The sequence below is a fragment of the Helianthus annuus genome, chromosome 10 (assembly GCF_002127325.2).
Source record: "Helianthus annuus cultivar XRQ/B chromosome 10, HanXRQr2.0-SUNRISE, whole genome shotgun sequence".
In the NCBI taxonomy this organism is placed as follows: Eukaryota; Viridiplantae; Streptophyta; class Magnoliopsida; order Asterales; family Asteraceae; genus Helianthus; species Helianthus annuus.
This window is the reverse complement of record NC_035442.2, coordinates 126,203,914-126,276,002: the sequence shown is the minus strand read 5'-3', so window position 1 is coordinate 126,276,002 and position 72,089 is coordinate 126,203,914. Positions and strand designations below refer to the sequence as shown.

At 36.8% G+C, this 72,089-nt stretch overlaps 2 protein-coding genes, 1 long non-coding RNA gene and 7 other non-coding genes across 11 annotated transcripts; 7 read left to right on the top strand and 3 right to left on the bottom strand.

Moving 5' to 3' along the window:
• Positions 1-16,139: 16,139 nt before the first annotated feature.
• Positions 16,140-17,609, bottom strand: LOC110884683 (pollen-specific protein SF3-like). Its single transcript, XM_022132407.2, has 5 exons — positions 17,277-17,609; positions 17,066-17,162; positions 16,893-16,933; positions 16,723-16,812; positions 16,140-16,636 (listed from the first exon to the last, which is right to left on the bottom strand). Exons 1-5 carry the CDS (start codon positions 17,412-17,414, stop codon positions 16,358-16,360), a joined length of 645 nt encoding a protein of 214 aa, XP_021988099.1. The 5' UTR covers positions 17,415-17,609; the 3' UTR covers positions 16,140-16,357.
• A 973-nt stretch (positions 17,610-18,582) lies between these two features.
• Positions 18,583-18,654, top strand: TRNAP-CGG. Its single transcript has one exon. It is a non-coding gene; the product is annotated as a tRNA-Pro (tRNA).
• An 805-nt stretch (positions 18,655-19,459) lies between these two features.
• On the bottom strand, positions 19,460-28,019 carry LOC110884682. Of its 2 annotated transcripts, none has more exons than XR_002561444.2 (3): positions 27,775-28,019; positions 19,959-20,542; positions 19,460-19,697 (listed from the first exon to the last, which is right to left on the bottom strand). It is a non-coding gene; the product is annotated as an uncharacterized LOC110884682 (long non-coding RNA). The 2 variants fall into 2 exon arrangements; XR_004869161.1 differs by lacking the exon at positions 27,775-28,019 and adding an exon at positions 21,080-21,739.
• Positions 20,748-20,819, top strand: TRNAP-UGG. The gene has a single exon. It is a non-coding gene; the product is annotated as a tRNA-Pro (tRNA).
• Positions 21,440-21,511, top strand: TRNAP-UGG. Its single transcript has one exon. It is a non-coding gene; the product is annotated as a tRNA-Pro (tRNA).
• Positions 23,115-23,186, top strand: TRNAP-UGG. The gene has a single exon. It is a non-coding gene; the product is annotated as a tRNA-Pro (tRNA).
• TRNAP-UGG lies at positions 24,455-24,526 on the top strand. Its single transcript has one exon. It is a non-coding gene; the product is annotated as a tRNA-Pro (tRNA).
• TRNAP-AGG lies at positions 26,148-26,219 on the top strand. The gene has a single exon. It is a non-coding gene; the product is annotated as a tRNA-Pro (tRNA).
• On the bottom strand, positions 27,978-28,049 carry TRNAG-UCC. Its single transcript has one exon. It is a non-coding gene; the product is annotated as a tRNA-Gly (tRNA).
• A 21,477-nt stretch (positions 28,050-49,526) lies between these two features.
• On the top strand, positions 49,527-51,292 carry LOC110884681 (glutathione S-transferase T3-like). Its single transcript, XM_022132406.2, has 2 exons — positions 49,527-50,156; positions 50,496-51,292. The coding sequence occupies exons 1-2, from the start codon at positions 49,661-49,663 to the stop codon at positions 51,290-51,292; spliced, it is 1,293 nt and encodes a 430-aa protein (XP_021988098.2). The 5' UTR covers positions 49,527-49,660.
• Positions 51,293-72,089: the final 20,797 nt, after the last annotated feature.

The following is a 72,089-nucleotide window of genomic DNA, read 5'->3' as shown; positions in this document are numbered from 1 at the left end:
CAATAAACAAATCCTTGACACTATTAATCCTCTATTGACTTACCAAACAGATCTTTAGACACAAATCAACATCAACATAATCTAAATATTACTGAAACAATAAATAATAAATAAAAATAAAACACAACAAAGATTCATAAAATTCAATTTGTTCAGGACCTTAAAACTAAAAGTCCAATAATTACATGACATACTGAACAATATTAATGTTCAAATCTAAGAATACAACAAGAATTAATAAACTTTAGTTTCCACTACATCGATTGCTGAACCTCTTGATGTATGTTCTTCAGCATCGCCATAAACTGCACGTCTCTATCACCACACTCCATATTACTGACAACACAAATAAGAATAAGAAACTAACCTAAAATGCAAACGTCTCTTTTTCATTTTTATTGGACATCTGAGTTTTCACGATATTGGACGAATCTATACTTTCTTTAAAAGAAGAAAATATTCCTGGCGCAAGAAAAGGTGACTTTGGATTTAACGGAAATAAAAAAAAATGGCACATGTAACTTTAAAGTTGCATCTCTGCCATCAAAAAAAGGTAAAACATGCAACTTTTAACGATGTTGCAACAATGATACTGCAGCATCGATATTGAAAGGTTGATGTGGGATGCGAATTTACATTGAAACAACGATGTTGGAACAATGATACAGGAACGATAACATGTAAACATTATCAACAAACATTCGAACAAAGAAGTGTAATGGGAAATTAGCTGCTAAATCACAAGAAAGATGCATTTGAGAGAGAAAGATACACTCACATATATGAGCGAGCAAGATTTGAATGTGAAATCAGATAATTGTATCTTATTTATAGGATAAAAATATATATGGTTTGAAATTTGAATTTCAAAATTACTGATATTAATTAGTAATTACTGATTTGATTTGAAAGCAATTGTGATGATGTTTTTTGGGAACTGATATGCAAAGTAGGGAAAAAAAGAGAACGTCAATTTTAAATTACCATCTTACATATTTTTTATTTCAAAATTTCAAAATTACTGATATTATCAGTGATCTGATTTGAAAGCAATTGTCATGATGACTTTTCTAATTTTTATTTTAACTTTAACTATTAACTAAGAGATAATAACCGTCAGTTTGAAATTCATATTTTGCATATTTTAAAAGTCCAAAGCTCAAGAAATTACCATTAATTATTGATTAGATTTGCAACAAATAGTCAAAAAGTATTTTTTTAATTTTTTAATTTAACATTAAATTTCATCACGAAAATAATCTTGGAGGAACTCTTATCACATTGCAATATAACAATTAGGTAAAATGGTAATTTCATTTTAATTCTAGGAAAACTGTTGATGGTCAATATCAATGGATGTCAACACTAAAAAAGTGACCACTGGCTATTTTATCCTATCAGTGGATACCGAACAGTTTTTTAAACACTGACATTTGGTAAGTCAGTGGTCAACACGAAGATTGAAGAAACATAGGTTATATTTCATCAGTAGATAAGTTTTAACAATCAACTGTTTCAACCAAAACAGCGGTTGTAACAGGCTTTTAAACAGATGTTGTTGCTTAAACAGATGTTTCGCCTTATATATCAGTTGTCTGGACTCAAAACAAAACTTTGAACTTAAACAGATGATTGGCAATAAACAGAAATTAGGCCATAAACAGATTTTTGACCTTAAACAAAACTTCGAGCTAAAACAAATGTTTGCCCATAAACATCTGTTTGCAAAAAAAAAAAAAAAAAAAAAAAAAAAAAAAAAAAAAGACCAATTTCAAGAATACTATACCCAAACAATCAAAATGAGGAGCTTAATAATCATACAAGTATACTTTATTTTTATTTATTAGTATAAAAATGAAACAACTGTTCAGTTAATATTTAAGATCAAATCAATGAAGGGATTTGATAAATACTGTTACATATAAAGACTGTTGAGAGAGAAAAATACACTCACATATATGAGCGAGCGAGATTTGAATGTGAAACCAGATAATTATATCTTATTTATAGGATAAAAATATATATGGTTTGAATTTTGAATTTGAAAATTACTGATATTATTAGTAATTACTGATTTGATTTGAAAGCAATTGTGATTATGTTTATTGGGAACTGATGTTTATTGGGAACTGAAAGGTAAGTAGTGTATATCTTTATATCCCTCCTTATTAAAGTAAATAAATATTAGTAATGATATGCAAAGTAGGAGAAAAAAAAAAGAGAACATCAATTCTAAATTACCGTCTTGCATAATTTTAATTTCAAAATTTCAAAATTACTGATATTATCAGTGATCTAATTTGAAAGCAATTGTGATGATGACTTTTCTAATTTTTATTTTAACTTTAATTAAGAGATAATAACCATCAGTTTGAAATTCATATTTTGCATATTTTAAAAGTTCAAAGCTCAAGAAATTACCATTAATTAGTGATTTGATTTGCAACAAATAGTCATAAAGTATTTTTTATATTTTTTAATTTAACATTAAATTTCATCAGGAAAACAATATTGGAGGAACTCTTATCTCATTGCAATGTAACGATTAGGTAAAATGGTAATTTCATTTTAATTCTAGTTTTTATTTGATAATTTCAATATATCACTAATTAACACCATCAAGGCATCAATTATAAAAATGTGAGCAGTGGCTGTTTTTTAGGAATACCGTTGATGGTCAATATCAATGGATGTCAAGAATAAAAAAGTGACCATTGGCTATTTTTTCCTATCAGTAGATACCGAACAGTTTTTTAAACGTCTGATATTTGGTAAGTCAGTGGTCAACACGAAGATTAAAGAAACAGAGGTTGTATTTCAGTAGTGGATAAGAATTAACAATCAACTGTTTCAACCAACACAGCGGTTGTAACAGGCTTTTAAACACATGTTGGGGCTAAAACAGATGTTTCACCTTATATATCAGTTGTATGGACTTAAACAAAAGTTTGAACTTAAACAGATGATTGCCAATACACAGAAATTTAGCCATAAATAGATTTTTGGCCTTAAACAAATCTTCGAGCATAAACAAATGTTTGCACATAAACATCGGTTTGCAAAAAAAGTCCAAATTCAAGAATACTATACCCAAACAATCAAAATCATGAGCTTAATAATCATCCAAGTATACTTTAATTTTATTTATTAGTATAAAAATGAAACAACTGTTCAGTTTATATTACAGATCAAATCAATGTAGGGATTTGATAAATACTGTTACATATAAACACTGTTGGGATATACATTGTTACATATAAACATTGTTGTGACTAAATTGTTACATATAAAACACTGAGGTGATAACATTTATCAACCAAACAGACTATAAAACTCTAATGTGAAAAACACTGTTACATATAAACACTGTTAATATAAACAAAGGTCTGAGCATAAACAGATGATTGTTCATAAACAGAAGTTTGGCCATAAACAGATGTTTGCCCATAAACAGATGTTAAAGGCCAAACATCTGTTTAACACTTGACAGATGTTTAACTTAAAAACAGTGTTCAACCTAACATGGGTTTCCATTATCTATTGACCAAAATGCAAACAGATGTTAAACCACTGTTTGTTATTGTACTTTACAAAAATACATACAATTTAAAATATAAGAACAACACCAATAAATTTAGGAACCTAACAGCAAAAATTTAATGCTTTTAGCTTAAAATTTAGTGCTTTTAGCTTTAAACTCCATCAAAATATATCTTCGACAATCGCCATGAACTCTGTGGAAGTACTCAATGCATTTCCAGCAAGATTTATAGAAACCTGATCTTTCGTGAACAAACCAACATGCAGTATACGAAAACACTTCTTCAGCTGTGGAAGAGTAGCCCTGTCCTCATATACTTGATACTTAACTTTGTTCATAAAAAGCTGCGATAAAACAAACTTTATGCTTCTTTAAATACAAAGAAGGCAGGAAAGACCAAATACTTTATCAGGAAGTACTGCAGCTTCTACATCATCATCATCATCATCATCTGCAACAGATCATTCACAATCATCATTTAGTCACAACTCATATAACAAAACTTCAGTAAAAATCAAAAACAAAAACACATACCATTATCAAGGGAAACCACAACTCTACCATCAAAGAAGGTAGCACATGCAACCTTTAACGATGTTGCACACAATTATATTGCAGCATTGATATTGAAAGATTGATGTGTGATGGGAAGCTTCATTGAAACAACGATGTTGGAACAATGATAGTGGAACGAAGATTATATAAGGAGCAGTGGTTAGTTATAACAGTCCTTTGCACATGGAACTTTAACAAAGATTTGTCTACATCAGTGGATAGGCCTCATCAGTATTTAAGTCCACCAGTCTTTATAAGGAGCAGTGGTTAATTATAACAGTCATTAGCATGATCAGCTGTTATAACCATCAGTCTTTATAATTGTATTACATCCTGTTGAAAAATAGAGTTGATAAATTTAGGGAAAGTGAGGTTGAAAGATGATAACCCAACGGTGGAGCATCTCATTCTATAGGTTCGATAAATTAAAGGTATTCTCATATAATGGTTCATGGCTGCTTCCAAAGAATCCGCACTTTGGACATCTGTTGTTCTTCAAACATCTATTATCTAAGAAGTTTGAAGTTTGAAGACAACAGATGTCCAAAGTGCCACTTCATTCACAACAGTAGAACAATCATCATCATCATCATCATCATCATCATCATCATCATCATCATCATCTGCAGCAGATCATTCACAATCATAATTTAGTCACAACTCATATAACAAAACTTCAGTAAAAATCAAAAACAAAAACAAATATCATTATCAAGGAAAACCACAACTCTCCCATCAAAGAAGGTAGCACATACAACCTTTAACGATGTTGCAACAATTATATTGCAACATCGATATTGAAAGATTGATGTGTGATGGGAAGCTTCATTGAAACAACGATGTTGGAACAATGATACTGGAACGATGATTATATAAGGAGCAGTGGTTAGTTATAACAGTCCTTAGCACATGGAACTTTAACAGAGATTTGTCTACATCAGTGGATAGGCCTCATCAGTATTTAAGTCCATCAGTCTTTATAAGGAGCAGTGGTTAATTATAACAGTCCTTAGCATGATCAACTGTTATAACCATTAGTCTTTATAATTGTATTACATCCTGTTGAAAAATAGAATTGATAAATTTAGGGAAAGTGAGGTTGAAAGATGATAACCCAACGGTGGAGCATCTCATTCTACAGGTTCGATAAATTAAAGGTATTCTCATATAATGGTTCATGGCTGCTTCCAAAGAATCCGCACTTTGGAAATATGTTGTTCTTCAAACATCTATTATCATAAGGAAATACGAAAGAAACAAACCAAAAAACTTATTGCGTGATTAAAATTAAAAGGATATCATACGCAATATTCAGGTAATTAGAATGGCCATTTTTACCTTACTTGACAACAATAGCAAACAACATCAAACAATAATAGCAAACAACATCAAATAATAATGGCAAACAACATCAAACAATAATAGCAAACACCTGATGTTGAATCCACTGTAGATGCTGAACCACTGCTGTTACAAACAGATAATACCTCAAGAACTGGAAATGAAACCCTAATTTCAAAAAGAATAATCGCTGAACATACTCAAACATCAGTAATCAACAGATGTTATACTCATATCATCACCATTAAGAAAAAAAACGCTTATTTCTGAACATATTCAAACATACCAGCTTATGGCAGAAATCTATCCGCAACTAAGCTGATTTCAACTTTGATGACAATCGATGACAACAACCCTGGAACCATATGATTAGATTACTTGTAGAAATTAGGATTATTGTAAATAAGAGGAAATGATGAAAGTATTTCAACTAAAAAAAAGAAGAACAAACCTTTTGATGAAGTAATCGATGAACAAAAGAAGATTTTATGGTGGCGTCTGCAAGAAGATTAAGGTTTGCAGGGTTTGTGAAATTTGAATTTGAATCGCCGGAATATAGAGAGAGAATGAACCCTGGGCATTTGTAAAGAAAGAGGAGAAGTGAGAAGAGAGATTATACAAGGAAAAGAGCAGTGGTACTGTTGGGCGGGAAAAGAGAACTGAGGATGCCCTAATTAAGTGACATGTGGCCCAAATAACTTTCATTTATTATATATAATAAATTAGATATTTTAGTCGTCTTTTTTAGTTTTCCAATTGAATAATATCCTTGCTATTAAATTCATTTTATTTAATAATCCATTAAATATTTTAGTCGTCTTTTTAGTTTTCCATTTGAATATTATCCTTGCTAGCTTTAATGGTTTTTGAATACAAAGCCATATTAAAATAAGGGTAAATTACACTTTTCGTCCTTTATGTTTCTATCAAATTGCAACAGATACCCTTTAACTTCAATAATTACAGTCACAGTATTTTTTTTGTTAAAAGCATTACACTCTATGTCCTTTGGTTCTAACTTGATTAAAACTTTCAGTTAAATATGACAAGTGCCCTGCACATGAGGGTATTATTGTCTTTTCACATTCTAATTCAATAAAAAAGTGATTAAGACCATGGGGTATGGTGGGGTGGGGGTTGGGGGCATGAGTTGACACGTGGAGTTCGAGCCCCCCCCCCCCCCACCGGTGATTGACGTGTCCGTGGGGTATGACGGGGCGTGGGTGAACCGCGTGGCTTGGCAGTTTATTAAAAAAATACAAAAAATTAAAAAAAAATACACACAACATTAAAAAAAAGCCTAAAATTTTATTAAATTCTTAAAAATTACATAATTCCTAAAAATTACAAACCTAAAAACCATTACAAAATAAAAAAAAACCTAGAGTGTTAGGTAAATTTAAAAAAGCGCAAGCTTGTCGAACGGCTTTCGCTCCTTGCCCCGAAACTCAATGTTCGCCACTGCCACCCGGTCCTCGTGGCTTAACTCACCGCTCGGAACGGCTTCTTAGTAGGCTTTGAAACGATCAAGCTTTGGCCGTAGCTCGCGCCATTTATGTTGGCACGCGTTTAAGTTGTGCCGGTCGTGTCCGACGTTATGTCGGTAGCTTGCAAAGCCTTCCGGCCAATATCGGGGTTGACCGGGTTGTCGCCCCTTCGTGTAACGGACTTAACATTTAACGCATAGAAGTACGTAATCATAAACCGAGCAACCTAAGGTGAGTACATTCCTTTTGAGCATTCGTCCCGGTGGGTGGCACGGCCAAATGGGTATTCCTGAGAGGAATAAGTCTTTTAGGTAAAAACTGGGATGTTAGATAAGGGTTGAGATCCTGTACAAACAGTGCTAATTATAAGAACCGTAAGAACAGATCTGAACCATTGTTAATTTAAATCAAGGGTTGATATTGATTATAAATAAAACTCTTATAATTAAAAATTACTACTAAAAAATTAGGGGTAATTTTGTAAAATTGCTAGTCATTTGACCATTTTCTATTAAATACAAATTCCACCAAGGTTTTTTAAACTAAAATAACTTTTATATACTTCATTATTTTTTTTAAAAATATATACCATAAAATCAAGTATTTTTTTATCTTTAATATGAGTACCATATTGCTATACCTTTTTGTATTTATAAAAGTGTTTTTTTTTAAAAGTTAACAAAAGGTGTTTTATATTTGTGCTAATAAGGTGCTGATTATGTGTTAATTACAAAATAATACAAACAAACACCAAAAGTAGATATAATCAGCACATCTGGTGTGCTGATAATGGAGAACGATTGAAGATGTTGTGCTAATGTCGTTTATGTTGATAATGGAGAACGATTCGAGGACGATGTGCTGATAATGAAGAACGATTAATGATGTTGTGCTAATTATATAGTGTTGTGCTGATTATATTTTTTATAATTATTTTTAATTAGTTATAAATAAATATGGTCAAAAAGTCTAAAGTACCCCTAAACTAATTTTTTATTGATGGACACTTGTCAATTATGTATTGGTTCTTATGGTTCTTACAAACTTAAGTGTTTGTATTTGATCCCATTCCTGTTAGATAATACACTCTTTTCCTATCACCTTAAGTCCCATCTTATACCGAATTAGTTACTTGAGAGGAAACGGGGTATTAGTTGATAGCGCTATTAGGCTTGGCAACCTCACACCGTACCTGAGAGGACGAGCGTGACCTAATGACCTTAATCATGACCAATTCTTAGATAGGGGGCATTGGGGACGGGCAAAACAATCTGGTAGCCATCTTGTACGATACTCGAGTTATTATCAACATTATTATCAATGAACTGGACTAAACACTTGGTAACTAACATTTTCGTAAAACTATGAACTCACCAGCGTGGTCTTACATACGTGTTGCAAGCTTGCAGGTCGTTAGATTTCATATGGGACTTGCTGTCTGGAATGGCTGGAGCGGTCATGGGTCGAACTGATTGGACATACATGACAGGCTTACTGATTTTCATACATTTGGTTTTGAAACATTTAAACAACGGTTTACTTATTGCTTCCGCTGAACTTGTTGGATTTTATTAAACTTATTTTTAATACATTTTTATTTATAATTGACAACTCCATTTGAAATCTTGTTATGAGTTCAAGATGATTAGTGGCTAGATCCTGGTATGTCACACGCCTAGCGGGGTTTCCGCATGTGGTATTTTGGGGGTGGGTGTGACAGTTTGGTATCAGAGCTACCGGTTATGGTGAACTAGGTTTTAAAACGTTTTTATAAAACCAGACTATAACCGAACAGTTCAGAAATCGACCATGACACTCAGCTCCAGATTGCAAGGTTCGTCTTTCGTCTACTTATTGCATAGCATACCTAGTGTACACTTATTTATGACATTGCATGTGAATGCACACTTGGCACTATAGTATGAGTTCATGTGTTACTAGTCCATGTTATGTGTTTTGATAGTGTGACTCTCCTCTGAACCTTTATAATCTATGTTATAGTGTCTTTTGTTTTGCTACTCAAAAATTGAGGAACCTTTTATCACGAGTTGGAAGGAGCTGAGATGAACATGCAAATCGCATTGTTATTATGGGTGCACACATAATAATAATAATGTGGGGTGCATGCGAGTCCCAGTGATGTTTAACGAGTGTGAAAGGGGTTCCGCTCTGTTGTCTGATGTAAACTTGGTAGTCTATAGAAATCGTCGTGATGTTTGACTTCTACTCAAGTCTGACCCTTAACCTTTTTTTCCCTTCTTTTATATAGAATCATGAGTGGACGTGGTGGTGGCCGCTGCGGTGGACGTGGCAATATTGCTATGACTCAGGCCAAGTTAACCGACCTGATCAACACTCGTGTGGCTGAAGCCCTTGCGGCTTATCAGGCTGTACGATATGTGCCAATTATTCCTTATCCCTGTGTTGCGTACCCAAATTTTAACCGTGTGTTGTGCTCTCTTTCGTTTTTAGGTCAACCCGTGAATCAAAACAATCCACCTGTTTGCACGTTTAAGACGTTCATGGATTGTAAGCCACAAACATTCAGTGGGATTGAAGGAGTTGTGGGGCTACTTCGTTGGTTTGAGAAAGCTGAGTCAGTCTTTGCTATGTGTAACTGTCCCGTGGGGGACCGGGTGAAGTATGCTACAGGCACATTGGAGGATGGTGCCTTAACTTGGTGGAATGCCCAGGTGCAAATGTTGGGCATCGAAATGGCTAATGCAACTACTTTGGATGATTTCAAGGAGTTGATGCGAGAGGAGTACTGTCCTCGTGACGAGATTCAGAAGCTTGAGAACGAGTACTACAATTTGAAGATGGAAGGGTCCGAAATTGAAGTGTACACAAAAAGGTCACATAAGCTCGCGAATATGTGTCATAACTTATTACGACCACCACCCCGGAGAATCGAATTGTACATCAAAGGTTTAGCACAGTCAGTCAAGAGTTTGGTCACTGCTGCAAATCTTGACAATTTGCCTCGAATCATCCGCTTAGCTCACAAGATCACTGACCTGGAGGTGGAGCGTGGCTCGCTACCACCACGTGTTTCTACTACTGCCACTACTGCTACAGCCACTACTCCTGCTACGGATAAAAAACGTAAGTGGAATGATACAGACAAGGTGTCCAACTTGAATCAGGCACAAAAGAAGCCAGACAACAGTAGCAACCGCAGTTTTAGCCAGTCATCCTCTGTTTAGTCAGAATCAGAGCAACAATTCGAATCAGGGTTCTTACGCAGGGAAGCAACCAAAGTGTAACAAGTGCAACTTCCACCATCGTGGGCCGTGCACCCGGGTCTGTCACAGGTGCAACAAGGTGGGTCATATGGCTAGAGATTGCAGGGCCCCACTTCCAAGGCAGCAACAGCAACAGGAGAGGCAGCAGCCTCAACAGAATCAGGGAAATCGTAAGGGGTGTTTTCAGTGTGGTGACGAGGGTCATTTCAGGCGGGATTGCCCTCAACTGAATCAGAATGCTGGTAATAACAATAACAACACTGGGAACAACAACAACGGAAACAATGGTAGGAACGGTGCGCGTGGGAGAGTATTTACCATTGGTGCTGGGGAAGCTCGGAATGATGGCAACGTTGTGACTGGTACGTTTTCCGTGAACAATCTTTATGCTTCTGTTTTATTCGACTCTGGTGCCGATTGGAGTTATGTGTCATTGGAGTTCAGTCGTCAGTTGGGGTTAACTCCTACACCTCTTGTAACCAAACACGAAGTAGAATTGGCCTATGGCAAATCGATTGAAGCCTCGCATGTCCTTTTTGGGTGTAAACTCGATCTTATGGGTCAAGTGTTCGACATTGGCCTACTCCCCGTTACTCTTGGAAGTTTTGATGTGGTTGTTGGTATGGACTGGTTGTCCAAACATCAAGCGGAAATTCTTTGAGCGATCCTTGAGAAATCCTTAATAAATCTGCAATAGTATCCAGCGAGACCAAGAAATTGTCGCACCTCCGAAGGATTCCTTGGTGCGAGACCAAGAAATTGTCGATCCTTGAGAAATCCTTAATAAATCCTGCGATAGTACCCAGCGAGACCAAGAAATTTCCGCTTGATGTTTGGACAAGTCCATACCAACAACCACATCAAAACTTTCAAGAGTAACGGGGAGTAGGTCAACGTCGAACACTTCACCCATAAGATCGAGTTTACACCCAAAAAGGACATGCGAGGCTTCAATCGATTTGCCATCTGGCAATTCTACTTCGTGTTTGGTTACAAGAGGTGTAGGAGTTAACCTTAACTGACGACTGAACTCCAATAACACAAAACTCCAATCGACAACAGAGTCGAATAAAACAGAAGCATAAAGATTGTTCATGGAAAACGTACCAGTCACAACGTTGCCATCATTCCGAGCTTCTCCAGCACCAATGGTAAATACTCTCCCACGCGCACCGTTCCCACCATTGTTTCCGTAGTTGTTGTTCCCAGTGTTGTTATTGTTATTACTAGCATTCTGATTCAGTTGAGGGCAATCCCGCCTGAAATGACCCTCGTTACCACACTGAAAACACTCCTTACGATTTCCCTGATTTTGTTGATGATGTTGCCTCTCCTATTGCTGTGGCTGTTATTGTTGTGGGGGTTGCTGCTGCTGCCTTGGAAGTGGGGCCCTGCAATCTCTAACCATATGACCCACCTTGTTGCACCTGTGACAGACCCGGGTGCACGGCCCCCGATGGTGGAAGTTGCACTTGTTACACTTTGGTTGCTTCCCTGCGTAAGAACCTGATTCGAATTGTTGCTCTGATTCTAATTAACATAGAATGACTGGCTAAATCTGCGGTTGCTACTGTTGTCTGGCTTCTTTTGTGCCTGATTCAAGTTGGACACCTTGCCTATATCGTTCCACTTACGTTTGTTATCCGCAGCAGTAGTGGCTGTAGCAGTAGTGGCAGTAGTAGAAACACGTGGTGGTAGCGAGTCACGCTCCACCTCCTGGTCAGTGATCTTGTGAGCTAAGCGGATGATTCGAGGCAAATTGTCAAGATTTGCAGCAGTGACCAAACTCTTGACTGACGTTGCTAAACCTTTGATGTACAATTCGATTTTCTGGGGTGGTGGTCGTGATAAGTTATAACACATATTCACGAGCTCATGTGACCTTTTTATGTACGCTTCAATTTCGGACCCTTCCATCTTCAAATTGTAGTACTCGTTCTCAAGCTTCTGAATCTCGTCACGAGGACAGTACTCCTCTCGCATCAACTCCTTGAAAGCATCCCAAGTAGTTGCATTAGCCATTTCGATGCCCAACATTTGCACTTGGGCATTCCACCAAGTTAAGGCACCATCCTCCAATGTGCCTGTAGCATACTTCACCCGGTCCCCCACGGGACAGTTACACATAGCAAAGACTGACTCAGCTTTCTCAAACCAACGAAGTAGCCCCACAGCTCCTTCAGTCCCACTGAATGTTTGTGGCTTACAATCCATGAACGTCTTAAACGTGCAAACAGGTGGATTGTTTTGATTCACGGGTTGACCTAAAAACGAAAGAGAGCACAACACACAGTTAAAATCTGGGTACGCAACACAGGGATAAGGAATAATTGGCACATATTGTACCAGCCTGATAAGCCGCTAGGGTTTCAGCCACATGAGTGTTGATCAGGTCGGTTAACTCGGCCTGAGTCATAGCAATGTTGCCACATCCCCCGCAGCGGCCACCACCACGTCCACCATTACGTCCACTCATGATTCTATATAAAAGAAGGGAAAAAAGGTTAAGGGTTAGACTTGAGTAGAAGTCAAACATCACGACGATTTCTACAGACTACCAAGTTTACATCAGACAACAGAGCGGAACCCCTTTCACACTCGTTAAACATCACTGGGACTCGCATGCACCCCACATTATTATTATTATGTGTGCACCCATAATAACAATGCGATTTGCATGTTCATCTCAGCTCCTTCCAACTCGTGATAAAAGGTTCCTCAATTTTTGAGTAGCAAAACAAAAGACACTATAACATAGATTATAAAGGTTCAGAGGAAAGTCACACTATCAAAACACATAACATGGACTAGTAACACATGAACTCATACTATAGTGCCAAGTGTGCATTCACATGCAATGTCATAAATAAGTGTACACTAGGTATGCTATGCAATAAGTAGACGAAAGACGAACCTTGCAATCTGGAGCTGAGTGTCATGGTCGATTTCTGAACTGTTCGGTTATAGTCTGGTTTTATAAAAACGTTTTAAAACCTAGTTCACTATAACCAGTAGCTCTGATACCAAACTTTCACACCCCCAAAATACCACATGCGGAAACCCCGCTAGGTGTGTTACATACCAGGATCTAGCCACTAATCATATTGAACTCATAACAAGATTTCAAATGGAGTTGTCAATTATAAATAAAAATATATTAAACAATAAGTTTAATAAAATCCAACAAGTTCAATGGAAGCAATAAGTAAACCATTGTTTAAATGTTTCAAAACCAAATGTATGAAAATCAGTAAGCCTGTCATGTGTATCCAATCAGTTCGACCCATGACCGCTCCAGCCATTCCAGACAGCAAGTCCCATATCCAAGAAATCCAACGACCTGCGAGCATGCAACACGTATGTCAGACCACACTGGTGAGTTCATAGTTTTACGAAAACGTTAGTTACCAAGTGTTTAGTTCAGTTCATTGATAATAATGTTGATAATAACTCGAGTACCGTACAAGATGGCTACCAGATTGTTTTGCCCGTCCCCAATGCCCCCTATCTAAGCATTGGTCATGATTAAGGTCATTAGTTCACGCCCGTCCTCTCAGGTACGGTGTGAGGTTGCCAAGCCTAATAGCGCTATCAGCTAATACCCCGTTACCTCTCAGGTAACTAATTCAGTATAAGATGAGACTTAAGGTGATAGGAAAAGAGTGTATTATCTAACATCCCAGTTTTTACCTAAAAGACTTATTCCTCTCAGGAATACCCATTTGACTGTCCCACCCACCGGGACGCATGCTCAAAAGGAATGAACCCACCTTAGGTTGCTCGGTTTATGATTACGTACTTCTACGCGTTAAATGTTAAGTCCGTTACACGCGACCTAATATATAATAAACGTAAGTACACGTATGTAGGGTCATGCAATACTCTAGTGTTTCCAAACAACTCAAGTTTTAAGTGAATCAGGTTAACAAGCTGTCATATAGTAGCACTCACGTAATGATATATCTGTACATGTGCTAAAAATTCTGCCATCATATATATATTTACAACTGAATGTTTTACTCGCATTCCCCAAACCCCACAGTTTTCATGTACTTGAATTACCAATTCATATAATAATATTTTACACCTAATATATACCCTCAATTCAAACATGCTGCACATACAATTCAACATACACCTTATCGGCCCAAAGAGAAAGGGGACTTCGACCCATGTGCAACAAGAGTATTATATATTTCTTTTTCAATTGCCATGCATTTCAAAATTAACTCTCAGGTTGTATTTGTTGGCATAAATAGGCCCACATGCCCACATACAGGGCCGGTCCTGAGAATTCGTGTACCCTATTCGAGCTTGAAAAAATGTGCCCTAGGCCTTAACGAAATTGGGTATTAGGCTCACTAAAGGTCAAAACCTAATGTCAAAGGGGTTAATAACTAATCTAAACCATAAGAATAGTTTTATAAGGAGGCCTATGTTGGTGTTTGTATGGGTGTACCCTACTAAAAATTTTTTTACATATACATATCGGTTTTTTTCATAAAAAACGTGCCCCTCGAAATATCGGGCCCTGACCGTGGTCCTCCCCGCCCACCCCAGGGCTGGCCATGCCCACATATCTAAAATCCTACACGTGTATATGCAAGTTTGCATTTAAAATCCCACTATTGAATTTGAATGTTTTAAATTACACACATGGTGTACAGCCCCCATTAAGTAATCATGTGCTGCCTCAATTTAATACTACCCTACCTTAATCATCACCTGATGATTAGAATATTATCATCATCATACATAACATAAATCAACTCACCATGAACAAACCGATTCATACAAATTTCTAAATCATAATCATGTATATTTACTCATCTATAATCTACCCAACACCTGCACATGTGTTATCCATATTCTCAATTGCACAACAACAGATAATCGTTATTCCTTCTACTGGTTCGGCTAGTACATAACATGCACCTTAACATCGGCCTAACTTAAGTTGTATTAAGACTTGATTAACATTCTAGAGCACAAAGCATCTTGAATCAGATTTATACCAACAGTGTAATCATGCAAACCTTAACTATTTAACACGTTTCACACGGATTCACGTTCATCGTTGCACTCGATAACACGTCATACGTACTCGTGAACAATCAAAAGGAATCATACTACGGATGGTTACACTAACCGAGAGTTTGTAGAGTCGTTAGTCGAATCAAACGGATGATGATGCTTCCAGCGAAGAGACTCGATCAATAAAGGCGACGCTTCGAATTGAGATCACTGCCGTCGATAGTTTGAGGGGAGAGGAACTAGGGTTTTCTGCCTATTATGAAGGACATTCACAATTCATGGGTACGTATACGTTCCCATACATGAATCGGGCCCCTCTTGGGCTTCAAAGAGTTTTGGGCCGAGGGCTCCTAATTACTAAAAGAGGAGGTTTGGTCCATGAACGAAGTGTGAACAAAGTGTGACTTGAGTGTGGTTTGTGCGGCCCAAGATTATGAAGCATGAATGTACGTGTTAAGTCTACACACTAAACGACTCCGTGTACACACTAACTGAAAATTTTAACCAGGTTATGGGCAAAGGACGAATAGTGTAATGGTTTTTTTTGGACTGCGACTGTAATTATTGAAGTTAAAGGCTATCCATTGCAATCTGATACAAACATAAAGGACAAAAAGTGTAATTTACCCTTAAAATAATTATACCTAAGTTAACTGTGATAGTATGATCCCAGTGATGGCCCGTCAAACTGGTCAAAGGTGAGAGTCTTTACCTACTTATGTGGGGTTTTTGTCCGGGAGGTCCAGAGGTCGAATCCAAGGGGGGCTATTTTTGGGCTGGATTGTTGTAGCAACTTTTTGGATTCTTACCCGGGACTTGGGTGAAAGGCAATGTCCTTACCAGGTGATCTAACTATGATAGATGATAGTGTTGTTGTATCACCACATAATAGTCTCCCTTTCGCTCTCATGCCATTACGTACAAATGCTTATGTGATTCTGTATCAACCGCGCCATGTTTTTTTAATAATACAGGAAACATGTTGTTTAAAATACAGGTATTCCAACTCAGGGGTTTGTTTTGAGAACAAAATTTATTAGATTGAATACAACACAATCAAGTGTTGGACAAAAACAAAATCGCGAGCTAGTTCAGTTTATAACACGACATGAACTTAAGATCTCGGAGCAATGAAACTTCATCATATCGAGCTATTAAACGGCTGCATTTTGGGTGTCAGTGTTCTGGGTGTCAGCGTTTTGGGTTTCAGCGTTTTGGGTTTCGGCGTTTTGGGTTTCGGATTCAGCAGGAGCTGCAACCGTTTCTTCGACCTCGAGTTGGCTGTAGTTTCCTTTCTTCTTAAAGAGTTGGATGTGGTGGTGCTTGCAATAAAGCCTGCCTTCATGAGCAATGTAGTTTGATGGGCTTATAGTGCACCCCCCATGACAGCATTTGAAACAAGCTCTGTGGTATGCAGTTCCATCCACCTTAACCTTTATTTCATTATCATAACTAATATTAGAATAAGTGACATGATATTCGTTGCGAAAATGCAATGGTAGTTATGATGTTTGTTTACCCGCTCGATTGGATAAACGATCTTGGCACACGCATTACATTTGTCGCGGGTACCCTCAAAGAAACTTGAGAGTCTGTTTGCACTCTGAGTCTGGTACAAAGAAAGCAAAATATAAATGAGCTCAATTGGTCACAATAAAAGGTAAATCTGTCCAAATGGTGGAAAACTACCTCTTGACTAAATGTTCTTTCTGGCTTGAACTTTGGTGTTCCTAAAACACAACATCAAATAGAAATCTTGTGTTGTTATGTTGGAAAAAAAATAATAATAATAACAATACTATTACTACGACTACTACTACTACTACTAATAACAAAAATAATAAGTGTTAATATAATTTTACCATCAAAACTTTTTTCCAAGCTGCCAGTTCTCTTGAAGAGTTGATCAAAGTGATGCCTACAATAAACGACTCCGTCGAAAGAATTGAAGTTGCTAAGCTGCAACATATGGTAGTTTGGTGAGAAAAAATAATTTATATACATATATATATATATAATGTTTTATAAAATATAATATATAGGGGTCGGAACAAATAAAAAGTAATATATGACCTTGAGGGTACTATTGCAATGATGGCATCGGAAGCAGGCTTTATGATAAACACGTTGATTAGCTACTAATTTATCAACCAAATACACAGTTTTCTCGCAGACTGTGCATTTTTGGGTTGTTCCTGTGAATGATTTCATTTTTTTCTTCTGGTTATTGAAAGAGTTCTTTTTCTCTTGTTATTTGGATAAATAACGCAAGAAAAAGAACTCCGAACTCTCAAGAAACTCCTTTATTGTTTTGTTCTTGAATCATGATTTTCATGTCCTTTAAAAAGAGATGAAAAATTGTTGGTGTGTGGATTGCAGCAAATTAAGGGAAAAAAAAGAGTTATCAACACCCATTCTTTGATCCGATCTTCATGCATTTCCTGTTGTTTTCCTTTCTTTTCCTTCCTCTTATATTTTTAGAAACCATGTCACCAATAAAAAAGATTTAAAAAGATCTAAAACCTTTACTGAAAATGAGAATGTAAAATTAAATAACTGAATTGTACAATTGTTACCTTTTCTATGACTCTTTGTCCTAAAACAAAATGTAAAATTATAAAAGGTGAACTATTATTGAAACAACATAGAAATAAGGATACCAAGAAAATTACATCAAATATGATACCAAGAAAACTCTAAAATCTAATAGTATTACATGACTAACATGATTAAGAGAGTCAATTGCCATACAATTAAGGATCTAGTTTACCACACCAAGTTAAACCAGGAGAGATTATACACACACCATCTACGTTACTAATCAACCCCTTATTGATTTGAGGTTGTACGGTTCTATACTCTCATATACGGCATGTATGTTACCTGTATATGCTCGCATAGACTATAGAGTGTTGTATGGTACGGGATATGCCTGTATAGAGCAGCCAGCATGTATATGCTCATATAAAGGTATATATATGGTCTTATAAAAACTGTTATGTCTGTATCACATGACTAATGGACTGATGTGATGACTAGAGGGTATGCATCCAACACATATAAGAGTGGGAAGGAGTATTCCGATAACATGACTCATTTAGATTGGTCCATAAATTTAATATTTTTAATGTGTCCCATTCGTGTTTATCCATTTAAAAATTTGAATGTTCCTCTAATCGTAGCTATTTAAATTTAAATTAGATGTTATAGAAAAAAAAAGCTTCAAAATGTTTATTTTTCTTTTTTAATTTTACATAGTTTAGAATCATAGCTATTTTATCTTTGAACAAGTAGTAGTCATCGAGTATAAATGCTTGCATAATTACCGAAGCCATTACAATAAATAAATTATAATACAGGCTATATAAGACAGACAAGTGGGCATTTGGTCTAGTGGTATGATTCTCGCTTCGGGTGCGAGAGGTCCCGAGTTCGATTCTCGGAATGCCCCATAACTTATTTTTTCTAGCTGTTTTTTGTTTTTGTTTTTGTTTTTTTCTTAATGTTTAGTGTGTACATTGATTTGATCCTCCACAACCTACCCAGATGCTTCACATAATTATAATAGTATTTCTTTCCTTGAAAGTTCACACAAGAAATAATGTAGTTACATTTACGAACAAATGCACGTGAAGTTAAATCGTTAACCAAAAAAATGTTTTCTCTTAAAATCCATCTATTGCCTAATTTGTGTGGCTCGAGCCCGCACCAATTTAGTGGGGGAAAAACATTTGGTGTCACTAGGCTAAGAGGTGTTGGACGTAGTTCCCGATCACACGGCAGTGACGGGTTGGGCCGAATTTCGAGCATATGGATATTAGGTTCAAGTAATAAATTAATCAATTAACTGGAGATAGCTAGTTAGATTATTAGATAAACATGTGGGTTTTATTTAAAGTCTAATTAGGAGTTCAAGTCCATCTTTGATTACACCGAGTCATGGTCCATATAACCTAACCAAAGTTGTGATTATGGTTATGAGTTTGTAATCGTTTTAGAGTTACATTTTTCTGGTTAATAAGATTGAGAGTTAAATTCAACGTGTGTTATTCATTTGATTATGGATTGGGACTTGAAGAGGCCATTGGCAACCGAAAGATTGTTAACAGGTTCTATCCCAGACCAGCAAATTTAGATATTACAAGCCACAAAGACTAACAGGGCCGTGAACACCTCTACTTCACACATAATAGCGTCATTGATGACAATGATTCTTGCATAACTATGAAACGAAAAACTGAAAAAGCAAGACAATATTTTAATACTGTTTTTGTAATTTGATATTTTAAGAGTGTTAAAGTCAATACAAAACTTCCTATCAAAGTACAAACATGTGCTTCTGGATCTGAAAAGATCCTCTCCATAAATTCAACTCAAGACAAGCATATGCAACTTCACTACCAAATTAGGCAAAAGCTGGTGAAAAGTTGGTAGCTGCATTACCGGAATAAGCAAACATAAACGAACACGTCAAGCGAAAATAGTTAACAAAACCTGCAGAACAGATCAAAACCGGAAGACAGTAAGATGGTTGTTAATTGCATTTGTGCATGATTTTTGGATTATAAGTTACACACACAAATAACAATCCCTTGTTATTGTTCTATGATACATATGTCCTCATAGTCCTAGCTCCTGAGAATGTTTACATTACACACCCAAAAAGCGGGTTTGGGTCTTAAAAATAAGTCAAGCGATTAAAAAGTTTTACAACATAAACATCAATAAGGTGATGATAGGTATAGAGGAATATACCCGATCAACCGATGATAATACCACCCGAGACACGTGGCAGCATATCTGCGACACATCTAATAATAGTGTCACACTTCTTACCTTACAGTGGTCCCGCGCACAGCAGATCACACACCATCCACATCCCGAGTGTAGATTCCCTTTCCACCAATCAGAGCAAGGATAGCGTCAACACCCACATGCACACTTTGGGCATGGAATGTTTTCCACCAATAGATGCATGCCAGGTGTCACCAAAATGGTCAGAGCCGTGGGGAGTGGGGACCATCTCATCTGAATGGAAGTGACATCTAAATAGGAAGAAGTCAGAAGATCTACATTCACAAGGTACACTCTCTCTCTTACTTTCTCACTAAACCGTAATTTCGCCTATCAAACGAGTTCTTATTCTCATGCCCATGGGTTGTGACGAGCCTAACGGTGTTCTTGTTTTGCAGATTAATCCGGTGATTGTACGCTCAAGCTTTCCTCGGGGATGTCTGTAGGTTGAACGGATCTGAGTCTTCTCGTGGCTAAGATTTGATTCTTCAATAGGCACTTGTGAACGGATCTAGTCTAGCATAATTTGCAGATTAATCAAACATCTGCGCAGAATAGGAAATATCATATTATTAGAGCTATAAAAACTTCAAAAGGCTAACTTAGCAGTGATTCTATACCTGAGTATATAGCATAGAAGTCTATAATTAAAAGTGAAAGAACCTCAAATTCACTCAACTTAATGTAATGTCAGTAAATTCATACTTTAAGCATTGTAATTACAAATAAAAACAGGCATATAAAGCATGTGGGCATTTGGTCTAGTGGTATGATTCTCGCTTTGGGTGCGAGAGGTCCCGAGTTCGATTCTCGGAATGCCCCCTTTTTAAAAAAAATAGCAATTTAATTATTATTTTTAAAGTGCCACTGTTCTGTTCAATTTTATATTAAATGAGCCTAAAGTTAACTCAAGACTTTGGAAACAAATCTACCTACTAAACTTATATATTATATAAATGCAACTAGCATGTGCTTCTATTTCTGAAAAGATTCTGTTCATACATTCAATTGTGTGCCTTTTCTAATGTCCATTATTCATGAGAGGATGCAACTCCATAGCAAATATATGTAGCTACATTTACCTGAACAAGCTGTAAGCAAATGTAACCGAATTATGAAAACATGCAATCGAATTACAAGAAAAAGCAATCATAAAGCAACAAGGTGCTTCTATCACCAAATCTGCAAAACAAATTAAACACGAAAGATGGTATGATTCTTGCTGACCATTTAAACTACTATACATGTACCGTGTACGTGCATATACATTCATAAAAAAGCATGTCTTAAGATGGCTGTTTCAAGTACTCGTGTGAACCCACATATCAGCATCACGATTATCACAATTCCCAAATATTTACAACTCAACAATGTAAAATGGCAGTAGTAGTTCCTGTCTAAAAAGCACATATAAGATAGATATATTTAGATAGATAACAGCAGGGCATTTGGTCTAGTGGTATGATTCTCGCTTTGGGTGCGAGAGGTCCCGAGTTCGATTCTCGGAATGCCCCTTTTTTGGTTAAAAAAATCTTATTTTTGTTATAGGTAATATTCTATGCCACGAACATATGCTTCTCAGTTGATTCAACTCTTGACACGCACATGTAGCTTCACTACCGTATTAGGAAATGTAACTTCATTACTTTTTGCCAAGATTCGAAGGCACATGTTGTTAAAAAGTTGGCAACTGCATTACCAGAATCAGCCAACAAAAACTACATGCCAACCTAAAACAATTACCAAATTACCAAATATGAAGAACAAATCAAAACCAGAAGACAGCAAGATGCTTGTTGAGCGTCTGCATAATCTCTGGATTATGAGTTACACACACAAACAACATTCCTTTGTTAGCGTTAAGGAGACCTAAAATGATTTAACTAAAACATTTCGATTCAAAGTGTCTTTGATGTTAGTATTGTTCTATGCTAAACATGTCCTAACAGTCACAAGGCCGTTCGCTTAAGCATTTACAGAGTTTTGGCTTAGGTTAGAAGAGATAAGCTGGCATTTGCACACCCAAAAAGAGGGTTTGGGTCTGTATTATCATGTTTTGTGAGTTTATCAGTAATGCTTGTGGACCCCACACTTGCTTGGTATGAACCTTTCAGTTCTCAGGACCTGTTGAGATGTATACTAAAAGATTAGGATAATAAAAGTGATGAAAGCTCTAAGTCTTATGTTACCATAAACAAAAGAGTTGATCACTGAATGACAGATGATGAGAGCCTCAGGTCTGTGTTTCCACGAGCAAAGAGGGTGATCACCTGTCTTTAGAGCATATGACTATATTATATCTTTTACTCTAGGGGCCTGCATTAACATTGCAGATCTTTTGCTCTTTTAAGAAGAATAATACGCATTAGTGCCCTTTCATTTTTCTCTAAACACTGAGTCTTTTCTTAATATTTATGCACATCATTGTGTGTCTTTGATCTAAACAATCTCAAACATGTCGCATTCCCTTTTGGACTTAATCGGTTCGTGCAAGCCTACACAAGAAGAAAATCCACATGATTATGAATCATTACTACCTCAGGTGATTGATATGTTTACAAGATAATCAACACTATTAAGGGTGTGATGCTAGGCGCTCTGCACTTGTGTCATGGTGGTTTGTGGGTGGGTATTTGATAGACTTTTCTGGTTATTTATAAAATATGTCACCTTAATCTGAGAAAAAAAAAAAATTGGTATATTAAGGATCTTCCCATTAATTGTACCAAGGCTTGTAGTGACGTTTTTATGGTCTTCCTACTCTTCAAGTGATTAAACGATGCTGCAGAAGTAGTTTTTAAGTTTTGTCTCTGATGAAGTACGTATGTGTATCGTTTAAGCATACAGATCTTATTTGTTAACCAAACACCTTTGATGAATTAAGGACACTAGCATAATTTGCAGATTTGTTAAACATCTGCGCAGAGCCGCAGAATATAAAACATTTCACTATTAACTTAGCAATGATTCTACACCCGAGTTTATAGCGTAAAAGTCTAGAACTAAAAGTAAAACCACCTCAAATTCAATTATTCTACAGACTTTGAATATATTAACTTTAGTACACTCATATTTCATGGTGATTATAAATTAAAAAACAGGTGACATAAAGCATGTGGGCATTTGGTCTAGTGGTATGATTCTCGCTTTGGGTGCGAGAGGTCCCGAGTTCGATTCTCGGAATGCCCCCCTTTTTTTGAAACATTCCATTCATTTCACATGTATCTTGAAGTGCCACTATTTTTTTTTTTTTAATTTACTGACATCAACTCAAGTCAATTCATAACTTTTGGAAACAAAACTACCTATCAAAGTAATCTCTTATGCTACAAACATGTGCTTCTGGATCTGAAAAGATTCTTTCAAAAAAAAATTAACTCATGACAAGCATATGTAACTTCACTGCCAGATTAGGCAAATGTAAGGTCATTATTTTTTGCCAAAGGAATCTTGCGCACCAAGTTGATAAAAAGTTGGCAACAGCAATACCAGAATAAATAAACCAGCACGTCAAGACTCAAGCTAAAACAGCTACCTAGAGAACAGATTATAAGTCGCAGACAAACCAACATTCCCTTGTTAGTGTTAAAGAAATCTAAATAGGTAGTCTGCTTTTCAAAAGCAGAAGAAAGTTTGATTTTCTTTAACAGCCAAAACTTCTCAATTACAAGTTATACAGTATCATTTAAACTATTATACATGTATTTACATATACATGTGTATTATTTATAATATTCAATCCTCTGCCCACAAATTGCCAGTTTGCTATTCTCTTTAGTTTTATGACTGTTTTCACAAGTGCAGTCTTAAACTTCTGAAAAGATATATTCAACAGTTGTTTAAATTGCAAACCAAAGTTGACTAAATGTAATCTTTAGTGGTTTCAAAAGGTGGCCAAATGTAATCACAATTCAGAAAACTATCATATTTGATGCATCTCTAGTTCTCTAACATGTGTCATACTTAATACCGGGTCAAAGTTGGCTTAAACTCAAAGGCACAGAATACAGATCTGAACCTATAATCTACCATCAATGAGATATGACTTTTCAATCATTGCTAGATGTTACTGTACCAACGATTCAAGGATTTTCTGTTTTCACCAAGGCTCCAGATGTCTTGGTCAAAAGCAAAGCATCTGCATATATGCTGGTTTGCAACAACTAGAATATGCAGTATTTCACTTTGCAGAGCTCAGATAGCAAATTAAAGACAAAAAGCACCAAAACCTTCTTGCTTCAGAGACTGTAACCTCAAGCTACTGACAGTTAAATGAACTGATTCTAAACAGGAATATATAACATTTAATGAAAATTTGTTGATGTATGCACAACATGGTTCTACATACTTCAAACAACTGTGCATTTCATGAAAGACGACATATTAACAATGCAACACCAGTGAATTCAGTTTCCAATAACACTTTTAAAGAATAAAATCATACATATAAAGCAAACGGGCATTTGGTCTAGTGGTATGATTCTCGCTTTGGGTGCGAGAGGTCCCAAGTTCGATTCTCGGAATGCCCCATTTCAAAATACTCAACTATATAGATTTTTTAGTAAAATGCCAAAATCGCCCCTGAGGTTTAGTCATGTTTTCTTGTTCCATCCAAAATGACTTTTTTGTACATTTGAGTTTTTCAGGTATGCGTTTTATTTTCATTTCCATCCAAATTACTAACTTAGTTTATTTTTTCTTTTAAGGTGAAGGACATTTTTGTCCTTTTGGATGAAACAAGCAAACATAACCAAACCTCAGGGACGATTTTGGCATTTTAATCTTACAGTTTTGTTTTATATATCCCCATTTTATTATTTTTAATAACTTTATTAAAATCACCAGTGGCGGACCCAGCGGAAAATTTTAGGTATTGTTTGTCTATCGCTATGATTTTTCGGTCCGGTTCAAGTCGGATTGGTTGCATAAAATTTTTATAGGTATTTTAAGGGATTGTAATACATAATATAACTTTTTTTTTAATCAAAATGTCATATATATCAAAGAAGTTATTAAAAAATAACAAATATAAAAACAGAAACAAGTAATAAAAGAATATAAAATGAAAATGTAAAAATGACAAAATCATCCCTGAGATCTAATATTTGCTTGTTCCATCCAAAGGGATAAAAATGCCCTTCATCTTAATTGAAAAAAATAAACTGAGTTAGTGTTTTGGATGAAAATGGCAATAAAAACGCAAACCTAAAGGACTCAAATGCACAAAAAAGCCATTTTGGATGAAACAAGCAAATATGACCAAACCTCATGGACGATTTTGGCATTTTACTCTATATTTTTCTATAACATTTTTCCTGTTAAAAAGATATTAGATAATAAAACATGTGACAATTGATCTAACAAGATTTTTTGACAAGAAATATAACTCATGATTATGGAAGCTTTTATTTAGGCACCAAATTCAAGTTGGTGAAAATACCTTTATATACCAAAATAAGCAATCATAAATCAAGCCTGCTTTATTTTTAAATTATTTGTGCATAATTGTGTATAAGTATATGTAATTATGTATGTGTGTGTATGATACTGAAGAGATTCCTAGTCAATTAACAAAAAAAGTGACGGCACTTATAATTTAAAAGATATAAATGACCTTAATTTTTCAGCTGCAATAAATGGCTGATTCATCAAAACACAGATGATATGTAGCAGCATATAACAAAATCCTTGAGCCCCCTCACACCTATTCGGATTATACATCTGTAACTTGACAAATTTTCTGTGAAAATCCTATGTTATTGCATTAGTGTCTTATTCAAGTACAAAAGAGAAGCCAACAAACTCTAGAGATTCTTTACATTACAAAACACTTAATATATGTAATCAGTTGCATAATACAAATGATCTGATTAAGGACATGGTTGAATTATTTATAACATCTTGGTCCTGAGTATCATTGTAAACTTGCAACAAGCCTAGTTCAAAATTAGTCAGTTATGGCTATTAATTTCTAATTTTCTAGGAAACATGAAGTGGACCACAGTCAACACATTTTCTGACAGTAGTTATATTTAAAACATATTATAAGGCATTATAAAATTTCTTACCATTTCAGATTAACATCTTTGTGGTAGCAGTTATTTCTCATCAAGGACATAAATACCGTAAAGAATGATGATATAAACAAGTGGGCATTTGGTCTAGTGGTATGATTCTCGCTTAGGGTGCGAGAGGTCCCGAGTTCAATTCTCGGAATGCCCCTTTTTTTAAGAAACTATCACATACTAAGAAAAAAAATTTTAATTATTCCTGAGTCGATCATATTCTTTAAATCATTTTAGCAATCATATCTTTAATACACTTATCACATGTTCCTACTTTATTTAGAAATTATCATCTTAAAGCAGATAAACTGTGATCTGAATTCGATAAAGCATTTTTGCCAATCAAAATTAATGGAATTCTAACAATAACTTGCATATTGCAAACACTAATAAAACAGAAGATTCCTTCTCATGAGAACATTTTTGGAAGTAGACAGATTACAATAACTATAAATATATATACAATGTAAGAATGACTATTTAGGTTGGCTGCAGCAATTAACATTAATCCACATTATGCATAAAACAGCAAAACTAACGATTATACAGAAAGCAGAATGTTATATGATCAATTGAAATTGTGTAAATACTTTGAAGTACAATAACTTATAAACTATGAAGATTTGCCTAAGAAGTCATAAGGGTAGTATACACTTATTTTGGGTCAAAGAAGAACCAATTTCGATTCTTGAAATGCCACCTCAAGCCACTGCACTCTAAGTTAAATGAAGTTGTCAATACTTACTTTGTCCTTTTATATATTTAGAATATATTTTCCTCCCATATCAGCTAAAACTTTAATAGCAACAATTACTTGTAATCTGACAAGATTCTGTCCCTGAATCTTACGATCATTAATCATCTTAAATTATGCAAACAAACCTAAGAAAAATGTTGTGTTGCAGTAATAAAAAGACTATGTATTGTGGTAGAAGTATGGAGCGGGGAGGGGAAGCCATGTAGGCCAACGGGGCGAGAAAGCTAAAGCATGAGGAGCAGATCACGGGGGGTGCGAGGGGGAGGTGAATGATTGCCACCACGTATGCGTCTTCAACCTAAATTGCTAGATTTTACAATAATGCATCTGGTTCACAATTCACGTTACCACAGCACATGTTAATATGTGTGAAATGTGAAAGCCCCCATTGCCTACAAGGCACACTTTTTTTTCACATTTCACATACACCACAACACATAGTCTAATAATAATACACACGCTTCGGTGTAATCTCACAAGTCATGAAGCCAATAGCTTAAATTGTTTTCTAAAACAGTAAAACCACAGAAACATTGATCATGAAATCAAAATTTCTATCTGATTGTACTTGACTCACATCAATCTCATTATCGTTCAGAATTTCAAAAAGTCTGAATTAGATAACTTATTTCATTCCTTTTACTTAGCACCTCATGAAACTAGCACTTCCAAATGAACAGACAAGCACAGATGGTTATGGAACCCTAACTATGGCTGTGCTAATAATAAACTCAGAATAACAAGGCACTATATGAAAATTTATAAATCCAGAACATGTATATATACACTCCTCCATTCCAGAATCAAAAGTCTACTATCCGAATACCTAATTTTGCGACTGATAACTTATCAAAAATAGCCTTCAGCATAGTTTCAATGTTGATAATAACTCGTTAACTTGTAGAAACACCGAATAAAAGTGAAACATTAAAGACGAAGAGGAACTGATTCTAACCTTTAACCGCCGATTGCAGCCGGTGAAAGACTGGAAAACCTAAAAGGCGTTCGACGACACTTCCTTTTGTTGCAGATGAAAAGGCAAATTCGAATGGTTTTCTCACTTTTTTGCAGCAAACGAAAAGGTTTTGAGTTGTAATCTCAGAAGCAAATTTTAGCGGTTAATTTTGTGATTAAAAAAATTGTAAAATTTAAAAATTATGCGTTTGCCGGGAGTCGAACCCGGGTCTATTGCTTGGAAGGCAATTATCCTAACCGTTGGACTACAAACGCTGCTGTTGTTTGTTTCTGTTAGTGAATATAATGCTTCATTGCTTTGTAAAAAGAGATGAAGACTTCGTTGCTATTAGGGGATAAAATGGTTTGCAAAAAAGATGAAGATATTGTTTAGAGGGTTAAGTTATTCTATGAGCTACTGAAAAATAAGAAGTGTATGAAGACTCAATATATCGCATAAGATGACATAATGTCGAACAAAATATAATACATTGCCGAAAAATATAACACAATGTCGAGGAAAAAAGACATTGTGACGCAACACATAGAAAAGACACAATAATCAATAAAAAAACACAATCCTAATAAACAAAAATTCTAAAATCTACAACCTATAAATCCAAAAGTGAAAACCTAAAATCTCACATGGTGGAGTTTGATGAGACGGTCCCAGTGCCTCTTGAATGAGGTCAATCGGAGTCTGTTTGACACCCTTTGTACGATTTCTTATTTTTAGGATCATTTGTATTTGATCTTAAACTACTCTTTAGATAGGACATAAGTTTGTTGTTTTGGTAATAACAATAAATTAAAACATTTATGCATTGAGTTTTAAAAGTACTCAATATTTAATATTTAATATATATATATATATATATATATATATATAGGCTGAAGATCATTTTAGAACTCTAAATAATTACAGAATTTTCATAACTCCTAATAAACAATTGTTTTATATATAAATTTCTGTATTTAGGGTACTTTTATTATTTATTATATGTATTTTATGATTACATACATGTTAAAGAGTTGTTTACATATGTATAATAATCAAATTGTATATATGTGTAACAACTAATTACATATATGTAAAAAAACAAGTTTACATACGTCTAATCATAAAATTACATACTAAAAAATGATAAACTAGTTTTAACATGTATGTAATCATAAAAATACATGGAAAAAATTATAACAGTGCTCTAAAAATAAAAAAAAAACTATATAAAAAAGGTTGTTTATTAAGAGTTCTGAAAGTTCTGCAATTATTTAGAGTTCTGAAATGAGACGAAATTTTTTGTGGAAAGTTTTAACATGTATGTATATATATATATATAATGTGGAAAGTTCAAATGAGACGAAATTTTTTGTAAGAATAAAAAAGAAGAAATTTCAACCAATAAGAATGTTTCATTTTACTTCATTTAATTTTTGTATTTAATATTAGTGTAAGGGTATATTGGTAAACTTAGATGGATCATTAATTGGTAGTCTTCCTTTTTAATATCTAACTACATTAAATTTGTAACTTATTTTCAAAAAAAAAAAACATATTTTTCAAAAAAATATATATATATAATTTAAAGTGTAGCATAAATTCTGAGGTGTGTACGATGAATTACGAGCTGTGTAGGATAAATTTCAATATGTGTAGGATAAATTTCAAAACGTGTAGGATAAATTTTGATATGTGTAATCAAAATTTAAGTGTGAAGGATGATAGTGTTTATAACTAATTAATTACTCAAAGATAATAACAAATGAGTTGTGAGGAAAACTATTTAATGTTTTACATTTGTACCCTTTGTTTTTTTTTCTTCTTAATTTAATTTTCTTCTCAAATGAACCTTCCCCTGATACTATATAAAGCATCTCCTATGTACTAAATAGTAATTTTCAACAAAATTTTAAGATGGTAGTCCAAAAGACAAGAACAAATCTCCATTTTTAACATTTTTTCTTCCCATCATGTCCCTCTCTCCCTCACCTTATACCTAATCTTACACCACTGTAGTCCTATTAACAAGGCCATTGAATACTCCCATCGTCTAGATCACCAGGTCATTCAATGTCGCCTACATTAGTTAGGTCTGATGAATGAATAGTGAATTATTATAAATAAATTACGAACACTAATCGTCTCTCCTTTAACTGTTATGTTGATTCCTACTTTGCCAATCATCGTCTTTCAATTCATCTTTGAGAGAAGTTTATGTATGAGGGTTTATGTTCTTCAATTTATAAGTAATTTCATCAATTTCCTTTTTGCTGATTCGTGTATTGGTTCCAAACTTAAGACCCCTGCAACCCTTCAATGGAACATCAGGGTCAACAACGATTCCTACAAAACAATTCCATTGCAGATTACATGTGGTTTAAGAAAGGAGATTCATTCACTATTAGGTCTACAAATTGTCAATATGAGTTGTTATGTTAACTAATTGAAAACCCATCATCGCACAAGAAGCCTCAAAGATCTAAATCAGTTTCGTTGCAGGTAGGTTACCAAGTTATATTCTTTATTTTTTTATTGTTCTTTATTTTAGTTTTCATCTAGGTGTTGTTTCATTGCTTTGATCTTTATGATTTTAGTATAGAAAGTCGATTTAGTTGTTTTGTATTTTGGGGTTTGATAACGTCCCTTTTCTCCCAATTTTGCCCCCAATTCATCTGATATTACCCCCATTCATGACACCTACAATTGAATGCAACATTCAATGCTTCACCACGTTAACAACAGAATACGAGATTGAATGCTTCACCAGCGATTGAGTGCTTCAGATTACCCTACCGTTTCCATTTACCCGCGATTGAATCCCCTATCCCCTTCAATTAAAGCCTACTTTATGCCCACTTTCGTGTGTTCTACCCTTCGCCCTTCTAACCTGAATCATTGCCATCAACCCATTCGCTGCTAATTGGTTGTTCCCCTGTAAGCAATTTATTTCAAGGTAATGCTTCTGTGATGTTTGTATGCTGATTTGGTTAATCTTAGAATGTTTTATTTTGCTCATCTTTTTCTTATAATACTTTTAACATCAATTCTAATAAAACTCTCAGATTCATTCAACTTGTTAGTCAACAGTGGTGTGGATGCAGGCAAGTTATACTTCATGTAAGTAGGAATAACCAAGAAATAAAACTAGGGTTTCCCTTATTCTATGTCAAAGAAGTCAAATTATTCATTTATATACATTTTATAAACATTAACTGATTATCTTGTTATTGTTCTTGGTTCCGCATATAATTCTCCGTAGGGCCCGAGACTGCCTATGGGCTTCTGAGGTATGGCATATAATTTTTAAGGTGTGTTTGGGTATGTGTTTTGAAAATGCCTATTTGTAATAAAATAACTAGAATTAGGTACCAACTCAAATCAAACGAGCTGTAGAAAAAAGTGTTTGGATACATTATTTGTCGTGGGATTATCACAGTGACAAACAACATTGTTAATATAATGATAGAGATGATTATAACCCAAATACCCAATCCTAATAAGCGTAGTCGGGATCTCGAAGTGAGCCCGGGCCGAACTTTTAGCTCATTTGCGATTGTTGACAATATAGCTCGAGTCGAGCTCGAGCTCGAGCTCAAATAAGTAGACTTGAACCGAAGATGGAGTCATTCTTGCTGTAACTAATGTACTTAAGATCGTTCATGCAGTTGTAGCCTAAGTAAGTTCTTCTTTTCCGGATGGGTTCAGGTTGAGACGGGTCGGGTGAGGTTCATTCTTTTACAACTTTGACCATTTTGACTGTTTTTTCCTTTCTTAAAGAGCACATAAAAATCAACACTACTGAATGGTTAATTTATGTGTCTGTGAAAATCAACAATGGAAATTCATCAAAACAAAGAGTGTTGAATTCATGCCACTCCAACGTTCATTGGTTGCTTTCTTGAACGGATATTTCTAGACAATATATGTTCTCCTTATAGGCCGGTCTGTTTACACGGGTTTTGTCACCTCCGTCTACTTGGGTCTGCGTGGCGAGCTTGTTGTCATGGAAGTCTGCTTGGCTAATTCCATTCCTAAAACATCGCCACAGTCACAGGTAAATTCACAAGTATATATATATATATATATATATATATATATATATATATATATAAATATATATGTGACAACTCTCACATTTACAGGTATCCGTACAATTAATTAATATTTAATTTGTGCTTAATGACTGTGCTTGATTTCAACTGTGATTAAACTGCTTTCTGTTTTCTGTTACATACATACATATGCATCACATTTTATACTGTCACTCCATTTATTTCATACAAACTTTAGTGACAAACTTGATGCACAAAGCACAGTTAGCACACTAAACGGATAACCCAGAAACATGCTGACAATGCCAGCACCTAGACAGACAATGTTTTTGAGGCCAGTGTGAGCCAGAGATAGAATAGTACACTAGTAGGGAGTGTAGGGAAGTGAGGACCATGAAACTGCGTCACTAGGTGATAGTTATAGTGTCGGGAAGTGCCTAAAACACACTTTAAATGCAGAATTCTGCACTTAATGAACAAAATTCAGCATTTAACTATGCTAGTAAAGTGCAAAAACTTGGCAAAATAGTCCTAGATACTTTCTAAAGTGTTGGGAATTAAATCTGTCACTAAAAGCAACATAAAAAACACTTTATGGATTAATTTAGCACTTTAACGGACAACACCCGACCGAACAACCGGACTTTACCCAGAACACAAAAATATTGCCAAACACATTGTTTATATTTTTCTGAGCTAGTTAGGGTCCCCGAACACCCTAAGACACTATATAATTAATGACACACAAAAGACACTAACTACACACTTGAATTCAAACTAGATTAGTAACTAAATAACTAACTATAAGTTGCAACCCAACCCTATACCCCCCCCCCCTTCGAAACCGGTTATGGAGTGGGGACACCCCCTTGATTTTTGACACGTGCGCGACTACACATATTTTTACAATGAAATTACACACGATTTGGTTTTAAATTTATAAAAGTGATTATTACTTTTACATCAATCACACACACGAAAGAGGCAAGTGTACCCCGTCATATATGTAGTAAAGTATCGGTAAGAACCAAGTATCGATCCACGGAAATGGGCGGAGAAATAATACTAAACCTTTGTCACTAAAGTATCGGTAAAAACATAAGTTGTTTTGATTTTAATTAAACTAAAGTAAGCATAAACAAATATTTATCAAACATAGTAGATTATATATAAATAGCCTTGCTTAATACACAACCAAAGCATGTCAACTAAGTCAGTTTTGGCACTAGAAGCATTCGGTCAATTTTCCATTTTGAGACAATTAGTATCCCTTTCGGGAATCCTAACATGACAATCATTCGGAAAGTTAAAACGATAAACACACTTTAACCACCTAAAATTGTTCTTTAACGTGCAATTGATAAATGTCTATGAAAATCTCCTAAAAATAAGTTAGTCATCCGTTAGGAGTTTTCTAACCTCACTTAATCAAGGAAAGCAACACCGATAAACACAATGCAACCACCGAGACAAGCATAAACTAGATTAAATCACAACCGAGTTCATTTTACAAATCTTGCACATAAATTCACCAAGATAGCAATTTTGGCCGAAACTACTAACTAAGCTAACAAATCATGGCAAGAATTTATAACAACACCATCTAACCCGTTAGAGTCCTTCCGTGAGGGCAAGCTTTCTTGATTAACAATAATTACATTTTATTAAACCACTAACCCGTTAGAGTATCATGGTGCCCACATTTTAACCAAGTTAAGCTAATTAACCAAATTAAAAGTTTACTAATACATGATTAAATAAGCTTCATTTTTCAACTATCTTACCTAACCAAGCACCAATCATCCAACACAATTACTTATAATCAAGAAATCAATATCAATAACAAGGTTGCAAACTAATCATCAAAGATAATCATAGAAAACACTTCCAAATTTCATTACAAACATAGATTAACATACTAATGGTTATAATCAAGCAAGGGATTGTTGTGTTTTTGCCCAAAGGCTACAATAATACATAAACATTAACCTAAATGCTTGAAAGATTAACAAAAACATGGAAAGAGTAGAAAACCCAACCATAAACAAGCACAAGATTAAGAATCTGGATACTAAATGAGCAAAACCGGGCAATGTGGCTTGAATCCGAGTGAAAGCAGAAGCCTTCGGAGCCTCAAAATCGCCTGCAAAGCTCTCCAAAATTCCAGAGTTACTAATAGAATGGTTCTGTTCTGTTTTTATGCTTTTTCGATGTCGCACGGTCGTTCTCCGATCGCACGACCGTGCACTTTAAGCAATTATTGGTGGTGGTCCACCATACTGCGTGACGTCACAGATCGTTGACTGGTCTTCGGACACGCACGGTCGTTCTTCAATTGGCACGGCCGTTCCTTTCCGAGGTCTGGTTGCACGCCTGGTCCTTTGGTCGTTCAGTTCCGAGGTCTTGTTGGATCGTCGGATCCGCACGGGGTGCAAGATGTGGAACGACCGTGCGTTCCCGGGTTGGCCTTCAATGCCTTGCACGCGGAGTTGCACCATCGTTCACTGCCGGGCCTTTCTTAGTTTGTCGGATATGCACGGTCGTGCATCAGGTCGCACGACCGTTCCAGACGCCCAGGTCAGTTTTGTAACAGAAGTTGCGCAGCTTCGTCGTTTTATCCGGAAAGTCCTCGTTTTTGCTATCATCTTGTCTGGTATGCTGTTTTAGGCCTGTAAACAAAAATGTAGATAATTAAGTATCCGAATGACGGTTTTACGGCCGAAAACGCATAAAATAGGGGTAAAACGGGGGACTAAAATATGTGTAAATTAGCGAATATCAAATCTCCCCACACTTGAACCTTGCTTGTCCTCAAGCAAGCTGAACTAAAAAGCAATAAAAGAGAGAAACAAACAAGAACGATAATTTACACACTATTTTATTGAAAACTACTATAAACGGTTAGCCGGTTTGTCGAAAGACAACATCAAAGGACTCAAACCCAACAAGCATATGCAATTATAATAGCGACAACCAAAAGCCGTGACTTCACATTTAATTGACTCAACATGTTAATCTTCACACGACTCACAATATTCACACACACTCGGTTTTATTTATGAAACATACATAAAATGTGTATGTGCAAACACTCAATGCCACGTCAATGAAATATGCAATATCATAAGCTTGTCATAAGATCTCGTCTCCACCAACTAACATGCGAATAAGTGTAAATCAAGAGGTCTTTACGGGTTGTAACGTTAGGCTTGGGCGAAAGGTATGGAAGTAGACGTATAGAGTGGCGAAAATGGTTAAAACTCGGTAGTAGCGTTTAACTAGCAACAAAATATACACCTATACATACAAATGCCTTAAAAAGGCGACTATTGCGTAATCGAGCTTATCAACGAAATTTTAACATTTAAGCATTCAAAATTGCTCGATTTTTATCAACTTTACCCTATTTTAGGGTGTTTTATTTTCTGTGTTTTTTTTTTTACATACTAATTAAACAATAAACTGAAACAAACGCTAGTTAAACGATTATTTTGCCCGAGTTTCAGCACTAAAAAGGGGTTTAAAACATATAAAGGCTAAATTTGGCTAAGTGGGCGATAATGTGGGTAAACAAAGGTAAACGGGAAGCCTCGACAGGGTTAATCCTAAAGGGTAATATAAGGTGAACGGGGAACACATCACAAAGAACAAGGTTTACACAAAGGGGTAATCTAAGTGCCTCTATCACTTTTACACAAATCCACAAGTTCATGGTCTTAACAAGCATACTAGTGACAAATTCTAAATTACACATAACATCCGGCTCACTCCTATATCCGAAATGAGTAAACAAATATATATAACAATAGGCTCAAATATGCTCACGTAACGGATGGAATGGGTAAAAGTGTGAAAACTATCATGTAAGTCTTTCTTTGTTTGTCACGCTTTCCGGTTTCCTTTTTCAAAAATATTTTGCTTGTCGAGTTTTTTTATCAAGTCCGAAGTTTTCTAAAACACAACCAACCTGTTTATTTACTAAAATATATACAAAATACAGGTATTTTTGAATGATTTTTCTAAATTTTTTTTATATATAGAAAACGAGGACAAACAATGTTAACAAAGTTAACCCCCTCCCCACACTTGAACTTCGCATTGTCCCCAATGCGAAACCAAAATATAGAGAAAAAGGATAATAGTACTCCCCTTAAGATGATATCTGATGAAACGAGACTTCCAAAGCTATGTCTGTCATATGCTCCGGTCCAAGATATGTCTGTCATATGCTCCGGTCCACCATACTGCGTGACGTCACATATCGTTGATTGGTCTTCGGACACGCACGACCGTTCTTCAATTGGCACGGCCGTTCCTTTCCGAGGTCTGGTTGCACGCCTGGTCCTTTGGTCGTTCAGTTCCGAGGTCTTGTTGGATCGTCGGATCCGCACGGGGTGCAAGATGTGGAACGACCGTGCGTTCCCGGGTTGGCCTTCAATGCCTTGCACGCGGAGTTGCACCATCGTTCACTGCCGGGCCTTTCTTAGTTTGTCGGATATGCACGGTCGTGCATCAGGTCGCACGACCGTTCCAGACGCCCAGGTCAGTTTTGTAACAGAAGTTGCGCAGCTTCGTAGTTTTATCCGGAAAGTCCTCGTTTTTGCTATCATCTTGTCTGGTATGCTGTTTTAGGTCTGTAAACAAAAATGTAGATAATTAAGTATCCGAATGACGGTTTTACGGCCGAAAACGCATAAAATAGGGGTAAAACGGGGGACTAAAATATGTGTAAATTAGCGAATATCAATTTTCTTGATTATTATAATGGATTGTGTTGAGGGATAAAGAAACATATTAACTAATGAATTAAAGAATGTTGGAGATTATAAGATAAACCATGGGGCTTGAACCATCATACTCATTCTTCACATTTCAACACTCAAAACTCTCTCCCTTCTCCTCCTTGTTCGGCCGAGAACCACCACACCACCACCACCATCTTCAAGTTTCATTCCAAGCAATCTAAAGACATCCAAAGGTGCTAGAGACCATACAAGTAAGCTTGGTGTGTTCGGAAGCTCAAGGACCTCTCTCGTTTTCTTTTATCCATCACATATACACTCTTGAACTCCCCTAGCCTTGTGCTAGTAGTAAGTGTCTTAGATCTTCATCCTCTTCATATTTTTGGTGGTTAATAGTAAAAGAATGATGAAAAGATAAGAACTCTAAAAGAAACATAAACAAAGTCTTGACATAAACTAACTATGAGATGAAGTAGTGTTAAAATGAAGATGAAATCATGTTGTTCTTGTGTTGTTGTGATTATTGTTGTTGTTTGTTAGTAAAAATGGTATGGATCATCATATGGACTTGCTAGATCATGCTTAAAAACATGAACTAGCAAGATGTGAAGGTTAGAAATGTTGTGGATCATGATGGAATCATCCACACATAAACCATGAACTTGAATAAATACATGTTTTCTTGAAAAAATAAAGATCAAAGAAAGTTATAATCTTGTAGATCTAAGGATCCATGAGTGGTTTTTCAAAAGAACCAAGTTAAAAATATGAGTTTCACTAAAACTTGGATCTTACATAAGCTAACGCATTTGTAGTGGATAAACAAGTGTAGAAACACTTGTGCAAAAAGAAAATTTCACAAAGAAATATTTTTAGAAAATATGACTAGAAGTTGTGAATATTCAAACTCGTTAAAAATGAAGTTTTTAAAGAACTAATCACATTTTTAAAGATAACAAGACTTACAAAGTATGCTAGTAAGTTACTACACATTTTTATAAATTTTCAAGTTCATAAGTTTATAGTTTATGCTTGTTTTTTGACAAGTTTGGTAAATGGAGACTGTATGTTGTTGATTGAGAATCGTTTGAATAAATTTTTGAAAAGAAAATGATATGCTAGTAAGCATGGACGCCCCCATTAACAAAGGAAACTCTGGCGAAATTTTTCTAAAAATCCAACTCTTAGAAAATATTTTTCTAGCAAGTGTTTACAAACATATTTTTAACCTTGTTTTCAAAATAAACATCGCCATGATTTTATTTACAAAAATACCAAGTGCCGGAGGTTGATTTTCGTAAATAAAATTTGATAAATATATATTTAGGAATATATATTTTACACTAAAACGCTTGTGTGATTGTTTGTTTATATTGTGAAATAGTTATATTATTTTTAGGATAAAATAATATAACTTACAAAATACCATGGAAATTACAACTCCAAAATAATACCAAGAAAATCACAAGGAATAAATATTTAAGTTACACACATAATGTGACAACCCGAACTTTCAAGGTTAGTCTTGTTTAACTTCGTGGCACTTGACTTACATCACCATTGTTCATGTTTCACTACACGGCGTCAGTACGTATATGATGCGTAAACCCATTCATAATATATTGGTTGTGAGTTTATTATTGGTAGATATTTATGTTATGTAAACGTGTGTTCCCGTTGACTATGCACCCACACTATAACTATGAACCCTTGGCCCAAATCCTTAATTATAATGTTAAGATATTCGGTCCAAATAGAACCCAAAGGAAGCCCACTCCTGGCCGATTAATCTTCTGATGTACGTATATATACGCATGACCCATGTAAATCATCATTGTTTACAAAACACACGACAATCACACAAAAACCCTAATATTCATCTAGCCTCTTTCCTGTGCGATCGGTAACGACCATTCTCCCTCACCCGAGACACTTCGAACTTTCGTATTAAGCACCCTATATTCTGGTTAGTATAATTAATCATTTTGTTAATCTGTTTGATGTTTTGTTACGACCATGAATCACTATTTGAACCTTCTTGATGCTAGTAATGAATTAGAACACCCTTGTTACAACTGAATTAATCAAATAAAATATAATATGGTAATACAAAGAGTAATGAGGCTTTGCAGTAGCCGATAGTAATGTATATATGTTCGGGAGGTGTTTTATTAGAAGAGCCACATAATTGTTATATGTTGTATGCACATAATTTGATTCGGTTGGGTGGGAATAAGAAGCATGTGGGGGAGTACATGTATATTAGGACGATGATTCATTATGGTTATATTGGTATGAATGTTGATTTCAACCATGTATTAAGATTGCATGTTGGCCGATTACTGGAAACATTGTAGGATATTTAATATGCTTTAGTTATAATATGTTTTGGTTAAAATTTCATGTGGGTAAATGATTGTGCACGTTAGTGGGAAGACTTGGGGATCCACCCATGGTCTAGCATGCATCGAATTCAATTGGTTGGAACAGTTATTATTTAAAGTCTATGTGCACTAGGTTTAGTGGGTGGAGGTTCTCGGTTCTAGTGCAATCGGTTGGATAGATGTCAATCTAGAAGTGACGGTCACATGGTGATATTTTTATGTGTATGTGGATTGTAGAACAAGTGGTAGATGATAATAACATTTGTGAGTTTCAATAATAAAGTTGCTATTATGATCAGGATATGCTTATGATGTGTGTTGAAATTGTTGTTGGGTCTCCCTCACGGATCGGACAACACATATTAAACAGGCCGCATCTGAACGGGCTTCGGACTTGTCTGGGCCGCGAGTTGAATTAGAATGATGGGTTGGGCCCAAGTGTGTTAGTGGGTGTCCAGACTTTATGTGAAATATTAACTTGCTTAACAGATTATGTATTCTTGTATATAGGAGTCGAGAGTTATATGGCCCGAAAACATGAGAATATGAGATAAATTTGCTATTGTACTTGATAATGTGTTATGTGACTATGTGGCGACACTGGGTTGATAGATTAATTGCTATGACATGAATCATATGTGTATACCGCATGTACCTTAGTTGTGTATTATGTGAATAAAGAGTACGTGAATTAATTGTACGTGGAATGTGTGGATTATGTGCACTCAAAACTGATTAATGTCGGTAACCATGATAGGACGTGTGTAAGCAATTGACAAACAAGTAACTAATCATACCGAGCAAACCAAGGTGAGTTCACACAACCAAGGCATGGGGTTCCCAGGGTGGTAATGGGATTGAATGATTTATTCGTACATACTTAGTTAATCGAACCTAATGATATGATCCTCGGGTGAGGAAGAGTAATGATAAGATACGACTAGACTAGTATACCAATTGAACTGATCTTCGCACTCACGCCAGGGGTTGGCCGCGATATTATGACTAATCATTCGCACACATGCCTAGGAAGGCCGCGAACTATACACTAAACTTCGCACACATGCCGAGTGGCCGCGATACAAATATACCTAGTCTAGAATACTTGGGAAACTTTCCCCTAATCTTCGCATACATGCCTAGAGGGCCGCGATACGAACTAATACGATACATGACTTAACGAACGAACACAAGGCTTACTTTACTATTACTATTACTGAATTGTTTACTGTGAACTCGCTCAACTAGTTGTTGACTCTCTGCTGCATGCCTTGCAGGACCATAGGTATATATATGGAGCTTGCACAAGGAGGAGCCAGTCGTTGTGGAGCATGGATCGTGAATGCTTGTTAAACGTTTATGACATTACACACTTAATACTTATGTTTGGGTTTTTACATTTATGCTTCCGCTACACTTGATTATGTTGGTTTTGAAAACACCTTTAGTATTGCTGAATAATGACTACTACTTATTTACATGTTCAATATGATTGGTGGCTTGATCCTGGTCATGTCACGCCTCCTAGCGGTGGTACTCCGCGTGTGGATTTTTGGGGGTGTGACACATAATATTGTGAAACCGAACACAAAAACGTAACTTATGAAATATTTCGGGATATACCATTACACTATATTTTTGGTAAATCTTATTTTGGAAATGAAAGAAGTGAAAATATGATTTCGTAAAAATTACCAAGTATATCATATTTTTGACAACGAGAAAATATATTAATTTTAGGAGTTAAATATATATTTCCTAGTATATTTAGAAGATATATAATATTTGAGAAAAATATATATTTTCTGGGATAATACATGAATGAACAAAATAAGTTTATGTATATATAAGTGAGACTTGAAATATATGGTTTTGAAAATATATATTGGGAATATATTAACATATTTTTATTTGAAACAATACACCGAAATACGACGCCATCATTTGGCAAGATATACAAATACAAATACGAAAATACATGTATGAGATACCCCCACCCTTGGGAAGGAAATACGAAGTTAAAATACTTGAGAAGTATTAATACAGAGATACTGCATAAACGATTATTCCAAAACTAAATATAATTATTATAACCTGGAATAATTTTGGGAACACAAGAAACGTAACTCGAAAACCTTCATACTAAGCAAAGGCACGGCCCGTTCGTCTAATAGACATTAGTCCACTGTAGGTAGTCGTGTTGGCTGAGGAGACTTGGGTTACACATACTGAAGACGCAATACTGTGAGTTCATGTCCCCCTTTTCTCTTTACTGTTTTCAGTTTTATACTTCGGGGGTGAAATACATGCGACAATTATTACAAACATTTACTTACATGGTATGGATAGCGTAGGGAGGGTTTTTACTACTAGATCATGTGAGTGGGTAGGGCGATTAAGGCCATCAATCCTCGTTATAGGACCGAGGGACATGAGTGATAGATCTATTTGGGTGTAGCGAGCCCCACCCCTGAGTCCGCAGGATGGACCATGTGGTGATTATGTCTTCCAGCCGAAGCCCGGTAACAAATCTGCTAGGTTTGAGTCTTCCTGCATCACTTCACACATATCAATGGCCTTGCAAACCATTGGTGATCTCTTTTTCCTTATTGCTACATACCAGGGACTTACATACATACTTACAACATTTTCAAAGGTTTATACATACACACAAACAAACAAATGAACTCGCTCAACTTTTGTTGATGGTTTTCAAACTACATGTATTTCAGGAAATTTTAATGGATCTGGCGGGCGTTGGAAGTTTTTATGCTGTGTTAAGAATAAAGATGTCATCCATGGTCTTTGAGTTTGGACGGTGTGTCTTATTCCTGGACGAGACATGTCTTTCAAACCTTGGTATTATTCAATATCTTTTGACGAGTCCTTAATGAACTCAAAAACAATTTGTACGATTTGTAAAACTTGAATTCAGTGTCTACTTTTTAAAACAATGTTGTTATGTTTTGAACTTATTTAATGGATGACAAACCTATGGTTTTATCATATAGTTGATGTTATGATTGAATGCAATGATATTAAGAAAGTCACACCATAATCACGTTTCCGCAAAAGTCAGGGTGTGACAATATATGGGTTTAAGGTGGTGTTTTTTTATATATGGATTTCAGCCAGCAGTCTGTCATCAAGAACACTACTGTTGTTTTCTTGTTGACTAACTACATATATGTATGTTATTCTTGTATGTACCATGTACAGTTTCTTTCGCTTTGTGGAGGGTACAAGCCATTAGCAGATTCGTTTTTAACAAGAGGGGCCTTGCAAAAGGTCCAAAATTTTGCTATCATGGCGTGTTGTAAAGAGAGCATATCTTTTTCATGAAAAATAGAAGAGGCAAGGAAGATGTCCGCACAAGGTCTCTCTCTCTCTCTCTCTGTCACACACTATACATATGTGCTCCCCGTCGACAGACAATATATACTCGGTCTTAGTGTTAAGTGTGTTACATGTCTTTTTTTTGTCTGATCATTTCTTTATACATCATCGCAGTATGGTGGCAGGTTTTGTTTATGGAGTCGCAATATCATTAGCTACTGGCATGAGGGGTCGTAGCATAATGCCAGTTGGTGTTATCTGTGCGCTCCTTTATGTTGGAATGTTTAAGGTGATCATGCCTTTTCTTTATTCATCTTTTCTAGTGTATATGGGTCAAGTTTGTTAATTTTGTTTTAAAAACAATCAACTTATAAATTATTATCGTGTTATATCTGATTAAAAGTATATTCAAACGTATTTTCTATCACGACCCGAGTTGTATATAAGTTAGTTTCTTTGTCTTCAGGTATACTGCAAACTGCAATTAATAGCTCAAGAGGAGTTGAAAAACAGAACAAAAGGCAGGTTTTCTGGTCTTGTTCATGTGAGGAACTCTAACATAAGTACTCCCTATTTATAGACTTATGTTTTTGTGTTTGTAGGAAGCAGGTGAAGATAGATAGACCTTGGTTTTCAAATATTATATTATTTCTAAAATAGTATATATTGCAATATTCCATAAGCTAGGTAACATACCCGTGGCCTTTGAATGAATCTTTGCGTAACAACTACGAAAGAGACTTGAATTTAACGCTTAAATATCAAGCGCAAATACTTTATCTTTCAAATACAAATGCATGTGTTAACTTTGGTTTATATTTATAACTATATTTCCTCATACTCAACCAACCAAAATAGTTTATCAAATCCAGCGGTCCAAAAGTATCCCAGTTGGGTCTACTTATCGGTTTATTTCCAATTCTAGTTCCAAACCGATTCGTTTCCCATTCAAAACCGGTTCTGGTTCTGTTCGGGTTGTTGACCAGTTTTTCCCGGTTGGTTCAAGGCAAACTGTTCCCGGTTACGAAGAAACACCCGAGGGTTTAACTTGTGGGATTAGTTTTGTTCACAAAGGTTAATTTTCTCTCTTTCCTCGCCAATGATTGCTTAGTCCGAATCCGGTCCTGAGAAACAACACAACACTGCGAAGCTCGTTACAAGGAGGAGAGGTGGAGGTTCTCCTTGTAACCACCCGCCAGCGTAAGGATAAGAACTCGTTTTGAGGATAATAAGTGTGTGTTATGAATGAGAGTGTAAGAGACGCGATCCTTAAACCTAGAAATGAAATCCTCTATTTATAGTAGAAGAGTGTGGAGAAGAGATTGGCTGATGGGCCTAGGGTCGGACGCCTCCACCAAGGATAATCCTGTTTATCTCCTCTGACACGACCATTAGTGTGTTCAGAGGATCTAGGAGTTGGTGCATGGTGATTGGAGCCACGTGGCCTGAGAGTTGTTCTTGATGTTGGTATCATCGGCTTTGAGTGGAGATTATGGAACAGTGAATGGCGCAACCTGATTGGTTACACATCACTGTCTTCTTGTATTATTTGTCTCCTGCACGATTGACTATCGTGGAAGTTTTCTGGTCAGGGCTTGGCGTTAGCTAATTGGCTGTAGTTCTTGCCATCTGTATTATTTGTACTTGAACCAGCTATCATTGTCGTCTCTGCGCTTACATAGCTTGCGCCACACAGATAAGAATAATTAAGTGTTGTATTGGTTTTAAGCTAGGCATGATCCTCTGCGTGCGCTGCGCTGCTTACCTGTGGTTGCGCATGCATGCAGTCGCAAGATCTGGGACCATACCCCTTTAGGTTAGAACCGACGGTAGAGATGGGTTCCACTCTCTACCAGGTAGAAATCGGACCGGATCCGGGTAGGGTAGTCGGGTCTGGGTCCTAGACCTCCTGGTCCGGAGCTTTTTTTTTTTTTTTTTTTTTTTTTGCACACCAACAATCTACTAAATGAGAAGCCTATTGTATTGGGTCTAACAAGTGGGCAATTTCAAGCCCGAAGCAATAGGATCTATCCTGGCCTCTTGGGCAAGAGAAATAAAATCTTCCAAATTCAGCCCGATCCAATCAAGATTACATGCACGAGGTTTGTAGGGAAAGGAAGAACAAAAAATAAAATGAACCGATTTAAGAAAAACAAATTATATTATATTTTATATATATATATATAGGGAGAAGATCATGCGAGAACCACCTCTTATTGTGAGAACCGCGAGAACCAATGTGAACACACCAAAAATGCCTAAAAATAGCTAAAAATCACACAAATTTTTTTTTTAATATTTTTTATATAAAAATCGCTACTTTTCGAAGCAAAAAAAAAAAAATAAAAAAAAAATTTTTTTGGCCACTAAAAGTAGCGATTTGAGTATAAAAAATATTAAAAAAAATTTAGATTTTTTTTTTATTTTTTTAGACTTTTTTTAGGTTTTTTGGTGGTTTAGTTTTTAGCATTTTAGCTTGGAGGGGGGGGGGGTTTAGGTTTTTTTTTTTTTTTTTGGGGGGGGGGGGGGGTTAGGTTTTTTTTTTGGGGGGGGTGGGGGGTGGGGGGGTTTAGGTTTTTTTTTGGAGGGGGGGGGTGGGGGTTAGGTTTTTTTATGTTTTTTTAGGTTTTTTTTTAGCTATTTTAGGTTGTGTTCACATTGGTTCTCAAGGTTCTCACAATAAGGGTGGTTCTCGCATGAACCCCTCCCTATATATATATTAATAAAGGTCGGTGGTGCCACCAACCTTAATCTCATATTCTTTTTGTCTCTCTTAAAACTAAATTGGGTTTTCAACTACCTTTTTTGTTTTTTCTAGAGACATGTATGTTTCTGTTTCTGGTGATGATGACAAGTTTTTATTTATTTATTTATTTATTTTTTTCATCATTATTCAACACTATTTCATAACTTGATGTATTCGAAAAGGCTTTTGTTGAATACATTTTAATGTAATTTTGTTTGGAAACAAGACGAGTCAACAATATAAAGTTTTACTTTTATGTACGTTTTGAGTTGCACTTCGTTTTGTCATAAATTTTGTTTGGAAACAAATCAGACGAAATATAACACGTTTTCATTCGACGATATAAATGAGTTACTATACGTTTCAACGTAAGTTTAGTTCGGAAACGAGTAGGGTCGATTATAGCCTAGAGTTTATCACGCCGCGTACGGCGCCAACACACGTGTATATTTTGTGTGCATTTTGAGTTGGTCTACGTTTCAACGTAAATTTTGTTTGGAAACAAGTCGTGTCAGATATAATACATTTTTATTCAATGGTATGAATTTGGATTACTCTATGCTTCAACATAAATTTAGTTCGAAAACGAGTCGCGTTGATTATAATCTATAATTTATCATGTCACGTACGACGGCGCCGCCGCAACGTGCAGCGGATAAAAAACTATAGTGAAAAGAGATAAAAAGATAATAGTAACAATGGTAGGGATCAACTGATCAAGTGAGTTTTAATAATCCATATTTGTTTTTTTTAAGAGATGGGTAAATAAGTAATTTCAAATGGATTTAACGGATTAAACTAACCGACATCCACTGCAGGGACTATCCGAGTAACAACTCGTCAAACCACAGGGAGCACCGGTGTAATTTCCAAAAGTTGGGAACTATTGGTGTTATTTTACAAAACCACAATGACTATCCGGACATTTTACTTTATATAAAATTTTAAATTCAGTTTAATAATTACTCGAGTAAATTACGTTTTTGGCCCCTGTGGTTATATCACTTTTATTATATTAGTCCAAAATAAGAATTTTCAACATATCTGCCCCTATGATCTCTATAACTAACCATTTTGGCCCATAAATCTAACCATTTTAACCCCCATGGTCTCTATAACTAACCATTTTGGCCCCCATGATCTCTAGACTTAGGGGCTAAAATGGTTAGTTATAGAAACTATGGGGGCAGATATGTTAACAATTCTTATGTTGGACTAATATAGTAAAAGTGATATAACCACAGGGGCAAAAAACGTAATTTACTCTAATTACTCAGTTTTTTTTATACGGTAATTTTTTTATACGGTTTATAGGATCGTTTACGTCCTAGCGGGAGTGACGACGCATATGTAATGAAACAAGCGTTAAAGGATTACAAAAGCAAAGAAAATATTGACTTCGCTCATGTTGCGGCTTGGGAGGTTGTTAGAACAAGTGAAAAGTGGTCGCCGGTACCTTTGTTGAATGAAGAAAGCTCCGGTTCGGGTCTAAAAAGAAAGTCTTCGGATTCGGGAAATTATGCCCGAGGATCACCGAATGTCGAAATCTCAAGCGGTTTCACTATTCCCGACATAAACGAGGATCCTTCACCACCACCACCAAGACGACAAACGAGAAAGGAGAAAAAGGACAAAGGGCCGTCTTCAAAAAACGAAGATCCAAGAGATATAACAAGCAAATTCGAAGAGTACAAGGCCATGAAAAAAGAGATAATGGAAATTAAACGTGTACGAGAAGAAAAATATTTGACCTTGGCCGATGAGCAACGAGAGGCGTTGCGACAAACAATGTACGAGAAGGACTTTGAGTGGTATAATCGGCCTACCGACGACCTTAACCCGAAGATGTTGGAAGTCGCACTCGCTAGAAAACGGGAGATCGCAAAAAAATATGGATGGCCTTGTGATTTTTAGTTTTTTTTTAAGTTAGATTTTATTAAAAATGTAATGTTTTATTTTTATTTAAGATGTAATGCTTTATTTTTAATTATAATGTAATGGTTTATTTTTATTTTTAAAAAGTTTATTTTTTTCCATTTTATCTTAAATATAAAAAAAAACATAAAATAAAAATAAAGTTTGCCACTCAGCAAGTGTTTAAACCAATGCCAACAATTTTCAGCAAAGTTTAAACACTTTTGCCTAATTGACATGGCACGCTCTGATTGGTCGGTTTAATGTTTTGCCACTTTAAACTGTTTAACCACTCCTTATACCCTGAGTCGTTTGAAACCTTTCACGACGGTTCTCAACCATCTCGCCGGAAAATCATTGCTGGTATCGCCGCTGCTGACGTCACACCATCACCGATCGAACTTCCACAGGTACAATTTTCATCTATCGAATCGTTTAATTTGTTCCGATTGTTTGCGGCTTTCTAGGGTTTCGGTTTTATTTAGGTATTTTTCAACGATTATAGGTTGCATTTGTAGTCTGTTCAGTTCTCATGCGTTATTTTAAATGAACTGGTAGGAGAATATAATGGACAGAATGCATTAGAGGCTCTTTGTTCTAACGTTAGGGTTTAGATGTTCGTACATGTGTTATTATCAATGGTGGTGACTGGTGAGAGTTGGATTTTTGCACATTGTTTTGTTTTACAATCATGTGAGAACAGAAATTTGGCATTAAACTTTAATTTTGGGGTTGAGATTTATAGATTCATCATATTAAATCAGGGTTCATTCCTAAGCAGTTAAAGCGGTAAAATAGCGGATAGCGGTCGAGGTCCGCTATACGATATATAGGTTATAGCGGTGATATAGCGGTAATTTTTATACCATGCATAATTTATGTACTTTTATATATATATATATAGGGCCAGGATCATTTCAGAACCATAAATATTTACAGAACTCGCAGAACTCCTAATAAACAATCTTTTTATTTATATATTTTTATGTTTAGGATAATTTTATCATTTATTATGTGTATTTTTACGATTACATACATGTTAAGAGTAATTTTATCATTTTTTATATGTAATTTTATAATTATACATATGTAAACTAGTTTTTTTACATATATGTAATTAGTTATGACACATATATATAATATTGGCAATTAAACATATGTAAACTAATTTTAACATGTATGTAATCAAAGAAATACATATAATAGATGATAAAAAGATCCTAAATACAAAAACTTATATATAAAATGATTGTTTATTAGGAGTTCTGAAAGTTCTGTAGTTATTTAGAGTTCTGAAATGAACTATATATATATATACGTCTTTGAAAAATATTAATAGTAATATCAAAATTCATAGTTTTATCATTCCAAATATTAGTGGTAATGTCTCCACTTCAAAACATAAAAACATAAAGTGTCGATGTTCGAAACACGATCTAGTCATAAGCAATAAAATCTTCTTCCGAGTCTACATCAACCTGCGATGGCTGTTGAAGACTGAAGAAGAGAACAAAATTCGAAACCAAGATGAACACTGAGTATCAGACGAGGCACTAGCTTCCAGCAGTTGAAAGATTTAGCTTCGATTCGGATTATGAACAAGCTTCCTGATGAAGAAATGCTTCTAGCGACCTCAAACCAGTGTGCGCTCCAGAACATTGGTCGTCGTACATCATTAATTTAGGTTTAATTGGTCGTATCTATGTTTTATCAAACATTTGGGTCTTTCACTGTAATGGGTTTAATTAATAAAAGTGGGCTTTTCATTAAATTTGGGCTGGCCGCTAAAATCGGTCCAGTAGGCGCTATACGGGTCTTCAAATAGCGGCCAAATAGCGGGCTATAGCGCCGCTAATAGCGGTTCCGCTATAACCAACCGCTATTTGGACCGCTACAAGCCCAGGTGTCCGCTAACCGCTATAGCACCGCTATAGCGCCACTATTAACTGCATAGGTTCATTCTAGGATTCAACCTTAGTGATCAAGAAATGAATAAACGGTGTATAGATTAAATACATTGTAGTTAGAGTTTTCGCGGTGCCTTTAATGCCTCACATAGTCACATCTTAAGTGATACACAACTCGGTATGTTTTTAAGACTTGATTACATGATCATTGTAGTTTTTTTAATAGTATGTGATGATTGTGATCTATCTGGAAAACTGGTTTTGTACTCACCGATTTTGGTTGCTTTTACATTTACGTGCAAATTTGGTTTCTGTATGAACTAGATGCTCTTTGTTCTAAATCGAGTTGACACAATCCGTGTGTTGCGCGGGATGTTGAAAATGTAAGGTAAAATAGGTTTAACTAAAAGAGTCTATTTGTGTTTTATTTTCTATACATGTTTAACTCATACAACAAAACGTTATAAGGCTATACGGTATGGGGGTCGGCCCCGGCCCGTCGCGGGTCGGCGACGGTCCAAACACCGTGCCGCCCCCTACCGTCCCCGTCTTCTCCGTCCGAAAATGGACGTTGGCGACGACGCAAAAAGTGTGGGCCCCCCCTATTAAAATATGACCGTTAATAAAAAAAAAAATTAAATTTCTATATTTTGAATAAAGCCAAACGGCTATAATTTTAAATTATATAAATTAAACATCCATTTTCACTATCAAACACCAAATTAACCTCCACAATTCACCATTTTCTCCTATAATTTTTACACTCTCTTCCACTACACTCTCAACCTTCTTCCACATAATTTTCATGGATCCGTTCAACAACCCGGATACTCCCAACACTCCTTCGAACAACCCGAATACTCCCACCAATCCGACCCAACCAAATGTTTTTTCGGTTCCGGGATATTATCCAACGCTAGAACCGAACCAATTCTCCCAATTTTCATCGAACGCGTTTGCGTCATTCCAACAATCGCCCAACCAATTCACTCAAATCTCCCAAAATCAAGCTCTTCAACAAATGATGATGCGGGGTGCTTGGAACTTTCCACCCGTTCAACCTCAACCGATCCCCACACCCCCCGTTCAACCCCAACCGATCCCCACACCCCCCGTTCAATCCGAAGATGATGTGGAGATTGTGCCCGAAACCCAACCGCCTAAAGGGAAAGGAAAACCAAACAAAGGGAAACAAGTAGCGGGTGATCAAGCGTCGAAACCGAAGGCGATTAAATGGACCCCAATCGAAGAAGAAGCCTTAGCCAAGGCTTTCATTGGCACTTCCGACAACCCGGTAAAAGGTTCGTATTTTTTTAAAGTTTACATCTTTTTAAAGTTTACATCTTTATAAAGTTTACATCTTTTTAAATTTATAAAGTTTACATTTTAAGTGTTATAGTTTATTTTTGGTTTAAATTTAATAGTTTTTAAGTTTAGTTTTTAATTTTTTTTAATAACAGTAGGTTTTTTTAAGTTTAGTTTTTAAGTTTTTAAATTTAATAATTTTTTAATTCTTCACAGTTAGTTTAGTTTAAGTTTTTTAATTTTTTAATTCATAACAGTAAGTTTTTTTTTTTATTATTTTATATGTTGTAAGGTTTGTTTTGTTTATTTACTTTTATTTGTTTGTTTTTTTATAGGTAATAACCAACCGGGTGACGGGTTTTGGTCCAAGGTATTGACCAAGTTTCTCGCCATGATGGACCAAGGCCCGTATAGAGATATCGACTCGGTTTCATCGAAGTGGCGAAAATTGAACTCGGCCATTAATCGGTTTTGCGAGGAGTATAACAAATTATATACAAGTGACCGTCGTAGCGGGTGGAACGACGAGGATGTGTTCAAAATGGCATTGCAAAAGTATAAGCAAAATCATGGTTCCAACTTTCCTCACGTTCGCGCGTGGATGGTTGTAAAAGACGACCCAAAATGGGCGCCCATTCCTAACGAGGTGGCGATGGCGAAACGCCAAAAAACATCGGAAACGGGTAGTTTAAGCGTCGGTGGATCGGACGCGAGGTGTCACATTAACTTAAATGATGACGCCGACTATGACGAAGACGAGTATAACGTACGTGAACCCGACCGTCCACCGGGCCGAGACAAAACAAAAAAGGAGCGGGCCAAGGGAAAAGGAAAGGAAACAGTGGACCCGAACATGGTTGAGTTTATGGGACACCTAAAAGTGTACAACGACATATCGGCCCAAAAGTCGAAGGCGAAGGAGCGGGCCGTCGAAGAAAAAAGTCGTGCATCGGACGAGAAGTTAAAAGAAAAGGTCCGATTGTCGAATGAGAAAATCCGAATCTCCGATGAAAAAATTCGGCTTAAGGAATGGGAAATAATGATGATGAATGTCGAGAACGAACCCGAGCCGAAACGTTCGATGTTGAAAAAACTACAAAACGACATCATGAAAAAGCATCAAATTATTTAACTTTATGTTTATTTTTATTAAGTCTTTTTTTTTTAAGTTTATGTTTTTTTTTTAATATTTATGTAATGTGTGTTTAATATTAATGAAAATATTTTATTAGTGTATTTGTCAAATGTTAAAAAAAATAAAATAATAAAAAACATAAAAAAAACATAAAAAGTGTTGAAGGACTATGACTAGGATCATCCTACCATGCCTTCTAGTTTTGGAGGATGGACCATCTTAGTGAGGACTATGATGTGTCGCCTAGGTGACGGATCATCCTCCAAGGATGGTCCATCACCATACCATGTAGTCTAACAAACAACCGGCTTCAGCATTTAAATAATATCACCTTTCTTTTAAGATCATAAATTTGGAGATTTTTTAAGGTTATGCTAAGGTTTTGAAAAAAAATTCATCAGAGCAAAAATAATAGAATTAAAAAAACATTAATCCATGTTTTAAGCAGTGATAATAATAGGCATAATTATGAAGTCATAGACATCTAACCAAAGTACTTCTAATCACAGTCACATTGATTGCAGTTCGCTCCGGTACCCGGAACGAAAACGGGTACGCGGTCCGTGCATTTCTAAAATTCGGTATAAAGCGGGGTAGGTTCATTCGGAACGCCAATTCGGTACGCGGTACGGTGTACCATATAGTTTAGTACGTTGTATCGTATACAAAACAGTTAATAAGTTTTTTTCAAAAAAAATCCAATTTAAAATAACACATCGGGTACAAAAACAGTATGTGTTTTTATAAGCCACCAGGGTTTGGGTTTCTCTCTGTTTTCATTCGGTTACATGTTTTCTATATAATCTATATTCATTCGGTGGGTTGAGATCCTGTACAAACAGTGCTAATTATAAGAACCGTAAGAACAGATCTGAACCATTGTTAATTTAAATCAAGGGTTGATATTGATTATAAATAAAACTCTTATAATTAAAAATTACTACTAACAAATTAGGGGTAATTTTGTAAAATTGCTAGTCATTTGACCATTTTCTATTAAATACAAATTCCACCAAGGTTTTTTAAACTAAAATAACTTTTATATACTTCATTATTTTTTTTAAAAATATATACCATAAAATCAAGTATTTTTTTATCTTTAATATGAGTACCATATTGCTATACCTTTTTGTATTTATAAAAGTGTTTTTTAAAAAAAGTTAACAAAAGGTGTTTTATATTTGTGCTAATAAGGTGCTGATTATGTGTTAATTACAAAATAATACAAACAAACACCAAAAGTAGATATAATCAGCACATCTGGTGTGCTGATAATGGAGAACGATTGAAGATGTTGTGCTAATGTCGTTTATGTTGATAATGGAGAACGATTCGAGGACGATGTGCTGATAATGAAGAACGATTAATGATGTTGTGCTAATTATATAGTGTTGTGCTGATTATATTTTTTGTAATTATTTTTAATTAGTTATAAATAAATATGGTCAAAAAGTCTAAATTACCCCTAAACTAATTTTTTATTGATGGACAGTTGTCAATTATGTATTGGTTCTTATGGTTCTCACAAACTTAAGTGTTTGTATTTGATCCCATTCCTATAAATAAGCTCAAAACACTCAAGTATGAAAATGAAAAGAAAAAGAAAGAGTTGATGAATGGAATAGAAAAAGAATAAGTTTGGATGTGATTTTTTGAAATGAAACCAAGAGTCAATACGTGTCTTGTAGCAAAATAATGTTATGAAATACGATATTAAGAGGGGTTGTTATATTGATGAAAATATGAATCCTCTTGAGTTTGTTAAAATTTTTTGTGCAGGTACATACAAGACAGAGACAGAGGTAGTGTCGAAAAATGAAGAATCCGAGAAAAATGAAGCTTCAAGTTCTGAACCAGTGTGCTCAAAATGTGATAAATTTGAATCAGACAATGTCAAACTCTTGAAGGATGTAGAGAGTTTGACATTGGAAAACAAAGATTTAAAAGAAAAAGAAAAAGAAAAAGAAAAAGATTTTCAAAATAAAATAAATTTAGAAAATGAAAAATCTGTTTTTGATAAGAATAAAATTGAAAATGAAAAAGCAATCAATTTTCATCTTGAGAAAATCACTCAACTTGAAAATGAAGTTGAGTGTGCATCATATGTTTGTCCAAAACCGATCAATGAAATTCCAATAAGTGACAGTGTCACAAATTTTGACAAAGTCAAAATTGAGGATTGTGATGATAAAACTGATGATGAAAATGAGAAAATGGAGAAAAGAAAAATATTTTTAGAACTAAAAGAAAAATTCAAAAATACTGTTTTGCAATCTACTGAAATAGGTGAATGCTCAAAGCAAAAACATGTTAAGAAGATTGTAGAACAGAAACAAAAAAATTAAAAATTCAAAAAATTTTCAAAATGAAAATAAAAGCTCATCAGTTCAGTCATCCAATCATTATGCAAAATCACAAAAATCTAAAAACAAAAACTCACAAAAAGTTGGTAATCAGTGGTGCAGGTTTGACCACAATACTCAAGCGTCAAATCAAGCTTATAGGAGAAGTTATGAGTACTACAAATCAAATCAATGTGATGATTTGAGTGTTTGGATTGATGGTGGTGAATGGTACGATAACAGAGTGTGCTACACTTGTGGTGTTAGAGGACACATTTCTGTTAACTGCCAAAGTCAGAGAGTTGAAAAGAGAAGGTGTTATGAATGCCAAATCAGAGGCCATATTGCAAGAGATTGCCCAATGAGATCAAATGAAAGATCGAGGGCTGCATCTCAGAAAAGGGTGATGGAATCAGTCAAAGTCAAAGAAAAGCCCAAGGAACTGAAAGTTTCAGAACAGAAAGTGAAAGAACAGAAAGTGAAAGAACAGAAAGTGAAGCTTTCACAAGGGCAAAAAGACAGACTGAGAAAGAAAAGGAAGAAAGCACGAGAGTATCTCGAAAGGATTTTGTCCTCGGATACAACAAGTAAAACAGAGAAGAGTTCTGATAAATCGTCTTGCTCTTCAAAGAATGACAAATCAAGCAAAACGAATTCATCAGATGCAAATCTGAGGACAGAATGGAGTGTGAAGAAAGGAAATGTTCCTGGCGATGAATTTGTTTCTTTGAAAACAAAGGAGCCACGTTCTGGCGATGATTCTGATTCGTCAAAATCAGAGGAGCCACAAGTTGAGCTCAAAAGTGAAAATTCAGTTCCGCCAGTGGATGACAAACTTTCCACCATTGCGAACTGAAAATTTTAAACAAAAAGTTGGTAAAGTGAAAATTTCGAATCAATTCTATTCTGAAAAGAAAGAATTCGATGTCGAAAAGGCTTTTAATAACAAAGTGAAAAATATTTTTGGAAAAATGGTTGAGGGAAAGGTAAAAGGGGTTAAAGAATTTTATGAATCAAAAAGGAATGTTCAAACCCCAAGTGAAAATAACTCAGATACTCCCAAGGCTAGTCGGGCTTGGGTGCCTGCATTTGTTGCTTAAAATCCTGACTTGCCGGAACTCCCAGGTTGGTAATTGGGGAGTAGGAATCGGCATCTTTCTTGAGAAATTCACAGGTTGGTGACTGTGATATTTCGACTTACAAGTGGTTAATCAAGGACATTAAGTTGTACTTGATTTAACTATCTTACAAATGGTTTGATTATTGGAAACTGTGTTTGTGATAAAACTACAAGTGGTTGAAAAACAATGTGATGAAACCCCATGATTTTGAAATGACAGATAAACTAATTTTCCGGAAGAACCATTTTGATTAAAATAAACTTAAGTGTTTTGAAATCATAATGGGAAAATAGTTTGTTGTCAGGGGGAGTTCTGATTGTTTACGCCAAGTGGATGGAGAATTGAAGCAATTCTCGTCAAGTTGTCACTTTCTTTGTACAGTTTACTGCTTTGTTTCTCAAAATTTCCCGGAAAATCAAAGTTGAAACATATTTTGATTTTAGGGGGAGAAAAATTTTAAAAAAAATAATTAGAAAATTTGAAAATGTCAAAAACATTGAAAAAATCAAAAATGAGTTTTGTTGAAGACAAGAGGAAATGATAGTAAATCAGTGGACTATCACAGCACGCTAAAGAAATGAAATGTAAAATGTGAGAAACGGTCTCACTAAAGATGTGACGATAGGCTCAGCTAGACTAGTAGATTTGCGATAACGATACAAACTTAAATGAAAAAAGACTAGTTCTAGTGGGAAACATGATTGAAAGCATAGTACTTAGTTTTGTCCTTCTTGATTGTGTGCCTACTCAGTAATCGCTGAATGCAAAGAGCATAAAAACTGGTTAAATTTGTGAACTTTCGCAATTTTTCTGAAAAAGTCACTGTGATTGTGCATTTCATTTTGCAAAGATTTAAACTTGTTTTATTTCTTTATTTTGTTTAAGCATTGGACATCCTCTGCGTATACGTGAGTATCGACCTGGATGTTATTGCCTAAACGTTCTCCTTTGCTAGTGCATCACATCTGTCGACTTCGTCTTGTATCAAGTCTAGAGTTGTTTAGGTTAGATATGGCACGAAATCCTAGAAACAAGTGTTTAAATAGGTTTCGCTTATGTGTCATAGTCTTAGGTTCGCTTATATGAACAAGTTAAGAGATCCGCTTATATGAACATGATAGGTTCGCTTATACGGACATGACCGTATAAGCGAAACCTCCTCATCTATATATATGGGACATACAAGCGGATCTAAGTAGTTTGTATGTGTATTCTTCCGGTGAGCCACGAAGTGCTGCCGAAGTGCTGTCAGAACGTGTACTCGTGTTATTAATCAATACAACAGCAAATTTAAGTGAATTCAACTGAAATAGCACCAAATCATTAGTTTCCGCCTCTTGATTTGAATAGGAATTCTTCTGATCGACTCAAACAGGGCCGAACGCGATCCTACAAGTGGTATTAGAGCTTAGGAGGAGGAGTTCTTGCCATTTCTGTGACAACTGGCACAAAACCGGTAACTTCCGTACATTTTAATTATTATTTAATGACTGCAATTATGAGCTTAAATGTCAACTTTGACTGATTAGAAGCTAAGCAAGTGAATTCATGCACGTTGTATACTACAAAATATTGCTTTATGCAAAAACGAGAGCGTTGCGTCAGAAATATTAGTAAACTCACCGGTAAGGCACACTGTGTCAACGGAACTGCAGAAAGCAGTCAGACATTAGAATTGAGGCCTAGGTGTAGGTCCTACGACAAAGGTACATTAAAACCCAAGAGTACATATCAGGGTTTAATTTATGGTCGTTACGAAAGCTAAAACACGCACTAAAAGGCACCCGAAACACACTTTAAGTGCAGAACTAATTACGACAAAACTGCGAAACGAACGTTGGTGGCCGCCCGGATAATGTTTAATCCCACAAATATTCTGTTATGATTAAAATTTTATTTTAATCAGGTTCGTGTTGAAAAATAAATTGAAACGCTTAAAAACGTTATTTTTTCAAGTTTAAGCGCGTACCGTGAGTTCCTACGCGACACAGTGCTTACACTGCAAAACGCAGACAACGCAGAAAACCTAGGAATATGCTAGGAATATTCCAGGAATATACCAAGAATATGCTAGGAATATGCTAGGAATATTCCAGGAATATGCCAGGAATATGCTAGGAATATTCCAGGAATATGCTAGGAATATGCTAGGAATATTCCAGGAATATGCCAGGAATATGCTAGGAATATTCCAGGAATATGCTAGGAATATGCTAGGAATATTCCAGGAATATGCCAGGAATATGCTAGGAATATTCCAAGAATATGCCAGGAATATGCTAGGAATATGCCATATGGAATGTCTATAAATACCGTGAGATGGCACATATGAACTTTCACACTTCACAACACCAAACAACTCTCCTCTCTCCCTCTAGAAAGCTCACGGCCAAACATCCCTAATCACCCATCAATTTTTCGAGCCTTGTTCAAGCCATTCCAAGCATACCCAAGCATCAAGGATCACGTATTAGGAGGCTTGGTGCACTCGGAGCACGAAGGACCTTTTTCTCTAGCTTTTATCCACCACATTCGCGTCTAGATTCTTCCCTAGCCTCGAGCTAGTGGTGAGTTACTTAAAACACATTCTTGAACTAATCTAGAGTGGTTAATATGATAGATAACAATTAAAACTTGGAATCTTGCAATCTGATACATTAAAGTCTACTAAAAGACACTTAAATGATGGATAAAAGCTCACATGATGTGTAAATGTTGTAGTATTTGATTTGTGGGATTATTTAGGCCCGATCTACGTTGTGGTAGCTCGGATCACCGTTTAACCCGACTTTGTTAAGATCATAGATCTTGACATAAGCTTGTTTCGGACGGTACAAGGGTTAAAAGGTGAAACTCTACCACACGAGAAACATGAACTTGTGTAAAAGTATTTTTACTTGTAAAATAGTGTTTAAAACTTGCCGATCTATGTATCTACAAGTGGTATTTTCAAAAGACCAAGCGTCAAAAGGAACCACATGTTCTAAACCGGATCTTACACAAACAAAAGTGATTTTTGTGAACAAACAAGTGTATGGACACTTGTGTAACAAAAGTTTTAACAAAGAAATAATTTTCGTAAAAACCGACTAGAAGTTGTGAAACTTTATATTCTTTGAAAATAGGGTTTTTAAGAAACTAAACTTATTTTTAAAGATAACAAGACTTACTAAATGTGCTAGTAAGTTACTACACAATTTTAGTAAATAACCAAGTTCATGAAATGGAGAAATTAGTGATATTCGTGGATGATTATTGTTGATAAGTGTTGTTGATGATTGTTGACGATTTAAAAGAAAATAAACACATGTTTTGAAAACATGGGAAACCTCCATTTTTAGGGGAAACTCTGCCAAAATTTTTATAAATTTTGATACTTAGAAAAATATAAGTTTTTGAGAAACTTATTCCCTAAAAATGTATTTAAGAGTATTACCAAGGTTTCCCTAATTTTTGGTGATAAGAAATGAGGATTTCTTCAAGAATAAAAATGGATATAAGTATGTATATGTTTGAGAGAAAAATATATATTATTTTATCACCAACTTCTGTGCTAAGTGTATATAGTATGTGTTATACGTGCTAGCGTATTAAGACGTAAAAATACACTAAATACTCATGAGGAGTATAAACATGAAAATACACATACAATATACAAGACACATAATTCGGGTGCAAAGTGCAAAACACAAGATACTTATATTAATTTGCGAAAAAATAATATAAGTAAGATACTTAGTTAAAAAAATATGAAATATTTTTAGCACGACAATACGAATACAAAAGTGAGTGACTGAACTTGTGCGACGCAAGTCTAGTGACTAACGTTAAGAAAACGCGTATAGGTTACGACGTTAAATAAGCAAACCCGGTGAAGTTTACGACGCACAGGAACGCAAAGTTGTGAGTTCATGCTCCCCCTTTTCTCTTAACTGTTTTCAGTTTTATAACTTCGGGGGTGAAATACATGTTACAGATATTTTTATGTTTAACAAATAGTATGATAATAAAAAGCACACTTGGTGAGAACGAGTACCAAGTGTGTAGCGATATAAGAATACAAGAAGCGCACTTGGTGAGAACGAGTACCAAGTGTGTTGTGAAATAAGAAAACGAGAAGCGCACTTGGTGAGAACGAGTACCAAGTGTGTTGTGAAATAGGAATATGAGAAGCGCGCTTGGTGAGAAACGAGTACCAAGTAGGATGCGCTATGAAAAATGATGCGAGGAATCGTGTCACGAATAGGGTACAGAAGCACCATTAATCAACAATATACCTAGACCGCAGAACAAAAGGTTAGATCTAACGGGTGCCGGGCAGCCACACTCTCGATGAGGGCGAGTATCGAGTAGTGCTTTTGTGTCTCAGAATATACCAATTAAATGCCTAAGGTTTGGTGACTTCCTATGTCGTGTCACATGTTAATGGCTTTGCAACCCATTAACAATCCTGATACATACAGGAATACTTAATTTACATAAAAACTCATACCATTCTAAAACTTGATGAATACTTGAGTACATGGGGTACTCAAGAAAAGCATGGATTATACTTGAGTACGTGGGGTACTCTAGAAGAATTTGAATCATACATGAGTACGTGGTGTACACATGAAACTGGATTTAATGAAAACTCGATTTATTCACAAAATATGTTTTCATACAAAGTATACAAAAGTGCAAAACAAAACGGCATGAATTCACACCAACATTATGTTGACGTTTTTCCAAAACTCACATGTATTTCAGGTAACTAGGATGGATGTGCGCGTGGTCTCTCTTATGCTCGTGGATGTCGCTTGTGTTTGTCTTTAAATAAAGTGTAAACCTTTTAAGACAATGTTTTATGTTAACTCGCGTTGTAAACGCTAACTTATGATTTCAAGTTATGGTATTTGAAGTTATTTTCATGAGCATGTAGTATGTTTACCTTTCGTATGCAATGAGAACCTTTCATGATCACACCTCGTGCTTCCGCCGCAGAAAGGGGTGTGACAGATTGGTATCAGAGCTGCGATTGTAGTGAACCAGGATTCCTTCTCGAGTCTAGTCTACAATCTCTAGGATCCTATCACAAAAACAATTTTTCAAAGAGTTTTCATTGCATTAAACGTCCCGCGACATCCACTGCCTGAAACTGTTTACATGAGTCTAGAAAAGACACTACGAGACTTAGGGTGCACGGGAGTAGCACTTGTCTTTAACTGAGAAATTACTTGCAATTATGTGTGATAATTAGCATGTACTAGAAGTAGGATGTCACAAGTATATGTGACTTTACCTGAAAGCAATGGCCCATCCGAAGGAAGAAATACGAGGATGAAACGAACTGTGCGGACTGTGCAAGGAGTTACGTAATTATGGATGCATACATAATTATGGAATTTAGTGCACAGAAACCACAGCAAGTCTTATCACGTATAGATTCCCTCAGTACAAGAAAAGGGTCAAACGTGAGCACCCTTCCCCCAGCCTAATAAATACTCGGTGGAGTAATAATTTAGGGTATAAAGACAAGAACCGCCAACATTTATCTATTTATACATGCTTGCTGCTGTATGAATTGATTTAAATAGCGGATTGTTTGATGTCACTTATGTGGGTATATATCATACTTCCACTGTCTAGTAAGACGATATCAAACAAATGTATAAACCCTATTGGGTCGTGTTCTGTCAGAACATATCACCCAGAAGAGTTGTGAACGCTCGTGATCAACCTCCTCCTCCCCTACTTCCAAGAACTGCTGAAGAACTAAACGCCCTACTGGAGGAAAGAATCTCCACAGCTATCGCCCAGTACGAGGCGAACCGTACTGAACAAATTGGAGGGCCAAGCAATGCGAGACGTAATGGGAATGGAGATTCATCTGGAGGAGACGCAGCTCGGGGCTGCACTTTCAAGCAGTTTCTTGACTGCAAACCGCTGAACTTCAACGACACTGGAGGTACAGTGGCATTCGTACTCTGGACAGAAAAGACCGAGACGCATGCTGAGTCGTCTGGTGACAAGAAAAGGAACGCACGCGAGGATCCTAACGTGGTCACCGGTATGTTTCTCATTAACGATCACTTTGCACCCATATTATTTGACACCGGTGCCGATTATAGTTTAATGTCCGTGGAATTTAAACGTACGCTTGGGATAGAGTCTAGTAGATTGGATATTCCCTATTCCATAGAACTAGCCAATGGTAAACTTGTTGAATCGGGCGAAGTTTGCATGCTAGAACTTGGTGAACGAAGCTTTAGCATCGATCTCTTACCTATTCAATTGGGTAGCTTCGATGTGGTAATCGGAATGGACTGGTTGTCCAAGAACAAAGCTGAAGTTATTTGTCATGAGAAGATCATTCGCATCCCTTGGGCGAATGATGAAACTCTCATCGAACATGGAGAAAAGCGAGACGCGCTTCTTCGGATCATCAGTTGCATGAAGGCACAGAAGTGCTTAAGGAAAGGATGTGTTGCCCTCCTAGCACACGTTGTAGATAAGAAGGCTGAGGAGCCGAAACTGGAAGATATTCCTGTGGTGAAGGAATTTCCTGATGTGTTCCCTGAAGATCTGCCAGGACTACCTCCGCAACGACAAGTCGAATTCCGTATCGACTTGGTTCCAGGAGCCACTCCTGTAGCCAAGGCGCCCTATCGACTTGCACCATCCGAGATGCAAGAATTGTCTACACAACTCCAGGAGTTGTTGGATAAAGGATTCATAAGGCCAAGCTTCTCGCCCTGGAGAGCTCCAGTTTTGTTCGTGAAGAAAAAGGATGGAACCATGCGGATGTGTATCGATTACAGAGAACTGAACAAGCTAACGATCAAGAATCGGTACCCACTACCGAGGATTGATGACTTATTTGATCAGTTGCAAGGATCAAGCTACTATTCCAAGATCGACCTTCGATCTGGATATCATCAGTTAAGGATAGAAGAAGAAAGCGTACCAAAGACTGCATTCAGAACACGCTATGGACATTACGAGTTTCTTGTGATGCCATTCGGGCTGACGAATGCACCAGCGGTCTTTATGGATCTGATGAACCGCGTATGCAAACCATATCTCGATAAATTCGTGATTGTATTTATCGACGATATCCTGATCTACTCACGGACGAAAGAAGAGCACGAACAACACCTCAGAACCATTCTAGAGCTACTGAAGAAAGAGAAACTGTATGCAAAGTTCTCGAAGTGCGAATTCTGGATTCGCGAAGTACAATTTCTTGGTCACGTGGTGAATGAGAAGGGCATTCATGTAGACCCGTCCAAGATTGAAGCCATAAAGAATTGGGAAGCTCCCAAAACCCCAACTGAGGTTCGCCAATTTTTGGGCTTAGCAGGCTACTATAGGAGATTCATCGAGAATTTCTCCAAAATAGCTCAGCCGCTAACTGCCCTTACTCAGAAAGACAAGAAGTATGACTGGGGTGTTAAACAAGAAGAAGCTTTTCAGCTACTCAAAAGCAAGCTATGCGATGCACCAATATTGTCACTACCCGAAGGCTCGGAAGGCTTCGTGGTATACTGTGACGCCTCGCGACAAGGACTAGGTTGCGTGCTCATGCAACGCCAAAAAGTCATCGCTTACGCGTCAAGGCAACTGAAGGTGCACGAAAGAAATTATACCACTCATGACCTGGAACTGGGCGCAGTGGTATTCGCCTTGAAAATCTGGCGACACTATCTATATGGTACTCGATGCACAATCTTCACAGATCACAGAAGCCTGCAACACATATTTAATCAGAAGGAATTGAATATGCGCCAGCGGCGATGGGTCGAGCTGCTAAATGATTACGACTGTGAGATTAAGTACCACCCAGGAAAGGCAAACGTTGTAGCAGACGCATTAAGTCGAAAAGAAAGGGTTAAGACCCTAAGAGTTCGAGCGTTAGAAATGACCATTCGAACGAACCTCACTGCACGCATTCGTGATGCACAACAAGAAGCTCTTAAAGGAGAGAACCGTAAAGCTGAATACCTCCGAGGTGCATTGAAGTACATGGCACCAAATGAAGAGGGAGCCTTATACTTCAAGAAGCGTATTTGGGTTCCACTCTATGGTGGCATACGAGAAGTCATCCTTAATGAAGCCCACAAATCGAGATATTCGATCCACCCAGGATCGGACAAGATGTATCAAGACTTGAAAGAGTACTATTGGTGGCCGAGACTCAAAGGCGATGTTGCTGTCTATGTTGGAAAATGCCTAACCTGTGCTAAGGTTAAGGCCGAATATCAAAAACCGTCCGGCCTACTACAACAACCAGAGATTCCCGTGTGGAAGTGGGAACAAATCTCGATGGACTTCATAACGAAATTACCCAGGACCCCAAGGGGGCACGACATGATATGGGTAATAGTTGATCGGTTGACGAAATCTGCGCATTTCCTGCCAATCCGAGAGAAGGATAGCACTGGAAAGCTTGCAGAAATATACTTAAGAGAAATTGTGGCACGTCATGGAGTGCCTATCTCAATCATTTCAGACAGAGATGGACGCTTTGTCTCAAGAATCTGGCAATCATTTCAGGAAGCCTTTGGATCTCAGTTAGATCTAAGCACGGCATTCCATCCGCAAACAGACGGCCAGAGCGAACGGACTATACAAACGTTAGAAGATATGCTTCGCGCATGTGTCATGGATCTAGGCGGCAGCTGGGATACTCACCTACCCTTAGTTGAGTTTTCCTACAATAACAGTTACCATACAAGCATAAAGGCCGCGCCGTTCGAAGCTCTGTATGGCCGCAAATGCCGATCGCCCTTATGTTGGGCAGATGCCGGAGATAAACGTATGGTTGGTCCTGAACTTGTTCAAGAGACAACCGACAAGATTGCGCAGATCCGAGAACGCATTAAGGCGGCTCGAGATCGACAAAAGAGCTACGCTGATCCGAAAAGAAAATCAGTAGAATTCGAGGTGGGAGACAAAGTGTTGTTAAAAGTCTCACCTTGGAAGGGCGTAGTCAGATTTGGAAAGCGTGGAAAGCTGAACCCACGATACATCGGACCATTCAGAATCTTGAGAAGAATTGGTACCGTGGCGTACAAGTTGGAGTTACCGGAAGAACTTAATGGAGTACATGATACGTTTCATGTATCCAACCTGAAGAAGAGTCCAACACAAGAAAACGTGATCATCCCGGTGGATGAAGTGCATATTGATGAAGCCCTCCGATTTACAGAACAACCCGTTGAGGTTACTGACTGGAAAGTCAACAAGACTAGGAGGAGCAGTGTGAAACTTGTCAAAGTACGTTGGAGCTCTAAGCACGGACCCGAGTATACATGGGAACGCGAAGACCAGTTCAAAGAAAAGTATCCCCACCTATTCAAGAAGACTCCTGCGAGAGTTAGTTCAACCTGAATTTCGGGACGAAATTCTTTTAACGGGGGGAGACTGTGACAACTGGCACAAAACCGGTAACTTCCGTACATTTTAATTATTATTTAATGACTGCAATTATGAGCTTAAATGTCAACTTTGACTGATTAGAAGCTAAGCAAGTGAATTCATGCACGTTGTATACTACAAAATATTGCTTTATGCAAAAACGAGAGCGTTGCGTCAGAAATATTAGTAAACTCACCGGTAAGGCACACTGTGTCAACGGAACTGCAGAAAGCAGTCAGACATTAGAATTGAGGCCTAGGTGTAGGTCCTACGACAAAGGTACATTAAAACCCAAGAGTACATATCAGGGTTTAATTTATGGTCGTTACGAAAGCTAAAACACGCACTAAAAGGCACCCGAAACACACTTTAAGTGCAGAACTAATTACGACAAAACTGCGAAACGAACGTTGGTGGCCGCCCGGATAATGTTTAATCCCACAAATATTCTGTTATGATTAAAATTTTATTTTAATCAGGTTCGTGTTGAAAAATAAATTGAAACGCTTAAAAACGTTATTTTTTCAAGTTTAAGCGCGTACCGTGAGTTCCTACGCGACACAGTGCTTACACTGCAAAACGCAGACAACGCAGAAAACCTAGGAATATGCTAGGAATATTCCAGGAATATACCAAGAATATGCTAGGAATATGCTAGGAATATTCCAGGAATATGCCAGGAATATGCTAGGAATATTCCAGGAATATGCTAGGAATATGCTAGGAATATTCCAGGAATATGCCAGGAATATGCTAGGAATATTCCAGGAATATGCTAGGAATATGCTAGGAATATTCCAGGAATATGCCAGGAATATGCTAGGAATATTCCAAGAATATGCCAGGAATATGCTAGGAATATGCCATATGGAATGTCTATAAATACCGTGAGATGGCACATATGAACTTTCACACTTCACAACACCAAACAACTCTCCTCTCTCCCTCTAGAAAGCTCACGGCCAAACATCCCTAATCACCCATCAATTTTTCGAGCCTTGTTCAAGCCATTCCAAGCATACCCAAGCATCAAGGATCACGTATTAGGAGGCTTGGTGCACTCGGAGCACGAAGGACCTTTTTCTCTAGCTTTTATCCACCACATTCGCGTCTAGATTCTTCCCTAGCCTCGAGCTAGTGGTGAGTTACTTAAAACACATTCTTGAACTAATCTAGAGTGGTTAATATGATAGATAACAATTAAAACTTGGAATCTTGCAATCTGATACATTAAAGTCTACTAAAAGACACTTAAATGATGGATAAAAGCTCACATGATGTGTAAATGTTGTAGTATTTGATTTGTGGGATTATTTAGGCCCGATCTACGTTGTGGTAGCTCGGATCACCGTTTAACCCGACTTTGTTAAGATCATAGATCTTGACATAAGCTTGTTTCGGACGGTACAAGGGTTAAAAGGTGAAACTCTACCACACGAGAAACATGAACTTGTGTAAAAGTATTTTTACTTGTAAAATAGTGTTTAAAACTTGCCGATCTATGTATCTACAAGTGGTATTTTCAAAAGACCAAGCGTCAAAAGGAACCACATGTTCTAAACCGGATCTTACACAAACAAAAGTGATTTTTGTGAACAAACAAGTGTATGGACACTTGTGTAACAAAAGTTTTAACAAAGAAATAATTTTCGTAAAAACCGACTAGAAGTTGTGAAACTTTATATTCTTTGAAAATAGGGTTTTTAAGAAACTAAACTTATTTTTAAAGATAACAAGACTTACTAAATGTGCTAGTAAGTTACTACACAATTTTAGTAAATAACCAAGTTCATGAAATGGAGAAATTAGTGATATTCGTGGATGATTATTGTTGATAAGTGTTGTTGATGATTGTTGACGATTTAAAAGAAAATAAACACATGTTTTGAAAACATGGGAAACCTCCATTTTTAGGGGAAACTCTGCCAAAATTTTTATAAATTTTGATACTTAGAAAAATATAAGTTTTTGAGAAACTTATTCCCTAAAAATGTATTTAAGAGTATTACCAAGGTTTCCCTAATTTTTGGTGATAAGAAATGAGGATTTCTTCAAGAATAAAAATGGATATAAGTATGTATATGTTTGAGAGAAAAATATATATTATTTTATCACCAACTTCTGTGCTAAGTGTATATAGTATGTGTTATACGTGCTAGCGTATTAAGACGTAAAAATACACTAAATACTCATGAGGAGTATAAACATGAAAATACACATACAATATACAAGACACATAATTCGGGTGCAAAGTGCAAAACACAAGATACTTATATTAATTTGCGAAAAAATAATATAAGTAAGATACTTAGTTAAAAAAATATGAAATATTTTTAGCACGACAATACGAATACAAAAGTGAGTGACTGAACTTGTGCGACGCAAGTCTAGTGACTAACGTTAAGAAAACGCGTATAGGTTACGACGTTAAATAAGCAAACCCGGTGAAGTTTACGACGCACAGGAACGCAAAGTTGTGAGTTCATGCTCCCCCTTTTCTCTTAACTGTTTTCAGTTTTATAACTTCGGGGGTGAAATACATGTTACAGATATTTTTATGTTTAACAAATAGTATGATAATAAAAAGCACACTTGGTGAGAACGAGTACCAAGTGTGTAGCGATATAAGAATACAAGAAGCGCACTTGGTGAGAACGAGTACCAAGTGTGTTGTGAAATAAGAAAACGAGAAGCGCACTTGGTGAGAACGAGTACCAAGTGTGTTGTGAAATAGGAATATGAGAAGCGCGCTTGGTGAGAAACGAGTACCAAGTAGGATGCGCTATGAAAAATGATGCGAGGAATCGTGTCACGAATAGGGTACAGAAGCACCATTAATCAACAATATACCTAGACCGCAGAACAAAAGGTTAGATCTAACGGGTGCCGGGCAGCCACACTCTCGATGAGGGCGAGTATCGAGTAGTGCTTTTGTGTCTCAGAATATACCAATTAAATGCCTAAGGTTTGGTGACTTCCTATGTCGTGTCACATGTTAATGGCTTTGCAACCCATTAACAATCCTGATACATACAGGAATACTTAATTTACATAAAAACTCATACCATTCTAAAACTTGATGAATACTTGAGTACATGGGGTACTCAAGAAAAGCATGGATTATACTTGAGTACGTGGGGTACTCTAGAAGAATTTGAATCATACATGAGTACGTGGTGTACACATGAAACTGGATTTAATGAAAACTCGATTTATTCACAAAATATGTTTTCATACAAAGTATACAAAAGTGCAAAACAAAACGGCATGAATTCACACCAACATTATGTTGACGTTTTTCCAAAACTCACATGTATTTCAGGTAACTAGGATGGATGTGCGCGTGGTCTCTCTTATGCTCGTGGATGTCGCTTGTGTTTGTCTTTAAATAAAGTGTAAACCTTTTAAGACAATGTTTTATGTTAACTCGCGTTGTAAACGCTAACTTATGATTTCAAGTTATGGTATTTGAAGTTATTTTCATGAGCATGTAGTATGTTTACCTTTCGTATGCAATGAGAACCTTTCATGATCACACCTCGTGCTTCCGCCGCAGAAAGGGGTGTGACAGATTGGTATCAGAGCTGCGATTGTAGTGAACCAGGATTCCTTCTCGAGTCTAGTCTACAATCTCTAGGATCCTATCACAAAAACAATTTTTCAAAGAGTTTTCATTGCATTAAACGTCCCGCGACATCCACTGCCTGAAACTGTTTACATGAGTCTAGAAAAGACACTACGAGACTTAGGGTGCACGGGAGTAGCACTTGTCTTTAACTGAGAAATTACTTGCAATTATGTGTGATAATTAGCATGTACTAGAAGTAGGATGTCACAAGTATATGTGACTTTACCTGAAAGCAATGGCCCATCCGAAGGAAGAAATACGAGGATGAAACGAACTGTGCGGACTGTGCAAGGAGTTACGTAATTATGGATGCATACATAATTATGGAATTTAGTGCACAGAAACCACAGCAAGTCTTATCACGTATAGATTCCCTCAGTACAAGAAAAGGGTCAAACGTGAGCACCCTTCCCCCAGCCTAATAAATACTCGGTGGAGTAATAATTTAGGGTATAAAGACAAGAACCGCCAACATTTATCTATTTATACATGCTTGCTGCTGTATGAATTGATTTAAATAGCGGATTGTTTGATGTCACTTATGTGGGTATATATCATACTTCCACTGTCTAGTAAGACGATATCAAACAAATGTATAAACCCTATTGGGTCGTGTTCTGTCAGAACATATCACCCAGAAGAGTTGTGAACGCTCGTGATCAACCTCCTCCTCCCCTACTTCCAAGAACTGCTGAAGAACTAAACGCCCTACTGGAGGAAAGAATCTCCACAGCTATCGCCCAGTACGAGGCGAACCGTACTGAACAAATTGGAGGGCCAAGCAATGCGAGACGTAATGGGAATGGAGATTCATCTGGAGGAGACGCAGCTCGGGGCTGCACTTTCAAGCAGTTTCTTGACTGCAAACCGCTGAACTTCAACGACACTGGAGGTACAGTGGCATTCGTACTCTGGACAGAAAAGACCGAGACGCATGCTGAGTCGTCTGGTGACAAGAAAAGGAACGCACGCGAGGATCCTAACGTGGTCACCGGTATGTTTCTCATTAACGATCACTTTGCACCCATATTATTTGACACCGGTGCCGATTATAGTTTAATGTCCGTGGAATTTAAACGTACGCTTGGGATAGAGTCTAGTAGATTGGATATTCCCTATTCCATAGAACTAGCCAATGGTAAACTTGTTGAATCGGGCGAAGTTTGCATGCTAGAACTTGGTGAACGAAGCTTTAGCATCGATCTCTTACCTATTCAATTGGGTAGCTTCGATGTGGTAATCGGAATGGACTGGTTGTCCAAGAACAAAGCTGAAGTTATTTGTCATGAGAAGATCATTCGCATCCCTTGGGCGAATGATGAAACTCTCATCGAACATGGAGAAAAGCGAGACGCGCTTCTTCGGATCATCAGTTGCATGAAGGCACAGAAGTGCTTAAGGAAAGGATGTGTTGCCCTCCTAGCACACGTTGTAGATAAGAAGGCTGAGGAGCCGAAACTGGAAGATATTCCTGTGGTGAAGGAATTTCCTGATGTGTTCCCTGAAGATCTGCCAGGACTACCTCCGCAACGACAAGTCGAATTCCGTATCGACTTGGTTCCAGGAGCCACTCCTGTAGCCAAGGCGCCCTATCGACTTGCACCATCCGAGATGCAAGAATTGTCTACACAACTCCAGGAGTTGTTGGATAAAGGATTCATAAGGCCAAGCTTCTCGCCCTGGAGAGCTCCAGTTTTGTTCGTGAAGAAAAAGGATGGAACCATGCGGATGTGTATCGATTACAGAGAACTGAACAAGCTAACGATCAAGAATCGGTACCCACTACCGAGGATTGATGACTTATTTGATCAGTTGCAAGGATCAAGCTACTATTCCAAGATCGACCTTCGATCTGGATATCATCAGTTAAGGATAGAAGAAGAAAGCGTACCAAAGACTGCATTCAGAACACGCTATGGACATTACGAGTTTCTTGTGATGCCATTCGGGCTGACGAATGCACCAGCGGTCTTTATGGATCTGATGAACCGCGTATGCAAACCATATCTCGATAAATTCGTGATTGTATTTATCGACGATATCCTGATCTACTCACGGACGAAAGAAGAGCACGAACAACACCTCAGAACCATTCTAGAGCTACTGAAGAAAGAGAAACTGTATGCAAAGTTCTCGAAGTGCGAATTCTGGATTCGCGAAGTACAATTTCTTGGTCACGTGGTGAATGAGAAGGGCATTCATGTAGACCCGTCCAAGATTGAAGCCATAAAGAATTGGGAAGCTCCCAAAACCCCAACTGAGGTTCGCCAATTTTTGGGCTTAGCAGGCTACTATAGGAGATTCATCGAGAATTTCTCCAAAATAGCTCAGCCGCTAACTGCCCTTACTCAGAAAGACAAGAAGTATGACTGGGGTGTTAAACAAGAAGAAGCTTTTCAGCTACTCAAAAGCAAGCTATGCGATGCACCAATATTGTCACTACCCGAAGGCTCGGAAGGCTTCGTGGTATACTGTGACGCCTCGCGACAAGGACTAGGTTGCGTGCTCATGCAACGCCAAAAAGTCATCGCTTACGCGTCAAGGCAACTGAAGGTGCACGAAAGAAATTATACCACTCATGACCTGGAACTGGGCGCAGTGGTATTCGCCTTGAAAATCTGGCGACACTATCTATATGGTACTCGATGCACAATCTTCACAGATCACAGAAGCCTGCAACACATATTTAATCAGAAGGAATTGAATATGCGCCAGCGGCGATGGGTCGAGCTGCTAAATGATTACGACTGTGAGATTAAGTACCACCCAGGAAAGGCAAACGTTGTAGCAGACGCATTAAGTCGAAAAGAAAGGGTTAAGACCCTAAGAGTTCGAGCGTTAGAAATGACCATTCGAACGAACCTCACTGCACGCATTCGTGATGCACAACAAGAAGCTCTTAAAGGAGAGAACCGTAAAGCTGAATACCTCCGAGGTGCATTGAAGTACATGGCACCAAATGAAGAGGGAGCCTTATACTTCAAGAAGCGTATTTGGGTTCCACTCTATGGTGGCATACGAGAAGTCATCCTTAATGAAGCCCACAAATCGAGATATTCGATCCACCCAGGATCGGACAAGATGTATCAAGACTTGAAAGAGTACTATTGGTGGCCGAGACTCAAAGGCGATGTTGCTGTCTATGTTGGAAAATGCCTAACCTGTGCTAAGGTTAAGGCCGAATATCAAAAACCGTCCGGCCTACTACAACAACCAGAGATTCCCGTGTGGAAGTGGGAACAAATCTCGATGGACTTCATAACGAAATTACCCAGGACCCCAAGGGGGCACGACATGATATGGGTAATAGTTGATCGGTTGACGAAATCTGCGCATTTCCTGCCAATCCGAGAGAAGGATAGCACTGGAAAGCTTGCAGAAATATACTTAAGAGAAATTGTGGCACGTCATGGAGTGCCTATCTCAATCATTTCAGACAGAGATGGACGCTTTGTCTCAAGAATCTGGCAATCATTTCAGGAAGCCTTTGGATCTCAGTTAGATCTAAGCACGGCATTCCATCCGCAAACAGACGGCCAGAGCGAACGGACTATACAAACGTTAGAAGATATGCTTCGCGCATGTGTCATGGATCTAGGCGGCAGCTGGGATACTCACCTACCCTTAGTTGAGTTTTCCTACAATAACAGTTACCATACAAGCATAAAGGCCGCGCCGTTCGAAGCTCTGTATGGCCGCAAATGCCGATCGCCCTTATGTTGGGCAGATGCCGGAGATAAACGTATGGTTGGTCCTGAACTTGTTCAAGAGACAACCGACAAGATTGCGCAGATCCGAGAACGCATTAAGGCGGCTCGAGATCGACAAAAGAGCTACGCTGATCCGAAAAGAAAATCAGTAGAATTCGAGGTGGGAGACAAAGTGTTGTTAAAAGTCTCACCTTGGAAGGGCGTAGTCAGATTTGGAAAGCGTGGAAAGCTGAACCCACGATACATCGGACCATTCAGAATCTTGAGAAGAATTGGTACCGTGGCGTACAAGTTGGAGTTACCGGAAGAACTTAATGGAGTACATGATACGTTTCATGTATCCAACCTGAAGAAGAGTCCAACACAAGAAAACGTGATCATCCCGGTGGATGAAGTGCATATTGATGAAGCCCTCCGATTTACAGAACAACCCGTTGAGGTTACTGACTGGAAAGTCAACAAGACTAGGAGGAGCAGTGTGAAACTTGTCAAAGTACGTTGGAGCTCTAAGCACGGACCCGAGTATACATGGGAACGCGAAGACCAGTTCAAAGAAAAGTATCCCCACCTATTCAAGAAGACTCCTGCGAGAGT

What these genes read in the sequence shown, in the direction of transcription:
- LOC110884681 (XM_022132406.2), top strand. Translation starts at nt 49,661, where the DNA reads ATGGATCCGTTCAACAACCCGGATACTCCCAACACTCCTTCGAACAAC. An exon ending in TTCCGACAACCCGGTAAAAG is followed by an intron (nt 50,157 to 50,495) that starts GTTCGTATTTTT and finishes GTTTTTTTATAG; the next exon opens with GTAATAACCAACCGGGTGAC.
- LOC110884683 (XM_022132407.2), bottom strand. Translation starts at nt 17,414, where the DNA reads ATGAAATCATTCACAGGAACAACCCAAAAATGCACAGTCTGCGAGAAA. An exon ending in AAAGAACATTTAGTCAAGAG is followed by an intron (nt 16,813 to 16,892) that starts GTAGTTTTCCAC and finishes TCTTTGTACCAG; the next exon opens with ACTCAGAGTGCAAACAGACT. An exon ending in TCGTTTATCCAATCGAGCGG is followed by an intron (nt 16,637 to 16,722) that starts GTAAACAAACAT and finishes AATGAAATAAAG; the next exon opens with GTTAAGGTGGATGGAACTGC.